Below are 72,089 nucleotides of genomic sequence, written 5' to 3' on the forward strand. Positions count from 1 at the left end.
GGACAAAAAAGAAGCTATCAAAAAAATTTATTTTGTTTTGAGGGAAACTAGGAGGAGTTGAGTATAAAAGTCCCTATTCATCGCATCCTGCGGCCTATCTCATACGCTATGAGCAAGCAATGCCAAAATGGGGTGCCAACTTTGGTAACCTCCTAGGAGGTTCCTGAATCAGTTTCCTTTTTCTATTGGTTTCATGACTTATTATTATAATTTTTCTTTTGATTTCCTTTTTTAGTTCCCTGTTTTCTTTTTTTAATTTTTTATTTCTATTTAGTTCATAAACTTAAAAAAGATCAAAAACTTAAAAATCATGTATTTGAAAGAGAATTTATATAAAAATTAAAACTATCATAAATTTTGAAAGAAAAATTAATTTTTTACAAAAACAAATCATCAAATTTGTCCTGGGTGTTAATACAGTTTATACCGAAAGAGGAGGTGGCGAGTTTGAATCACTTCTGCGCGACGTTGCTGCAGGGGAGCAAAAAAGGAGAGAAATTGAAAAATGGGTCGGACTAGCACGGAGCTCCTGGTTCCTCAAAAAAAAAAACACGGAGCGAGGGTGTGTGACGGTTTGCGAGAAGCAAAGTATATGGGCGCCTAAGGCATCGTATAGGAAATGCACACGCGGCAGTGCTGCGTAGTTCAGTTGTGTTCATGCCTTAAGGGCCAGTTCTTTTGAGCTCTGTTGTGGAAATAATCTCCTCTGGAAATAAGCTGAAAATAAGCTGTTGTGGAAATAAGCTCCAGATAATAAGCTAGCCAGTTCTTTTGAGTGCCTGTTTTCTCAGCTTATGTATGGTACGATCAGTGAAATGTCTGTAATGCCCTTCGGTTATATCGTTTGTTTGGATTAAATGATATTGCGCTATTATTCACTATTTCGTTGTCCATATGAACATAAATTCTACTTTAAAACAACACAACATGTCATAATCGAACATAAGGAAGATCATTGTCTGGCATACGAATATCATACATGCATCATTGTCTGATGTACGAGTATGAGTACTTGAGAAGAAGTGATGAATAAAAAAGATCTTTAAATTATTACATGATTCTCCCAATAAAAACATACACCGTAGAGCTAACCATCAAGGGAAAACACTTGTTGCAATAGCATCACGGATGGAACCCATGGTACCATCATCAATGGGTGCATAGTGATGAGAAAGGCTCTCCTCATGAGCATAAGATCCACTCTCAACCATGTCAAAATGTTGATCACTTAGTTTGCTCTCACATATGAAGTTATGAAGACACGCGCATGCAGTAATGATCATTGTTTGCGTAGCAGGTTTGTACCGTGTGATGCCGAGGAGGATTCTTCATTTCATCTTTAGAACACCGAATGATCGTTCGATGACGTTCCGTAGTGATGAATGTAGATGATTGAATGTTTCATATCTCCTTCTTGGTGGTATTTGTTGAAAATCGGGTACATGATAGGGTTGTCCTTTGTATGGTGCTAGATATCCAACTCTGTTTGGATATCCAAAGTCAACAAGATAATATTTTCCTGCACTGATAATACAAATATATAAAACCAATTAGTCCACACAAAACATTAGAGCACAAGAATGCATGTACAAGTTATTACCGTCCAGAGGGTGTGGAAAGTAGGAATATTCAACTTGTGCGTCATTGAGTACACGCGTGTCATGAACAGATCCAGGCCATCCAGCAACAACAAACGTAAATCTCATATCAAAATCGCAAATTGCCATGACATTCTGAGTTGTCGAACCTTTCCTCTTGTGATACTTGGGTTGCTCACTTCCAGACACAACACATTCAATGTGTCTTCCAACTATTGCCCGAATGGCATCCTTGAAGTGAGGCCAAAATATTTTGTTTGTAAGTGAGTCATGACCTTGGGTGAAAGAACGATCTTTGGGATGAATGTAATCACCGGTCATACGGTACACACACAACAATACCTCCTTAAATTTTTTGTTGATGGTAGACTGACTGTGTTCAAATCGATCTGCAAGGTCTTGCGTGACCCCAAAGTCCACAAAAATTGTGCTAATGCTTCTTTGCTTGACATGTTGCAAGTTGACCTTAGACCATATATACCTCCGAACTAAAATGTCACGTAGCGAGTAAAACACTAGCCTTCGCATCCTGAACATAGAGTAGAATATTTGTGGTTGATTCTCTTTCTCTTCCACCCACTGCAATCCTGTCATTATTGGTGCTCTTATAGGTCCATATGGCAGCCTCTTTTTGTTTAGAACATGATATGCCATTGCAACAACACAAAAATCAAGTTCCTCCTCCTCTTCCTCCTCCACGGAGATGTACATCTGTCATAAAAACAACATAATAGAAATATCACTATAAATTAGTTCACAACACAACAAAGATTTATAACAAATAGGTTCACAACAATACAAATTAGTTCAAATCAATACAAATGAGTTCACAACAAAAAAAATATGTTCACAACATTACAAATGAGTTCCCGACAAAGAACCTCCAATGGCAGCCCTTTTGAAGTGTTGGTAGGATAGACTAAATCATACCCGGTCACAAATTTTACACAGAATAGAACGAACGAGATGAGAGTGAACAGGGGTATTGGTGCAAGTTTGGACCCATGTGTGGTGGCCGCGCACATAACTAAAAGCATTTCCAACAAGCGCGCTAAAATAACTTCCACAACGTCGAAATAGCAAGTTTTACGGCACAACACTGCGCTAGCTTCAACGGCCGCCGCAAAATATAGCGCGCGCGAGCCGCTCCAGCAGGTGCTGTAAAAAAAGGACGTGCGCAACATTTGACACTTCAGCTCATTGCCGCTGGTGGGGTAAAGGGTCATGTTGTTGTCGCCTGCGGCCAACGTGCCCCGCGTCGAGGCCATGTTGGGGTCGACGACCGGCACGGTGGCGCTGGCCCCGCTGCGCCTCCAACGCGTGCCGGGGCTCCCCGAGGGCACCGAGAGCACGACTGAGGTCTCAGCGGACGGCGTCGAGCTGCTCAAGGTCACATTCGATGGGACCAGACCGCAGGTGGTGGCCCTGCTCGCGGAGCTCCGCCTCGACGCCCTGATGTTCGACTTCGTCACCCCATGGGGTCACCGAGCTCTTGGTGCCGCTCGGCATCAAGACGTGCTTCGAGATGGAAGCCCCCTACATCGACTACCTCGCCACCCAGCACGGCAAGCCGGTGCTCGTCACGGGCCCGGTCGTGCCGGAGCCGCCACAGGGCGAACTCGAGGAGCGGTGGGCTGAAGCCGTGATGGAGCTACTCCTCGGCCCGGAGTCCGCCAAGGGCTCAACTTCCCCAAGGGCAAGAACAACACGACGGAGCGGCGGCAGCGACCAGAGGGAAGTGGAGGAAGCAGCCGCGACGCGGGGATAGCCGTGGAAGCGTCATTGGGTCGCCGGAGCCTGGATATGGTGGTAGGTGGATTCGCGACGCGGGCGCTCGAGTGTACAGTGTGCGGCAGCGGGCGCACGAAAGAGGCAGCACACGATGTCATTTCGCTCCGCACGCTGAACCACTTATGCCGCGCGCAATTTTTTTTTTGCGTCACTGCTGGAGCGTCCGAAACGCCTTCGCATGCATAAAAAAAGCAATATATCCAGCGCGGCGTTAGTATCCCGCAGCTATTGAAGATGCTCTAAGGGTTAGTACTTTTGGTGGCATTTTTCAGCTTCTAGAATAAGCTGCTCCCAATCCAACTTGTTCAAAAAGCCTAAGCAAAAAAATTAATTAGAAACATGTTAAAAAGATGTTTTTCAAGAACCTGGTTGGAAAAATTAGAAATGTTTCTTTTCCTTTTCATATTTCTTTGTTCCAAAAAAATGGTGGCTTTTTTGTTTTTAATAGAAAAAATAAAATTGTTCGGTTACAAAAGATGTTCGTTGGTATTTGTAATTTTGCTCAGAATTAAAAAAGGTTACTCTTGTTTTTCTAAATCTGTACACAATTTAAAAAATATCATATTTTTACAAATAATTCGGCATTTCAAAAAGTGTTACCTTTTGTTTCAAAATTTTACATTATTTAAAAAATAGGAATATGAATTTATGTTCCTGTTTTTCAAAATTTTCCAAAAAATATCAAAAGATGATCACCTCCCGGAAATTGGTCAGGAACTACAAAATATTCAGGGTTTCCAAATTTGTTCGGAATTCAAAAATTATTGGAATTTTAATAAAAAAATACATAAATTATTTTGATCAAGAATTTCAAGAATTTTAAAATACTTTTGTTTCGTAATTTGATTTTTTTTGTTTTCTGTAAATTTGTTCAGAACTTAAAAAATGCATGTTTTTTATATATTTTATCGTGTTCTCAAGAAAAATAGATTTTTTAAAATTTTATTTGATTTTGTAAAGAAAATTAATAGAAATCATAATAAAATTAGTTATCATATTTTTCACTGCTATCAGAAAATATTATTATTTTAGAAAAAAAGGATTCAAAATTTCAAAAAATATGGCTGCAGTACTCGGGTCGGACCACTACAGTAACCTGGTTCGGCAACTATCGTAGCAGGCTTGTCTTTTTTTAGGTGAACCTGATTCTTCTGCCCGAGTAACGAAATATAGGTTTAGCAAAAACATAAGTTAACGTCATATACGATCTCCTTCTCGCAATAAGTTCCTATGTTACGTTTTCACTGCTTTGTCTGCTTTTATTTCCGTACTTTTATTAATAATTATGAAACGAAAATTATTTTTTAAAACTTCAAATCATATTTAGAAAATGCTCATGCAGTGTAAAAGAAATGATCAATTTTACAAATAGTTATACCACTCAAAAAAGCACATGTTTAAAATTTTGTTCATGACATTTCAAAGCATGTTCACTGCACATTTAAAAATGTTTGCATAATTTGAAAACAAATGTCTGTACCATTCACAAAAAAACGCCATGATATTCCAACAGAAGTTCAAAAGTTGGAAACTTTGTTCATGGCATTTAAAAAATGCTCATGAAAATGTAAAAAAAACATGTAGTTTATCAAAATTCTGTACAATTAGAAATAATTGTGTGTCATTTCAAATAATTGTTCATGAAAATGTAGTGTAGATTTTGCAAATGCACAACATGTAATTGTATACAACTTCAACATGTACTGAAAGAATGTTCACCTTTTACCTAAAAATCAAGTTATATGCAAATTGTGTTTAACGTGTATTAAAAAATTCAACATGTATTTAGGAAAAATTGAAAATAGGACATCAAATCAAATGAAAAAAGAAGCCCATAAAGAAAAGAAAAAATATATAAAAAAATGCTTGGATCCGTCCCAAAACTGTCAAAACGAGAGGGAAGGTTACACAAACCGGTCTTCGGAAGCTTCCCTAAACCACTCGTATCACACTCAATGGGGCATCCCGTTTCATCGATCGCTTGAGGCGACGTGAGCTATGTTTTCGCATTAAGGGAGACCTACCATTTGTGGTGTTACCCGCCGTCCATCGATTCGTTCTGTTCGAGAGTTTTCAGCTTTATTTCCGAATCATAATGCCCCACTAACATAATGTGGTGGCGAGTGACTTTTTTTTTGGCTTGTGATTTTAGCCATGAACGGCATGGAAGCTCATAGGTTAGCTAGGACGGCAACGGGTCGCCGTCATGTGCGGTTTTTGGATCCACCAGCTGATTTATGTATTCCTGTGAACATTCCCACTTGAAATAAAGGGCGCCGTTATCTCGAAGAAACAAGATCACGAATCGGCTGAATCTCAAAAAAAAAAAAAAAAAGGATTACGGATCAGCCCGGTTGGGACACGCGTGGTACGGCGCAGAGCAGCCGACTCAAACTATAACACGCCGCACAAATTGAAGTATTGAACGGTGGTTATGTAGGTTCCTTGGCTCGTAAGGATGCATGCATGTGTCATGTGTGTGTGTTCTTCCCGCCTAACCGACCAGCCTACACATACAAAGCCCAAAGAAAGCCGCTTTTGGGCGTTCCATCATTGCATTATTATATATGGCCTAGATTATAAGTAGATCATGTGTCGCCCATCACGTCTCGTCCTGCGCCCATCCATCACCCACCCTAAGTGGCTAAGTTCAACTGCTTGCTTTCTTTCTGATGGCCAAAATCCAGACGATGCATGAACCGATGCGACGTGAACAGCATATATATATATATATATATGTGTATCGTATCGGCCGGGTTTCTTTGGATTAATCATGAACAACCGGTGGCTGTAATTAAAGGTGGCAAAAAGTTATCGGGGCTAGCCTATGATTGCCTACTTTGAACCGCTCTCGGTCGATCCGATCCAGAGCCATCCGCACAGCATGTGACGCTAAGCCAATGCAACTTTATACGGAGAACGGCGGTTGGCCAGCCACTCACCATGGCTCCATCGATCCGTGCCATGGATTAGATCATGCATTGATCAGTCACTTTCTCCCGCGCGCCGTCGTCCTGTTGTGGTGTCCATCCATCCAGTAGGCTTTGAACAGTAGAACGAACGGGGTTGCTAGTTCAAGTTTGGACCCATGCAATGCATGCATGTGTGGTTGCCGCGCCCAAGTCATCCTAGACAAACCACAAGGCTGTAGCTGCATTTGAGCTTTGGTCACGGCCGGGGACCGGCCAGCCCTTGCATGCATGCATGCAGATGCAAGCATGTGGAGGAGTCGATCGTCCTCTGATCGAGACGGCCGGGCTGTGCCAGTCTACTACACGCACCCGCTGTCTCATCGGCTTCGACCCGGCCGTCGATCCACGTCCGGGGCAATGATCGACTTCATCGCCGCTTGATGAGCGTTCAACGCGACTAGTGTATGTGACTAGCGTATGAAGAGATTATATATACCTTGGGTACTCACGGTTTCTCACGTACGGCCAACTCTGCGCATGCAGACTGTCATCAAAGGTATATGTTCAGTTTTTTGGTCATGATTTGGTTCTTGTTTGGATGAGTCGGCAAACTTTCTGCCAACTCTAGTTCATTTCGGCACCATGCGACCAACTCTATATTCTCTCGCAACTATGGTTCAATATTTCTACCCAATATTAGAGAAACCATAGGCAAGCAATAGCCTAACCATCCAAAAATTCGGGAAAGTAAAATTGGGCACAGACCAAACACACCCGTGCTTACCTCTGCGGCCATTGTCTATGAGATTCCTCCTATAGCTGAGGTCAAGGCATCTCTAGATCCAAACTACATTTCAACTACATATTTACACACCTGTTAAATTCGAACTTAATAATCAAAGTTTTCATGGTTCGTAAATATTGTAAATTTAAAGTCATTCAAAATAATAATAGTCAAACTAATCGAAGCGTTTGAATCCTATGCATTTTGAATAAAACTCTATTATCAGCACCGGAAAAAAAGACTTGGATTAGTTTGAACTATTTCGGAACGACGGATGGAGTACCAAACAAGGGAACGCGGGTAAAAGCCTCTCCACACTCCACACCATCACATCTCATGTCACAACGCTGTACATGCATCATGATTCATGCATGGCATGGTGCCACCGTCCAAGCAGAGCAGAGCAGAGCAGGCGATTCGATCTGCTCACACAGACAGACTTTACATGCCAGGGGCACAGATGAAGGAGTGGTTAATTGGTTACGTGCCTTTGGCCGTGCGTGCATGCATTCTTGATCATTCTCGCCTAATCAACCAACCTAATGGTACTGCTTGTTCTGTAATGCTACAAGCACAGAGTGTGATTAAAGCCGGTTTTGGGCTGGCGTATGGTCGATGGCAAGGCTCACATCATGATACTACTGTGGATGGAGTTTTCCTGTCCAGGTCCGCCCGCTCCCTGATCCCGCCCACGTGTGTACCCAAAGAGAAAGAGTGGCGTTTTCTTCCATTTAATCTGTGATGATACACAAGTCTGGGTTGAGGTGGCCGATCATCGTACGCACGCAGCTGGATCATCTTATCTTATCGAGTCCGTCGGTGTGTGTCATGGCCACATGCATGCATGTTATTGTATTGTTACGGTCACCCTACCAGAGTAAGGAAAACAGCTAGTGTACGTTGAGATCACACCTTTAGTTTAGTTTAATGGATGGAATATACCTTGGGGGTATGTATATAGTTTGAATACTGACCGTTCGACGGCCATTGGCGATACTCTCGGCGCGCACGTGCTTACTCATGACAGCGCTCGACTAGCACGTACGTACCGGTGTCGCGTGCACATACTGACTTGTATAGTAATAATGAACTTGGCGATGGCGTCATGAGATTCCTCTCTTGGATCGGCCAAGATCAGAAGCCGAATTCCATCCACTCTTAAAAACAAGAAACCAAGTAGGATCCCAAGTCTGAAACAACGCCACCGAGCCACGGGCCATTAAATCTTAGTACCCACTTTTTTTTTTTCTTTCCGCATGCAAAGCGTAACCCATCGAGCTGACTAGCCGTTAACCAAACCGGAAAGAAAAGAGACAAGTAGCCATCGCTGCCAACATAGCAGCCTCCACTAATAACACAGTGCCTACCTCCTCCGTTTCATAATAGTATAACAATGTCTATTACATTATTATACAGTCAATTCAATAGAATTACGAGCTTAGCCGAAGAAAATGCCGCCGCATCGCCCGTCGCAGTGCGAAAAAAGGAAGGAAAGAAAAAATAATAAAAATCCAACGGGGCGCGGCACGACCGCACGAGCCCTCCCCGGAAAAGCACAGAAATCAGCGCGACACCCGAGGCCGCAAACGACGACGCCCGCCGGGACCCACCCACGCATGCTCCTCGCCACAGCGGGCTGAGGCGGCGCAAATGACGCATCTGCCCTCGCCCCTCGTCCCTAACCTCGACGGCGCCCTTCAAGCTGCCTCCAGGCCAGCACTAGCCACAGTGGCAGGGCCGTGGTATCGCGACTGACAGAGGGGCCGTTCCGTCCTTACGTGAGGCCGCAAAAAAAGTTTCAAAAACCCGGCCAAAACCTTTCCCCCGTTACTCCACCCCACCCACCCCCCTCCCCCCACCACACTCCCACTCCCACCCTGCCTCCGCCGCAGCAGCGCCACCGCCTCGCCGCCGGCCGGGCCCGCCCACCCTTCCTTCCAGGCGCCCGCCTCGCCCCGCGGCGGATTTGCTGACCGCCTTTCCGGGTTCGGATTTCGGTGGGGGCAGCAGGGATTTGGGAGGGGAAGGGGAGGAGGGGCGCGATGGCGGCGCCGGGGGGGAGGAGGGCGGACTTCTCCTCCGCGGCCGCGTCGCCGGGCCCGGGGCCCTCGCCGGCGTCGGGAGGGAGGAGGCTGCTGCGCACGCAGACCGTCGGCAACATGGGGGAGTCCATCTTCGACAGCGAGGTCGTCCCCTCCTCGCTCGTCGAGATCGCGCCCATCCTCCGCGTCGCCAACGAGGTCGAGGCCGGCAACCCGCGCGTCGCCTACCTATGTAAGCATCCCGAGCACCCCCTTCCCCCTCCCCGCCGCGCCCCGATCTACTTCTTCGCTTAGGCCTAAATCAGCTGGTTGGATTTGTTCGCCATGGATTTGCTCATTGCGCTTCCGCTTCCGCTTCCGCTTATTAGGTCGCTTCTACGCCTTCGAGAAGGCCCATCGGCTCGACCCGACCTCCAGCGGCCGTGGAGTGCGCCAGTTCAAGACCGCGCTGCTGCAAAGGCTCGAGAGGGTAATTCACCACCACCGCCCATCTTCTGTTTATTACTCTAGCATCTTCATTCATTTCATTCATTCATGTTTCCCAATCTATCGGTTCTGGCCGGGGACAAGGAATGCGGGTGTTTAATTGACTACTGACTACCTGAGTTCATTGCTTGTGCGTGCAGGAGAACGACCCGACGCTCAAGGGGAGGGTGCACCAGAGCGACGCGCGCGAGATGCAGCGCTTCTACCGCGAGTACTACAAGAAGTACATCCAGGCGCTCCAGAACGCCGCCGACAAGGCCGACCGGTGAGCCACCCGCTTCTCCCGCCCGCCCGCCGCTCCACGCGTTATGTTCGCACTTAACTGCTGCCCTGTCTGTCAGATGGCAAGGTCCATTGCTTGTTACGTGTTAATAGTAATGTGATTCTTCTTACTGCTTGATTGATCAGTGCTCTGCTCACCAAAGCGTACCAGACCGCCGCCGTCCTGTTCGAGGTCTTGAAGGCCGTTAACGTGTCGCAGTCCGTTGAAGTCGATCAGGCGGTGCGTAATCGATTCGCTTCTTCTTTTGTTACTATATATATATGGGTGCTGCCGCTTCCTTTTTTTCATTGTGAAGTATCATCCGTTTTTCATCTGCTGTGCGGCGTGTGTTTGTTTGTGCGCAGATTCTCGACACGCACAACAAAATCGAGGAGAAGAAAAAGCTCTATGTGCCTTACAATATCCTGCCTCTCGACCCCGAAAGTACCGATCAAGCTATAATGCAAAACCCAGAGGTTTCCTTTCATCTCGAGTCCCGTCGCAACAAATGCCGCCTTAAAGCTCATTGATTGTCTCCTTTACTGAGTTGCTCCCTATGTTTTGTAGATTCAAGCTGCTGTCTATGCTCTTCGGAATATAAGAGGCCTGCCATGGCCCAAGGACAAGGAGCAGGAAAAGAAGCCCGAGGAGAAGAAGACCGATAGAGATCTCCTTGACTGGCTTCAGGCCATGTTTGGGTTTCAGGTAACTGTGCATCAGATGGTTTTATTTGTCCGTGACACTGCGTGTTTGTTTACATGTGTTTTATCCTGAAAAGGCACATCATTTAATCTTGAGTCACTCTTTGCAGAAAGATAATGTATCCAACCAAAGGGAACATCTCATCCTGTTACTTGCAAATGTGCACATAAGGCAGATACCAAAGCCTGAACAGCAATCGAAGGTTCCTGTTTCTCCTTCTCAACTTATTTTGACAGGAACTGTGCATGCTTGTTTTTGTCTTCCTTCGTGTGCCTGCAAGTGACGTGAAGATGGATTGTTGTGTTTTTTTCCCAGTTGGATGACAGGGCTCTGGATACTGTAATGAAGAAGCTATTTAAGAGTTATAAGATGTGGTGCAAGTACCTTGGTCGTAAGAGCAGTTTATGGTAGGTTCATTGAAGTCCAACAATTGTTTTTCTTTTTGAAGTTTAGTTTATGGCCTTACTTTTGCCCTGGTTGATACCAAATCTCTTCACGAGTTAACGTTTGTCTCCACGTCTGGACCAATTAATGTGTAGGTTGCCAACTATCCAACAGGAAGTTCAGCAACGCAAGCTTCTCTATATGGGTCTCTACCTATTGATTTGGGGCGAGGCGGCTAACTTGAGATTCATGCCAGAGTGTCTTTGCTACATATACCATCATGTAAGATCAACTTCTATTTCGCAGATTACACATATTGTCATATATTTTTGTATATGTTCGGCCATTGTCCTATTAATTATTCAAACATGATACCTCATCAATCGGTCTAAGAATTTGATGTTGAATACTACAATTCAAGATCAGTTTTTTGTGTGGAATTTCATTGATCGTAATAGTCACAGTTAGCCTAGGTATGTCCAAATAGCTACTCTTGGTATGCCATACTGTATTTCTGTGATATATTTATTGATATCCGCACATTGTGGGCTTAGCTATTGTAGAATTCATATTCATGACAACGGAGAAAAACGTTGTTCGAAAAAATGCTAATCGGGGAGTGTTTTTGTGTCAGTACAATGCTCAAGCGGAGTACGTTGTATTTTCTGATGCCATCATATTTATTGGTAACAATTCTGTTTCTGATCTTCATATAGATGGCTTTTGAACTCTATGGTATGTTGGCTGGAAACGTGAGCCCAATGACTGGTGAAAATGTTAAACCAGCTTATGGCGGTGATGAAGAGGCATTCTTGATGAAAGTTGTGACTCCGATATACAGGGTTGTAGAGGAGGTATAGTTGTACATTCGTATTCAGAGTGTTTTTCTTCTTTGCATTTCAAGCCCGATTGTTAGAACTCCTGAAATTTTGCAGGAAGCTCTCAGGAGCAAGACAATGAGATCAAAACACTCACACTGGAGGAACTACGATGATCTAAATGAGTACTTTTGGTAAGAAGCAGTCATATTTAGTTGTTGCCTTCAATATATCGTGCCCCTGATTTTGACGGAAGCCATCAAATTGTTCTTGTGTTGCTTTTCAGGAAAGTTGACTGCTTCCGGCTTGGATGGCCCATGAGAGCTGATGCAGATTTTTTCAAAACTCCCAAATTTGCTTATCCTACTCGCCTGAATGGAGTAGGTTTCTTGATACTAATACTTAACATTATTGCAATTTCTTTCATGTCAACTGTGAGCACATTGATAGTTGCTGTGATATAATAATACAATTCACCAGTGCTTAAGTCTTCATGAATTGAAATTGACAATAAGATATTCTGATCACATGCTGCATGTTTGTTTTCTGTTGACAATGGATTCGATAATGCAACACTGCAGGTTGACTTGTTCTGCTTGTTTTTCATGTCTTTGCTTTGTCCATTAAGTTGTTAAGCCAACAATATACATGGATATGTGAGTGATGTATATTGTGAACGTAAAAATGAAATAAAGAAAAAGGAAGACTTGCCTTGTGTACCAGTTCTGATTATACTTTATTTTGTCGTAATCCAGGAGGAAAGATCTGCTGGCAGTGTCCATTGGATGGGAAAGATTAATTTTGTTGAGATACGTTCATTTTGGCACATATTCCGTAGTTTTGATAGAATGTGGATCTTCTTAATATTATCCTTGCAGGTTGGTTGCTCCCCTCCCCCTCTCTTCACTCCTTCACTTGAGAATTGGCATTCACATACTTCTTATGATGTTTCGTTTCAATGCAGGCTATGATTATTATTGCATGGAATGGTGGCACACCAAGTGATATCTTTGATGCTGGGGTTTTCAAACAGGTTTTGAGCATATTTATAACTGCTGCTGTTTTAAAGTTGGGTCAAGGTATTTGACTGAACTCGTACATTACCTCCCTCTTCTTGCTTAGAGATTTGCCAATGCACATCTAAATTATTTAGTAGGCAGTTTTGTAGCTTAGTATTAAGCAGAAACACTGCAGTACCAATGTAGCTTGCGATATTTTTTTGTAGCGCTGTTGATGATAAAACATTAAATACTTCACGGGTCATACTCTAATATCTATAGGGAGAGGCCTAATGAAAATGTGTTTAAATGACAAGACAAGTATATCTGTATGTTTGCTTTGCCAGCGACCTAACGATAATGAATTTAGTAACATGAAACTGAAGGATATATGTTTAACCACGTTAATTGTAGTAAGATGTATGCATAATTACTACTTCTATTGTATATACTAACTTCAACAAATATACTCAATACAGCCACCCTGGACATTATATTTGGCTGGAAAGCAAGAAGAAGCATGTCGTTTGCAAGAAAGCTGCGATATGTCCTGAAGTTAGTATCAGCTGCTGCATGGGTTGTGATTCTACCTGTGACTTATGCATATACCTGGTCTAATCCTTCGGGTCTTTCAAGAATAATAAAAAGTTGGCTTGGCAATGGTCAGAATCAGCCATCATTATACATTTTGGCTGTTGTTATATATTTGGCGCCAAATATTCTTGCGGCTACGCTATTTCTTTTCCCATGGATCAGAAGGATGCTTGAGAGTTCAAATGTTAAGGTCATAACATTCATGATGTGGTGGTCCCAGGTAACTTCCTATCTATTGTTTCCTGTCATTAATTACACGTGTGTGGCATATGTGTACTTGTTGATATATTTTTTCGTATATATCTGCAGCCTCGATTATTTGTTGGCAGAGGAATGCATGAAGGCCCATTCTCCCTCTTCAAGTATGCTAAGAGTAGAATCACTTTGTTAACTCATCTTCATGCTTGGTTTTACCGTTATGCTTTTTTCTAATCACTAATCACTGCTGTACTGATAGGTATACCATGTTCTGGATTCTCCTTTTAGCGTTGAAGTTGATAGTGAGCTTCTATATTGAGGTATATAATCACTTCCTGCAGAAAATCTAGAAAGTTCTTTGCATTCCAAATGTGGCTCCACCCGCCTCAATAATTTTGTTTCCTTGGTTAAAATTATTTATGTACATAAGCCATTTCTTGCTTTTGAATGTAAATATCTTAAAATATCAATGGCCTCAGCAGGATGTTGGCAAATCCCGAAAACCTACTGGATGGCATGTAAAATAGTTGTAGTTGTAGATCAGTTGTCTTTTTTTCTTGGGATTCAGTCAGGACCAAGCCTTGTTAGCTCTCAGCTTTCTGCCAGTGCCGCTTATTCATCTTCTCTTACTTGCTGGTTTCAGATCAAGCCTCTGGTACAACCAACAAAAGATATAATGAGAGAACCGATTCGGAATTTCCAGTGGCATGAGTTTTTCCCTAATGGTATTCATGATGAAGCTTGCTGTATTCCTTTTTGTAACCTTTTTTCTAGAAACTTTTGGTGTTCTTATTTTGGTTTCTTTGCAGCAAGTAACAATATTGGTGTTGTCATCGCACTCTGGGCTCCAATAATTCTTGTATGTGTCAATCCGAGTTCTCTCTCAAAAGAAGTTGTTTAACAAGTATACTAAGTTTTGTCAGTTGTTTGTCTAGGTCTATTTCATGGACACCCAAATTTGGTACGCAGTTTTCTCGACATTGATTGGTGGTATCTATGGAGCTTGTCGTCGACTTGGTGAGGTTAGTAAAATTTCAGAATTACAGTTCATTACCTGACAGATTGGGCTTGCTCTGCCTGTTTTGGTTTCTGAATTGATTTTCTTGTCCTACTATTATGCTGCCCTGCGCTCAGTAGCAAATTACAAAACTTTAATTCTAAGGCTGCTGTTTTAAACTTCACCATCCCTACTTTTAGGCTGCCATTTCCAGTTGTGAAACGGCACAAAGGAGTTCTCTCTTGTTACCGTAAAAAAAGAATCCTCTGTATTTTTATATTATTTTTTATGAATAATCTATAAGTTAACATTGTTATGTTTATATAAATAATCATCATGCTCTATTGTTTATTTCCCTAATATTGTGGAGCATTTTCTATCATCGTCAAAGAAACTTCTGATAGACATTTCTCTTTCTCTTGACCCATGAAATCAGATACGGACATTAGGCATGTTAAGATCTCGCTTTGAATCTTTGCCTTGGGCCTTCAATAAATTGTTGATACCTTCCGATGCACACAAGAGGAAAGGTTTCCGGGCTGCTTTTTCCACTAAACTTGCTAAAGTAAGTTTTCACCTGTTAAACTCGACATCAGGAGTAGATTGAAAATGCAACATTCATTAGCTCTTTTGATCTGACATATTTTTTTAGCCTTCTGGTGATGAACAAGAGAGGGAGAAAATAGCGGCAAGATTTGCTCAAATGTGGAACCTAATTATCACAAGTTTCCGCGAAGAAGATCTCATAGATAACAGGGAGATGGACTTGCTACTTGTTCCATACTGCAAAGATCGTGAATTGGATATATTCCAATGGCCACCTTTTCTGCTTGCTAGCAAGGTGTTTCCTCTTGACCACTTTGTACTTTCGTTACTTGGATTCACACATTTGTTTATTTATTTATACTGGATTTCAGATTCCGATAGCATTGGATATGGCCGCAGACAGTGGAGGAAAAGATCGCGATCTGAACAAGAGAATGAAATCAGACCCGTATTTTTCCTATGCTATCAGAGAATGCTATGCTTCATTCAAAAACATCATCAACTCCTTAGTGTTTGGTCGGCGTGAGAAAGTGTATGTGTTATCTTACCATACATTCAGTCTTTTCTCTTGCACTAATATTCTTTGATTGAAGTTCTGTTTTGATACCTCGAACTCCTGAGTAATTGTGTGATGCCTATTTCATTCTTTTGTACTTCTATTCCTTGACTGAAGTTCTGTTTTCTTACCTAACTCCTCACTAAATGTTTGATGCCTATTTCAGTGTTATGCAAGAGATTTTTGAAGTTGTTGATAGACATATAGCCGAAGGAAGTCTGATAAGTGATCTGAACATGAGGAGTCTTCCAGCCCTGAGCAAGAAGCTAATTGAGCTACTTGAGTTACTGGTATAAAGAATCTGTCTTTGATTGTAGGTCCCCCACCCCCTCCTCCCTCTCACTGTATCTATTTGTTTGAGTACAGCAAAAGAATAAGGAAGAAGACTTGGGTCAAGTTGTTATTTTGTTCCAAGATATGCTTGAGGTGGTCACAAGGGATATAATGGAGGAACAAGAGCTCAGCAGGTGAGGAACTTAGCTTCCTTCTGTGGAAACAACATGACATGTTTTTTTTCTTTCTGAAATACTATTTGACATCTATGCCAAGCCTTTGCATCCATAGTTTAGCATTAGAAAAATCCTTCTTTAAAGATGAAACCACACTGATTGTGGTAATTGATCATCTGATCTTTCTTGAAATATTGTGGTAACTGCCTAACTGGTGGAAATGCTAAACAGTGAAAATCTGGATTCCATACACGGCGGAAATGCTAAGAAACACGAAGGAATGACACCGCTTGATCAGCAAGATCAATTGTTTACTAAAGCTATTAAGTTCCCTGTGGAGGCATCAAATGCATGGACTGAAAAGGTTTGATTTTCAGCCCTGCTTTTTTTATTGAACAGTTCCTTATATGATGCTTCTGTTGTTCCTGTTGCCGTACTATACCTACTTCATGCTGATTTCAGATAAAGAGGCTTCATCTTCTGCTCACCGTGAAAGAGTCTGCTATGGATGTCCCTACAAACCTCGATGCTAGAAGGAGAATATCTTTCTTTGCAAATTCTCTTTTTATGGATATGCCAAATGCTCCAAAAGTGCGGAACATGTTGCCCTTCTCGTAAGTTCTCACTAGTGTTCTCGGTAGTAGTGTGAGCATGAAGTTTCTTTCGTACCAAGCCTTCTTCCATCTTACCGTAGAGATCTCATATTTCTCTTAACTGCCCACTACCCTGTCTTGATTGGCTATATTCGTATGTTGAATATTATAATTCACTATAACTATCATGTTTTATTTCTGTCTGTTTTAAACTCTGAATGCCTTGCTTTTAAGTGGATTCACCCCTCCAGCAATAAAAGAAAAACCAGACGGCATGTTGTTTCTGACTAGATTTAACTATATGTAACCAATATATCGCATGCTACCACAGTCTGTTGTGGGGTTTTTAGTTTCAGTGCTCCCTTTGGTATCTCTGCCATTTTTATTATGAGAAGAAAGAAAGGAACAAAAAACAAGGTCTTAAATTAGTCCGTGGTTAGCAACAAGCAAACACACGACCGAGAAACCTACAACCTAGCACACATATCTCCTGCTAGGTAACAACAACCACTGCTTATAACCTAAGAATCTCCAGCTCCTTTTCCCAAGCCATACACCGGGACATCAAGCGCTGCTTACAAAGATTGATCAATTCTAGGAGTGGGATGTAGTTGTTAAATAGTACCCCCTCTGTTCACTATGTTATTTTTCTTTCTTTCCAAATGATCCATGCCACAAGAATGATAATGCTGCCAAATGCCTTCTAGTAGCTCCATATGTAAGAATGAAAATTTCAAAATATGGAAGTTCAACTTTTAGGTCAATGGTTCTTAATTTAGGCACTGGATTCTTAGTTTCATTTTTCGTTCAAAATCTCATAACTTATCAAGCATTCAGACGTTTCTAAATATTTATAGAAAATGACAGAGGATAATTGATATATTTCAGGTGTAGACCAAAAGGTATATACTATAAGTAGAGTATGCGGGGAACATAAGAATGAACACAACATTATCCTATAATTATACAATGTGATTGCTATTTGTTATGTCTGACATGCAATATGCATTGCCTATTGAACTACGCAATATACAATTCAATTATTTTCCTTTACTATATTAATTGCCATGTTTCTTTTGCAAGATGTGGTATGTATGATTTTTACCTGACATAATGTTTCTTTTGATTAAACTGACCTTTTTGTCATTGCCTTTCTGGAACTACCTATGTATTGAAGGGTCTTGACTCCTTATTACAAGGAAGATGTTCTGTTTTCATCACATAATCTAGAAGAGGCAAATGAGGATGGAATTACCATACTTTTCTACTTGCAAAAAATTTACCCAGGTTCTTCCTCTCTTGTGTAACATTTTGCTTGAATTGTCATATGTGGATTTCTTTTTGTGTCTTCTGATTGCAATGAAACTGACTTTGTTTCATGAAATTTTTCAAACCCTGAAGATGAGTGGAAAAATTTCCTTGAAAGGGTGGGCAGCAAAACTGAGGAGGAGGTCCGTGATGATGATACATTAGAAGATGAGCTTCGTCTTTGGGCATCATATAGGGGACAAACATTGACAAGAACTGGTATTTTCTTGCACTCCATTAGCATACCTGCTCTTTGTGTCATGCTAAGTGGTCCAGTTTTAAAATCGTTGCTGCTCCTGTTTAAACAGTAAGAGGGATGATGTATTACCGAAAAGCTTTGGAGCTCCAGGCTTTTCTTGATAATGCCAAAGATGATGGTATGTCCATTAGCTAGCCTATGATGTTCTGAACGGGGCCTTAGGCAATTATAGTGATTTCTCACTTCTCTTTCTCTGTTTGTTAGATCTTATGAAAGGCTACAGAGCGACTGAACTGATGCCTGAGGACTCTCCATTGATGACGGAATGCAAAGCGATAGCTGACATGAAGTTTACATATGTTGTCTCATGCCAGCAGTATGGAATCCAGAAACGTTCTGGTGATCCTTGTGCACATGATATTCTCAGACTAATGACAACGTAAGTTTCAGTTCAAGACTCGGAAGTCCTTAAGCTTCATGCACTAGCCAACGCGACCAAAAGTCCGAACTGATAGGAAGGACTAGGCGATCCACATATACACTTCAACACTGAATATATGTTGCTTTGAGTGGAATATGGATCTTATTTTAATTTGGTCCGTTTCTTTGTCATATATGTGCAAACGTAAAAATGCATGCATTCCATGTAGCAGTGCCTTTGCATGTCTATGTGTGAGAAATGCTAGTCGCGCTAGAAGAATGGCACTTTCTCGATATTCTCAGTAATTAGTAACCGATAATAAAAACTGTAAGTTTTTCTTGTTACTGCACTGATAGTTATCCTAGTCGGTAATTAGTGCATGGTGATGTTCTGTGTCCTTCTGGTCTATCAAATTTCATATCATTCAAAACCAGTGCTTGAACGCTACTCCGTAGATGGTTATATTTATGAGGAAACATTATTCGTAATAGTGTCATTACTTGTATTTTAGATGCACATACTTGTATATACAATATATGATGGTACTGAATTAATAGGAATATATTTGCTCGGCAGATATCCATCTTTTCGTGTTGCCTATATTGATGAAGTTGAAGCACCTAGCCAAGATAGAAACAAGAAGATCGACAAAGTTTACTACTCAGTTTTGGTGAAGGCTGCTGTTACAAAATCAGATGATCCTGGACAGAGTCTTGACCAGGTACTGCAAAATGCTCTGTTAGTTCAGCATACCTTGGTTAAATCTGCTGTAACCTGTAAGTTATGTTGAGTGTGTTTCTCGTAGTTTAATCTTAAGTATGTCCACTTGATGTGGAAGACGAGGAATAAATTCGAGGAGGCTTTATGTTATCTAGGCCAAATAGGCATGTAAAGAAAATAATCCTTGTTTTGACACAGTGAAACTAATTTCCGTGACTGAAGGCATCCACATTAGCTATTTTTCATTTTCCATATTGTCCACCACAGTTTATGTTTACCAGTACTTTTTTCATGTGTGGAGATATCTATTTTATTCCTACTACGTCCGTCATGGTTTAGAAGTCACAGTTAAATTTACGTGCATTTCCACAATAGACAATGTTTAAGGCGCATTGCATTTACTCCTAGCATCTAATTAGTACTCTGTTGTACTACTTCTATATGCATGCGTAGTGTGAATGCTATTTTTTAACTCATTTCACAACCAATCAATAACCACCTAGGTTCTAGAGAATTTCCATGCACGCCTTCTAAACCGTGACGGAGGAAGTACCAAGTATCACAATTGTTCTATTTCCTTCTAAACCGTGACGGAGGAAGTACCAAGTATCACAATTGTTCTATTTAAATCAGGCTTTCTTCCTCGAAAGTAATACCTTTGTGTGGTCTCAACTCTCGGTGGTGCAAAACGAGACACTTATTTGCCATCTATCTTTTGTGCATAGGTCATCTACAAGATCAAGCTTCCAGGCAATGCTATTCTAGGCGAGGGAAAGCCAGAAAATCAGAACCACGCAATAATTTTCACTCGAGGCGAATGTCTCCAAACTATAGATATGAATCAGGTACAGCTTGTTGCTCTTGCTGCTTGAAGGAATTATTTCACCTCTCCTTTTCCTTCTTTTATTCCATGCTATCAATAACAGGAGCATTACATGGAGGAGGCTCTGAAAATGAGAAATTTATTGGAAGAGTTTCTGGAGAAACATGATGGTGTGAGATATCCATCGATACTTGGAGTAAGGGAGCATATATTTACTGGCAGGTAATCTGGCAGTTTTGTTTTATTAAAATTATGATTAATTAAATTATGTACCTGTGTTTTCACTTTGGATTATCTAACCTGTAACTGGTGCAATGTTTCATTTTGCTAATCCTGTGATTTTTCCTCTGGACTTGTGCAGTGTTTCATCGCTCGCGTGGTTCATGTCGAATCAGGAGACGAGTTTTGTGACCATTGGACAGCGTGTGCTTGCCAATCCATTGAGGTATTTATCCTAGAGTATCTTGCACACATGCACAACATGTCACTGTAATATCTAACTATCTATTAGCTCTACTTCCTTCATATTTGTATCTTTTCGTTTGTCTCGCATAATTATATTTGTGGTATCTATTAGTTTTGCTTCCATAATCATATTAAATTATTTGAATTGGCTGCTTGCCTTTATTTTTCGTTCTCAATGATGGTACTAACTAAAATTACTGGACACTTGGACAGTTCCTTCCTTGACGCTTTGTTTTTTGAACATGTCTCTGCAGGGTTCGGTTCCACTATGGCCATCCTGATATATTTGATCGTCTTTTCCACCTTACAAGGGGTGGTATAAGTAAAGCATCTAAGATTATAAATCTTAGTGAGGACATATTTGCAGGTGATAAGCTTTTGCTGTTGGCGCTTGAGTTAAGGAAATCTGGTACAGTTTTGGTAGTAACATGGCATCTTTTGTTGCAGGATTTAATTCTACATTACGTGAAGGCAATGTCACTCATCATGAATACATGCAAGTTGGCAAGGGAAGGGATGTGGGTCTTAATCAGATTTCACTATTTGAGGCAAAGATAGCAAATGGTAATGGCGAGCAAACACTCAGCCGTGACATTTACCGACTAGGGCACCGTTTTGATTTCTTCAGAATGTTGTCGTGTTACTATACGACAATTGGGTTCTATTTCAGCACAATGGTAATTTATGAACCCTAAATTTCACTTTCTTGAAATGTTGGTTAACTCTTGGCCTAAATCGTTCTGCTTGGTCTCAGATTACAGTTTGGACTGTGTATGTTTTCCTTTATGGGCGTTTGTATCTTGTCCTCAGTGGACTTGATGAAGCGCTTGCTACTGGAAAGAGGTTCGTGCATAATACACCGCTCCAGGTCGCGCTTGCATCAGAATCTTTTGTTCAACTTGGATTTTTGATGGCTTTGCCCATGATGATGGAGATCGGTTTGGAAAGAGGATTCAGAACAGCATTAAGTGATTTTGTGCTTATGCAACTCCAGTTGGCATCTGTTTTCTTCACATTTTCACTTGGAACCAAAACTCACTATTATGGAAGGACGCTACTCCATGGAGGAGCTGAATACAGAGCGACTGGACGTGGATTTGTGGTGTTCCATGCCAAATTTGCCGAGAACTACCGACTGTATTCTCGCAGCCATTTCGTGAAGGGTATTGAGCTGATGATTCTGCTTGTCGTGTATGAAATCTTCGGACAGACGTACAGAGGAGCTATCACTTACATCTTCATCACTGTTTCCATGTGGTTTATGGTGGGCACCTGGCTCTTTGCTCCCTTCCTGTTCAATCCTTCTGGATTTGAGTGGCAGAAGATTGTGGACGACTGGACTGATTGGAACAAGTGGATCAGTAACCGTGGAGGTATTGGTGTGGCGCCAGAGAAAAGCTGGGAATCGTGGTGGGACAAAGAGCAGGGACCTCTTCGGCACTCTGGGAAGCGTGGCACCATTCTTGAAATACTTCTAGCATTGCGTTTCTTCATCTACCAGTACGGGCTTGTGTATCATTTGAATATAACCAAGCAGTATAACCAAAGCGTGCTGGTAATATCCCTTCCTTATTCTTTATTCAGACAGATGTTTGCATATGTGTCAAGTCTATACAGTCTTTCTAACAAATGTCATTTCCAGGTTTACGGCTTCTCATGGGTTGTGATTCTGGTCATGCTGCTTGTTATGAAGGTAATAGTAAAGTTCTATGTTTCTTCAGTTTAGTTTGGTTTGCATTTGTCCCAGAGAGCGATTGCTCACAGATCCAGTGCTTATGTCGTTATTAGTTTTTCAAGATTCTGTTCTGATGTAGAATATTCAGTTAAGTTTGGTCTGCATTTGTCCTAGAGAGCGATTGTTCACAGATCCAGTGCTTTTATGTTGTTATTAGTTAGTCAAGATTCTGTTCTGATGTAGAATATTCAGTTTAGTTTGGTCAGCATTTGTCCCAAAGGATGATTGTTCACAGATCCAGTGCTTTTATGTTGTTATTAATTAGTCAAGATTCTGTTATGATGTAGAATATTTAATAACTTGCCACTTTAGTTGTTTCTACAAACTAAAATTTGAACTTTAAAACTGATCTAGCCATAGTTTTGCAGCGAGAATATCATGACTTCTTTTATCTCCTTTTTGAGCTGGAACACTCAGATGCCATGATTTTTGTTTGCAGACCGTGTCAGTCGGCAGGAGGAGGTTCAGCGCGGAGTTCCAGCTCGTCTTCCGGCTGATCAAGGGGCTTATATTCATAACATTCATCTCCATCCTTATAATCTTAACAGCAATCGCTCACATGACAGTCCTCGACATCTTTGTCTGCATCCTCGCTTTCATGCCGACTGGATGGGGCCTGCTTCTGGTTAGTGAACCAGTGAACACACATATCTTACTCTCCATTCACATGCCAGCTTTTCCATCTCAGGTCTAACATCTCAGCTAAACTTCTTTGCCAGATTGCCCAAGCGATCAAGCCCGTCGTCGAGACGGTCGGGCTGTGGGGGTCGGTGAAGGCCCTCGCCCGGGGCTACGAGATCCTCATGGGGCTCCTGCTGTTCACGCCCATCGCGTTCCTCGCGTGGTTCCCCTTCGTGTCCGAGTTCCAGACCAGGATGCTCTTCAACCAGGCTTTCAGCAGAGGCCTGCAGATCTCCCGTATCCTCGGCGGCCACAAGAAGGACCGAGCCACCCGGAACAAGGAGTAGGTAGAAGATCCAGGGCTAGCTCCTGCGGACTTTGTCCATTCATCCTAGTGTTATCGGTGTCACTCGCCCCCGACTTTTCTAGATTCTGCTGCCACGGTTGTTCCCCAATGCGATTCGAGTCTGACTGTTCATCCATAGATCGGATGGCTGTGCCTTAGGCTACTTATTAGTAGTGTTCTCCCGTGTAGGTGTAGGTGTAGATTCAGAACTGTTGCAACTGCGCTTTATGTACAGATCTGCTGCTCCTTAGCGTGGCTGCTGGACCTTATGTAGACCTGTAGCGATGTGGGGAAGGATTCTCTGATGCAACATATGCAGGAAGTACAATTTCTTGATTAGGTTTGGCGAAGAATTTCTTCGAGCCGTCCGTCTGGTTCGATCAATCATGTCGAGTCTTGTCTCCTGTGATTCGTTGGGTCGATTAAATTTGAGCTCTATGCTTGGCTCAGATCAGAGATCGTTATGTTTCTGCATTGCTCCACTTTGTCACACTTATATTCTTTGTGTGCTTCATTGCATCGTGTGTACTGATCCCTGAAAACAGATGGAAAGTACAAGCTGAAATAATGTAGATGGTGATTGCTGACCGATTGAATCCTTGTTTATAGCCAAATAAAAAAAATCCATTTTTGTATACTGGGTAGCTCTGTCAACTCCTCCAAACCGACTCAGTTCAAAACCAACACTTTTTTCCTGACAACCTTTATACGCTTCATCTTCCCAACCCCAAGAAGAACAGAAGTATTTCTCCAGCAACAAAATGGCGTAATAATGAAAACTTGAGATAATTTAAGACTACCATACCAGCTCCCTTAGTTCCAATAATATCTGATGAGTTCTTGGTAAATAAAGGCAAAATCACTTTTATGTTTGATGTGATAATTTTTAGGTACCAAAGGTGGGTAAATTTTGAAAGGTTGCGTGGCAAAGATTTTCGGGACTTGATTACTGTTAATAGGACATGGTTATGGTAAGTGCTACTCCCTCCATCCGGTGAAAAATGTACATACAGATATTTTAGGACAAATTATGAAGTAAAGTAAAAAATGCATTGGAAAGATGAAAGCCACCATCTCTCTACTCTTTAATTACCCAACCCCCAATAAGCTAAGTGCATGTATAGAAATTAAAGAGACTATATGCAGAATGTTATTGTTTTTGTTTACCGTGTGATGAGAAAGAAACATTTTTTTTCTACTTTAAAATGCAATGGAAAGATAAAAGTACATTCTTTTGTGGATAAATTTTAAACTCAAATGTACACTCTTGAGCTCAAATGCACCCGACAGTAAGAGTAACATCCAAAAAATTAGTAAAAAAATTCAAAAATTTCTACAATGGAGTGTACTCTGCAAGTATTTTCTTGACTTGGTACTCTGCATATTGTATAGAACATTTCTTTTAATTTAGAGTGGTTAAGACTTGGATCCACCACCACCAATTAATGCTGAAAGGGTCTTCACGATGATTAAGCATACAAATTTGTACTCCCTCAGTTTTGTAATAACCGTCACAACTTTGTACTAACTTTAATATAAAATTATACTAAGATTAAAACATTTATATTGGAATGAAGGGAGTATTTCAGATAGGTGGATGCTTACAAGAGGAGCGTGCATGTGCATGTAGTTTAAATTTGTCACTCATATTGAACAAGGCAACCCGGTGTCTGACATCGCCATTCCCCAACCACACATTCTCTTATAATTTGGAGACTTGTCTATTAGACCTATGTTACGCTATGCAATAACAAACCTTTCTACTTTATAGTGTCAACTACAGTACAATTTAGCATTCCGATTACAAAAATCTACACTTAGTCCATACAGGAAAGAGCAAATCTCGTTTCAGTTGCAATGCAAGATGTACCAACAAGTGAGCATTTACTACCCCCTTCCTAAATATAAGTCCTTTTAAAGATTTCATTACAAACTACTACTCTCTCCATTTCAAAATAAATGACTCAAAAATGACTCAACTTTATATTAACTTTAGTACAAAGTTAAGCCACTTTTGAGTCACTTATTTTGGGACGGAGGGAGTACATACAAAGCCAAATAAGTAAATCTATACTCCAAAATGCGTTTATATGCATTCATATGTAGTTCGTAATGGGATCTTTAAAATGCCTTATATTTAGGAATCGGAGGGAGTAGATGGGAAGAGTTGGCTAGAAGTGGTAGACTTGGTCCATACAAGGAAACACACACGGGGACCGCTGTACGCCTCCTCAACCTTAGCCGCCGCCGGCCAGATCTGAATCGGATCGCTAGCTAGGGAAACCGCCCAGTCCGTCTCGACGACCCCATCCATCTGCCGCCGCGCTGCCGCCTCCTCAACCTTAGCTGCCGCCGGCTCGTTGCCTCAGGAGACTCCCCGTCCAGCCGCACCTTCCTCCAGAAACTGCCTCCCGGGTCGCTAGCGCGAGCGACTCCGGAGGCCCCAATCCTACATCGAGCGGGCGTACGATCTCCTCCCTCCCTCGGCCGCTGCCGCCGTCAGTGCCGGCGGTGGCGGCCACGCCGTCTGCCAAAGGCAGGGGCGAGGGCGGCGCGCCCCGACGGCTCCCCTTCGCGCGGTGGGGGGTTGTCCCATGTGGGGCGCAGGTGGCGGTGCGGGCAGCGGCGCATCGTCGCGGGCGCACCTCTGGGCCGTGTACCCTCGTGTGGTCAGCCGTCGCGTGGCTGCTGTGGCAGCCGGCGGCGCCAGATCTGGCCGCTGTTCTTCGGCCCTGATCTGTGGGCCTCTCTCCCGCGGATTCTTGGCGGTGCCTGCGTGGTTACCGGGGCCCTACCTGCGGGTGAAGCTGGTGGAGGAGATTCGGATTGGGGGAAACCCCTTGGTTGGCCCAGGCCGGCCGCGCCGCCGACGACGCTCAAGGGCGCCGTTTTTCTTTTTAGAGACGTCGGTATATATCTGCTCCTCTGCTCCCCTATCTTACCTCTCGGGTGAAAACCCTAACTCCGGTGGGCGGCGGCGGCGTCCTTGACGTCGTGACCTTCCTGAAGGCGTCGTCTTGAGGGCTGAATGGTGGTGGGCACTGTGTGGGTCCTAAACGGTTGCTGGTGGGGTACTGCTTCGGGGGAAACCCTAGGATTTGGTCTTTCAGATCGGACGATGGCGGTACTGCGGTGTCGTTTCTCTCTTGGGAGCATCGTTTGTGGAGCTGCGCTGACACACTGAGGCAGGAGGTGGAGCGGCTTCGTCTTGCATGAAATTTCGATGGAGCTGTCAAGTCATGCCTGGCCGACAGGTGCTACACTGAGTCATGCCTGGTTGACAGGTACTACGCACGACAGATCTCCCGGAGTCTTCGCATCTGGACGGATGAGCGCAGGGCGGTGGCGCCGTTGGGCGCCGTGGTGGCGTCGACGGATGTTTGGACTCGCAAGGATGATGCGGATCTCTTTCCTGAAGATGGGTGAGTGGTTCGATGATGATGACGGCTTGTAAAACGTGTGCGTGAGGTGTGCGTTTTAGGTGTGCTGCACCGGCTGTTGTTCCCGATACGTTATGTTGATGGATTGGCGACAACACCAGTCTTAGATATGTGGAGTGAGAGCACTCCACATTATCGAGTTTGTAGGTGTGAATGATGGCTTTGGGTGGATTGATGTGTACTCTTGTTAGACCTTTGTGAAATAATTAATAAAGATGGCTGTATGCATCGATTGATGCAGAGGTTGGGGGTTTAACCTCCTTTTCCAAAAAAAATATATCTATATCTATGTCATGCTATTCTATAGTCAACTCAAATTTAGCATTCTGATTTAAAAAATGTACCCTTACTCCATACAGGGAAAGAGCATCTCATTTCAGTTGCCTACAAACTAATGCAAGATGAGCAAGTGAACATCTACTACTCATTTCTGCAATCGGACTGCAGAGTAGATGGGAAGACTTGGCTAGAAGTGGTATTGACTAATCATCCTATCTAAGCAGCCCTCGTTGCTAGCGCCTAACCTAGTACACGATCGTTAAACATAGTTTCAAACTAAACAATGTACATCGACATAGTACCCCTACATTGTGAGCGGACATCCACAGGATGTGTCTTACGATAGAGAATTAACTGGATTATATATATATGCTTGTCGCAATTTACTAATAATCATTAAGTTAGAGAATACTTAGGTATGTCTCAGCCAGTAACACAATCCCAATTTAGAAAATTCCAATTTAAACATTATGAATAATTATAGAATAAATAAATAATGCTTTGCAAATAAATATAGTAATGATCATTAAGTCTCACAGTCCCATAATCTTTCTCTTCAAATAAATAAATAATGCTTTGCATGCACGGCTTCCCTTCACGATTAAGAGGGTGCTTGGGTACGTTTTAGTCCCATGACTAAAAATAGTGTGACTAAAACTTGCTAGCCTCACTCATGCTTGGATCCAAATACTAAAAAGACTAAAATCAAGTTAATGAGCATTGATTATCCTCCAAACCCTCCAATCCAGAACTCGCTTGTGTTAAAGAAAATGAGTTAAATGAGGAGAGAGAGGACTAATTCACATTTTAGTAGGGGTACCCTGACTAAATTTTTTTAGTCTCAAGACTAGTTTTAGCCCCTCTTTAGTCAGGGATGCTTGGAAATTTAGCCTCTTAAAGAAACTATTTTTAGTCAGACTAAAATAAGAGCATCTCCAACAGCCGCGCTTCGCGCCGCGCCCAAAAAATGTGTTTGCCGCGCGCGCTTCGGCTGGTTTAGCGCGGGGATAGGCGCTGGCTCCAGCAGCCGCGCTATAATGCAGCGAGTGCGCGCCGCTCCAGCAGCGCGCAAAAATGCAATGAACATGTCGGCGGCGGCAAGAAGAGGCTGCGCGCGAGGCCGACGGTCGGCGGAGCTCCGACGGTGGCGATGCCAACGCTCCCCGCGCTAGGGTTTTCGGCGGCGGCGGCGGGGAGGGGGGGGCTGTACAACGGGGTGAGCGGGGTGCCGGTGTGCGCGTCCATGGGTGCGGTGGCAGGGCGCCGGCGACGACGCGCGCGGTGCATAGGAGGAGGAGGAGGAGAGGAGAGACTTTCGCGCGAGAGTTCGAGTCTGCCGCGCGCGGAAGCGGGCACCCCAAATACACCGCGCGCGATTGCGTTTCGGCCAGCGCGCTGAACTGCATATGCCGCGCGCGCCCGCTGGAGCCACCCGCCGCGTTGCGCGCGTGCTAAAACGGCCGGATTTGCGGCGGGGCGCTAGTTTAGCGCGGGTGTTGGAGATGCTCTAAGTCCCTTGGATCCAAGTGTTAGGAAGTATTAGTATTAGTCTAGGAGTCCTTATTAGTCTATTAGTATTAGTCTAGGAGTCCTTATTAGTCTATATTTACTTTCCTTGCACCTCAATTCATGTGTAATATATATATGCCTCTTGGGCCTTCAATAGAGATAAATTGCTTTCCTAACATGGTATTAGAGCTTAGGTTAATTTTTTAGCACGCTCAACTCGTGCTCCAATCCTTCTCCACGCAGCTCTTGTTCTCATCCTGATGCTGCTCATCCGCCAGGATTTCTCCCGCCGGTGCTCCTCGAGGAACGCGCCTCCTCCTCGCCTGCTCCCGCAGGCTCCACTCGCAGCCTCCAGCGAACGCCAGATCTCACCGGATCGGATCGGCTGCGTGAGCTCGTCCCTGCCCAGCGCGCCCGCACCATCCAGTCTTGCGTCACCGGATCCGCCAGAAGTGGCTCTGCTCCCAGACTTGCCCGCGGCTCTGCTCCCAGACGCGGCTCTCTGCAGGGCGCCCTCCAGGTCCCGATCTGATTCCCTCCAGCTCTCTGCAGGCTGCCCTTCAGGTCCCGATCTGATTCCCTCTAGCTCTCCGCAGGCTGCCCTCCAGGTCCCGATCTGATTCCCTCCAGCCGCCCCTAGGGTCTCGATCCAACTACTGGTTACCCCAATCTCGCCGAATCCTGCAGGCTCTCTGATATCTGATTCCAAAAAAAAAGGGGAAAAATGTCTGTTGCATTCGGCTACGTTGCTGTTCCTCGTTGTCCGGTGATCTTTGATGGCACTAACTACACCGAGTTCATTGGCTTCATGCGCATTCACATTCGTGTCATCTTACATTAAATGCGCTCGTTCACTGCACACAATTCTTAACTACCCTATACATGCAAAACTAGGTGAAATTACTACCTTCGTCATAGTTTAGAAGGCACACACGTGTACCTAGGTCGTCAATTTGACTTATATAAAATTTATTGTTTAAGATAAAAATTATATCATTAAAAAAATAAAACATCTAATTTTTTTAATGATATATTTTTTGTAATATATGCTTATCATTAAGTTGATCAAATTAACAACCTAGATACACGTGCCGGACTTATAAACTGAGATTGAGTAGTAGTCTAGTCTAGATCTAATGGAACAATCATTTCTTTGGTATGTGGATCCAAGGTTATGCGCATGGAGGACTAATTCTATTTTTTCAAGTAGCAGTTTGTGATAGGAGACCTACACTGAGCTCGAGAAGATTCTTTTTTGGTTATCTTTCTACTACATCTATGACCAAGTCTCATCACACATTGGGAGCCACGAAATAGGTACCATAACACTCAAATTGTACAATTAAAACACTCGATGTACCCAATGAGTTATGTCAGTTGAATGTTTGGACTGTTTCCACGCAAGAAATAAAAATAAAAAGGTTTGGACAGTTGGTATGTTAGTCAACTGCAAGCTTTAGTGCTCCTTAAAGTCATGAGTATTTAGTTAAGTCTCACTAGCACTTTCTTAAGTGAAGGAAGGTTCGATACCCGTGGGCATAACTATTTTTCCTGACTAGAGTGCTTAATTGACATCAATTGAACTTTGGGCTGGTGGCTAGCAACGCACGCGACCTTGGCGGCATATTCTTTCATTGTACTATTTTTTTTTATGTTTTGCTATCAGGTGGGGCCCCTGACTGTACACCTGCCAGGGGCTTTTTCTTGAGAAAAATAATAATACAAGGGGATTTTAGCAAAAGAGCATGCTACAGACCTATCTTCACCAGCCACTGACAGTGGGCCCTACAAGATGTTGTCATGCCTTGTCAGCATGTCAGTCGTATACAAACAAGATTTGCATTGTATTTACACGTAAAGCCAAGTTTTTACACCAATTTAATGTACGCCGTAAGTTTTAACACTAAAATGACAAGTTTTTACACCAATTTAATGTACGCCGCAAGTTTTAACACTAAAATGACTGTTTGCATCGAGTTCTAATTAATACCACCATTGTAATTGTTTCTTAAACATAGCTTTATACTAAACAACGTACATGGTACCCCTACAATCAACATTGTGAGCGAACACCCATAGGATGTGTCTTACGATAGAGAATTGACTGGATTATATATGCTCGTCGCAGTTTACTAATGAACATTAAGTTAGAGAATATGTGGATATGTCTCAGCCAGTATTAATCCTATAACCCCAAATTTGAAAATTCCAATTTGAACATATGAATAATGATAAAATAAATAAACAATGCTTTGCAAATAAATAATAATAATTAATCCCCATAATCCCACAATCTCTCTCTCTTCAAATAAATAAATAATGATTTGCATGCACGGCTTTCCATGTAGATCTAACGGAGCCTTCCTTTCTTTGGTATGTGGATCCAAGGTTATGTGCAGGGAGGACTAGTTCTATTTTACCAAGTTGCAGTTTTTGATAGGAGACCAACACTGAGCTTGAGATGATTCTTTTTTGGTCATCTTTCCACATCCATGACCAAGTCTCATCACACATTGGGAGCCGTGAAATAGGTACTATATATAACACTCAAATGAGTTATATTAGTTGAAGTTTGGACTGTTTCCACACAAAAAATAATTAAAAAAAAAGGTTTGGACTGTTGGGATGTTCGTCAACTGCAAGCTCCAGTGCTTCATGCATCACCTCAAAGTCATCAGTATTTAGTTAAGTCTCACTTGCACTTTGTGAAGTGAAGGAAGCTTCCTCAATGCTGATGCAACAAAGTCATCATCTTTCAAGGCCGAGACATGCATGGACTTTAATTCGAAGCGAAGGGATTCCAGTCTCGGCATACTCTACTCCCCAGGTTTCCGTGTAGACGTGCCGAAGTGAGTACCCCAATCTGGTGAATGCACCAAAACCTTGAAAGTGATTGTTAGTACTCCCTCAATCCAGGTCTTTTAGGCCGGTGGGCAACCCTGATGTATCTATTTTTACTAGGCTGATGGCTAAAATGTATTACCAACACTAAAATCAAGCACCACACCATGGACACCACAAGCAATTACCTTCGCGCAATGTGCCTCTACAGGCATGACCATGTGTTTATGAGTTCCTCCTATAACTCCATGGCGGCGAGGAACGGCCTGGGAGGAGGAACCGGAGTTTGCGGAGGGGTGGCAATGGTGGCGGAGGGTGCGGGGAACGGGGAAAGGGCGCGCGGAAATGTCCCTCCCGCCAAATCTCGCGCCGGATAGGGGTTGAGCTTGGGTCGGCCCCCCAGCCCGTAAAGATGGAGGTTGGGGGGCGAAGATTTGCCGCGCCCCGCAAAAAATAATGTGGGTCGGCGCGGGAAGCGGGGTCTGCTCGTGCGGATTTTTCGATCCCGACCCGCAACTTGGCGGTTATTTTACGGGTCGGGACGGGATGCGGGGTCTGCTAGAGTTGCTCTAATTTTCAGCCCGGCCAAGCAGATCCTTAAAAACAGGGACATGCCAAACGTGAAGTGCAAAGATAGCAGAAGCTAGACTTGAGAGAATAGATCACCCCCTATGGTAGCAGTGCGGCACTTGATATCCATCTCCTATGTGTGCGTGGCGGCGCTTTGAGTCAAAGAAGCCGCGTGGCGGCGCTTTGAGTCAAAGAAGCCGCGTGTCGGAGGATGGCCGGACCGCCGGAGATAGCCATGTCACTGCCTGCTACGTAACCATGCCGACTCGCCGAGAGGCGATACAATATGATGGCGCGATTCAAGTTACAGAGAAGATAAGTTATGCCTTGGATCTCAGTTTATGTGCTAGTGTAAGCCGTGTGAGATTTAACTAGAATACTTTATTAAAATTTATATATGACCATCAAAATTTCCTCTGCATTGTTGCAACTCGGCCATTAATAATCAATTCATTTTTTGATGGGATTAATAATCAACCGTTAGATGATGTTTATGGATGATGTTATCGGGGTTATAGTTTTTGTATTTGTAGACTACGCTGGTAGTTGTTCCGGAGGAAAATAATAATATAAATTTGGAAAACAAGGATTTTACATAATATGATATTTATATTAATGTCGATAATAAAAATGTGAGTGATTACCGGCTAAAATACCATGATTATCAGTGAATAAACTATTATGTCTAGTATCTTTATCATTAAGATTATCAGTGAATAAACTATTATGGCCCAGTTCTTTTCACCCTGGATTCTAGAGAATCAGGATTATGGAAAATTCTCCCAGAATCTGCTTCTCCCAGAATCTGTGGTCGAGTTCTTTTCAGAGATTGTAGTTTGAGATTCTGGAAAGTCTTGTCTGTTGAAATGTCTGTACTGCCCTTAGATAGAAGTTGTTTGCTGAATTGTTAACACTCTGTTGTTTCTAACAGTGACGAAAGTGTATTTTACGAATGGCATAAAAATTGCTAAATATTACAATGGGTGTAAAGTTTTGTTCATGACGGCAAGTGCATAAACTAAAAAAAGACAATACTCTCAAGGTACAAGACTAGCAACAATCGCCTCACGTGTTGCGTTCATGGTACCATCATCTTCTGGTGGTAGAGCGTTGGCACCTGTAAACGGCAATACAGGTTGCACGTATGCATCATTGTCAAACTTGTCGAAATGCTCATCACGTAACTTGCTATCACGGATCCAATTGTGGAGACACATGCATGCAGTGACAATCATTTTTTGGGTCTCCGGTTTGTACCGAGGTATGCCTTCGAGAATTCGCCATTTCATCTTCAGAACACCAAATGTTCTTTCGATGACATTTCGCAAAGAAGAATGTCGATGGTTGAATGTCTCATATCTCCCAACTGGTTGGTGTTGTTGGAAATCTGATACATGGTATCGTTGCCCTTTGTATGGTGCTAGATAACCAACCTCGTGAAATTTTTTGTTAATGACTGAACGACTATGTGCAAACCGATCCGCGACATTATCAGTGGTTTGACATGTACCGACAGTCCATAAAAATTGTGCCAATGCCTCTTTTGATGATATGTTGGAAGTTGGCTCAAGCCCATAGCTCTGAACTAGCAGATCATGCAATGTGCGAAACACTGACCTCCTCATTCTAAACATCGCATAGAAAGTTTTTGCATCTTTCTCCTTCTCTTCTACCCATTGGAGGCCTGTAAAAAGATGTAACTTTCTTGGTGCATACGGTAGTGTCATACTTGACGGCGCTACATCCATAGCAAATGCAACCATTGCCGCCTCAAATTCTTTATCATCTTGTTTCTTTTTGGCAATCTTTTTGGAAATATCCATCTGCCAGAACAACATGCACAAAATATAATATTAGATACAACACAATTCATATCAGGTTCACAACAGTGCCAATAAATAGCTTAAATCACAATAGTACATGTTGAAAGCAAATAGCATTACAAGCAAATAGTCTGCTTCATGAGTCGTGAAAGGAAATAACGGTAAATACAATTCAAACATGTTCTACTTGTTGTTAAGCTGCCACATCCTCTTTATCCATCCAAGCCTCGCAATAGGTTCATGAGCCGTGAAAGAGGAGAAAACATCGCGATATTTCTTTTCCATGAAAAGAAAGGTAGCATAGAAATGCTCATCACTTCCTGGTTTTGCACCATCCGCTTCCACCATGGCCATCATGTGTTGAATCTCTTGTCTTGTTTGATCCACACTCTCCTCTGGCTCCCTCTTCTCCCTTGCCCTCTCCTCTGCCTCCCTCTTATCCCTTGCACTCTCCTCTGCATCCCTCTTGTCTCTTGCACTAAAGAGATCCACCATGCGTACAAAAGCCTCATTTTTAGCATTCTCACCTGCCCACTTATCATTCATCTTTGGACTTGGCGAGTAAGGAGACGCCCTCTTCTTCCCACTCTTTCCTCGATTTTGAATAGGGGTAACTTGGCAATCCTGACTTTCACACCCTGAGTCATCCTCCAAAATAATTCGGGAGGGATCACCTTGATAAGAGGGAGTTGGCACCCTCGCATGCTCATTTGTGACACAACAATTATCAAAAACCTCTGACATTTTTTCCTCCTCCGCTAGTGGAGCATACCGGAACTTGGCAGCTTCTGGATGTGCTTGTAATCATAAGCCACCACATGTTAATATCAAAGTGAAGCAACATGACTCATTATTTAAAAATGACATGACAAAAACAATACCTTTATCTCCAATGCCCACCACTCATTTGTAGCAGCAATAGTCTTCGTATGCTCATCTCTTCCTAGGCCAGATGCTTGCTGGATCAATGTCTTCCATGTATTGTAGTCGCTCCTACACACACTCCACCTATTTTTGATTTGCCGGGTTGAATAGTTTCTTCCGGAGCGTTCATTGAACTTTTTATGCAAATTAGCTTGTCCTATGTCCGACAAAAAGCTGCCGCTGCGATTATTTCCTCGAACCTCCTCTACGCAAGCAGTCATATAAATTGTATGAGCAGCACTATCCCAATTTGCTTTGGGCTCTTTAACTTTCTCCATCTACCATTATTATTCAACATTACCACATTAGCATTGACAGCAGGAAACATTGACAGCACTATCTAGCACTATCTAGCAATACATTGACAGCATTGACAGCACTATCCCAAATTGTATAAGCAGCAAATTCATCCATCCATCTAACAAATAAGCAGCAAATTCATCCATCCATCTAACAAATAAGCAGCAAATCCATCCATCCATCCATCTAACAAATAAGCAGCAAATCCATCCATCCATCTAACAAATAAGCAGCAATATATGTCTGTTTATTTACAGGGAAGAAGAACGAAGCTCACAGCGGGGTGGGGCAGACTGCAGCGTGGGCGGGGCGGGGCCTGGCCGGCCGGAGGCGGGGCGGGGCGGGGCGGGGCCGGCCGGCGGCGGGGCAGGGCGGCCGGCAGCAGGGCGGGGCGGGGCCGGCCGGAGGAGCGGGGCGGACGCCGGCCTGACGAGCGGGGCGACGGGGCCTGCCGGCGGCGGGGCAGGGCGGGGCCGGCCGGCGGCTGGGCGGGGCGGGGCCGGCCTGACGAGCGGGGCGACGGGGCCTGCGGGCGGCGGGGCGACGGGGCCTGCGGGCGGCGGGGCGACGGGGCCTGCCGGCGGCGGGGCGGGGGCGGCCTGAGGAGCGCGCGCAGATGCGGCCTGAGGATTGCTCGGTGCAGAGGCGAGGTGTGCAGATGCGGGGCGTTTTGGTTGACTGCTCGGTGGCATTTTGCCTGTAATTACGTGGTACAATAGGGGTATGGTATTAATCCGAAAGGTTTTCTTTTGTGGGATTTGGTAGAATCTTGAGATTGTGGGAGAAACCAGGTTTTTCTCAGATTTTGAATTGCACTGAGATTCTGCAGAATCTGATTCAGATTTTGGTAGTTCATTCGAGTTCTTTTGGCTCGGGATTTTCGGGACTGAGATTCTATAGAATCTGCTCAAAAGAACTGGGCCTATGTCTAGTTTCGCTCCGGGCCTCCGAATTCTCAGGACCGGCCCTGCTCCTATTATCATTCTCTATGCTAACCATGTGCTCTAAACGATTAAACCTTGGGCTGCCCACTTCCAAATCAAAGTTTCTTTCTTGATTAGATAGTTCCCTAGAAAATTGTGTAGATGCAATACATATATCCTCAGATGGACTCCTTATATTATTGATAATGATCAAATACTAGCCATATCACCAATACAAACTTAAGAGTTTGGCTTTAGTAAATTAATATGCTGTTTCTATGGAAGATAAGCGCCCAAGCAACTCGATAAGGAATATACTCTCTCTGTCCCCCAACCCAAAATCTATCTCGAGTACCTATAAATCAACAAGAAAACACAAGGGTCATGAATAGACAATGTATAGAGAATTAGGAGGGAATTTTACGTTTTTATCACAAAGTTGTGACATTGTGACAGCTTTTATAAAATTATTTTGTGGCACTACGAAAACTTCTACCCTATCTATCATAACTTACAGGCTAACATGACCATTGATTGGGCACACAGCTCTACCGGTCACGTACTCATTAGGGACATATACGAAAATAAAGTTGGATATATACTACGAAATTCTATACAAGACCTCTCGTAGTGGGTAGTATCATCCATACCTCCGCAACTTGTAGAAATCTAGCTGTACCTTTGACTATTTTCAGTTGTCTCAGGAATAGCAAATGCGTAGAAATATACAACCCCTTCGTCCCGAATTATTTGCCGTAAAAATGGATAAAAATTGATGTATCTAGAACTAAAAATGCATCTAGATATATTTATTTTTTATAACAAGTAATTTGGAACCGAGAGAGCACTTAATTATCTCGCTGTTGAGTTTTGGCCGGTTGTATTTGATCGGGCAGAACTGTGAATGTGATCCTTCCCGCGGTGTCCTGGATCCAGAGGCAGTATTTGACCATGTCGGCGGAAGTCGTGGCCGATGGTTTAGTACGGGTACGACGACGACGACAACTAGCGCTATATAAACCCCCACAGGGCGGGCAAGCATCTCGTCGACACGAACAAGCTAGCTAGGGAGCTAGATCAAGATCAGCATCAGCTGTCTAGCTAGGTTCTCGTACCTACATAGTATAGCCACGGTTTACAGTACGATGGCCCTGCGAGTGGAAGCCGACGCCGACCCCAAGGGCAGGCGCGCCACGGACACCGACGCCGACGACGTGTGGGTGGCGGCGGAGGAGGGAGACATGTCTGGAGCCAGCGCCGGCCGGCCGCTGCTGTTCCGGACCATGAAGGTCAAGGGAAGCATCCTGCATCCTTACAGGTCAGTTTGCATGCTGTTTTTATTTGCTTCTATGAGTACTAAGATATTCTAGTTTTTTCTGAATCGGACGTATATAGTCGACACATTGTACTGTATTTATTCATACATTCCGGTCCGTATATGAGCTCTTCTTATTAAAATACCCAAAACATCTTATATAATTCCAAACGGAGGGAGTAGTATATTAGTAGTACGTACTACAACGGTACAACTCAGTCCTACACTTTTGAATTTGAATACTTACTATCGGTCTTTTTACAACAACAACAGGTTCTTGATTCTGGTGCGTTTGGTCGCCATCGTCGCCTTCTTCGCGTGGCGCGTAGAGCACAGGAACCACGATGGCATGTGGCTCTGGGCCACATCCATGGTGGCGGACGCCTGGTTCGGTTTCTCATGGCTCCTCAACCAGCTCCCCAAGCTCAACCCCACCAAACGAGTGCCGGACCTTGCCGCCCTGGCGGACCGGCACGACGATGCCATCCTTCCTGGTATCGACGTCTTCGTCACCACTGTCGACCCCGTGGATGAACCCGTCTTGTACACCGTGAACACCATCCTCTCTATCCTTGCCGCCGATTACCCCGTCGACAAGTATGCCTGCTACCTCTCCGACGATGGTGGCACATTGGTGCACTATGAGGCAATGCTACAGGTTGCCAGTTTTGCCGCTTTGTGGGTCCCGTTTTGCCGGAAGCATTGCATCGAGCCAAGGTCCCCGGAGAACTATTTTGGGATGAAAACCAGGCCATACGTCGGTGGTATGGCAGGAGAGTTCATGAGTGATCACAGGCGTGTGCGCAGAGAATATGGCGAGTTCAAGGTGAGAATAGAGTCCCTTTCTACGACCATCCGCCGACGATCTGATGCCTACAACAAAGGAGATGATGGTGTGCACGCCACTTGGATGGCTGATGGGACACCATGGCCGGGCACATGGATTGAGCAAGCTGACAACCATGGAAGAGGACAACATGCTGGAATTGTTGAGGTAAAAGTTTTTCTGTTTGTTCATTTAGGTCAAAGTTATAAGTTGTTTATATTGGGATGGATATCAGCTAGCAATTTTCTCAAATTCATTTGATAAACCAATTTTTTAAAATTACTACGTTTCTTTTGACAGGTCATGCTAGACCATCCAAGTTGTAAACCGCAGCTTGGATTCTCGGCGAGCACCGACAATCCAATTGACTTGAGCAACGTTGACACAAGACTCCCCATGCTCGTCTACATTTCCCGGGAGAAGCGCTCCGGTTATGACAACCAAAAGAAGGCAGGCGCCATGAACGCGATGCTCCGCGTCTCCGCGTTACTCTCCAATGCGCCCTTCGTCATCAACTTTGACTGCGACCACTACATCAACAACTCGCGAGCTCTCCGCGCCCCTATGTGCTTCATGCTCGACCCTCGCGACGGTCAGAACACGGCCTTCGTCCAGTTCCCGCAACGCTTCGATGATGTCGATCCGACAGATCGCTACTCCAACCACAACCGTGTCTTCTTCGATGGCACCATGCTTTCGCTCAACGGTCTCCAAGGGCCCACCTACCTCGGCACCGGCACCATGTTCCGTCGTGTCGCCCTCTATGGCATGGAGCCACCACGCTATAGAGCGGAGGACATCAAGCTGGTAGGTAAGGCCGTTGAGTTGGGTAACTCGACGCCATTCCTGAACTCAATACCGGATGGCGCAATCCAAGAGCGATCAATCACCCCTGTGTTGGTCGACGACGAGCTCAACAATGACCTGGCCACCCTGATGGCATGTGGTTACGAGGACGGGAGCTCATGGGGGAGAGACGTCGGGTGGGTGTACAACATCGCGACGGAGGACGTGGTGACCGGATTCCGCATCCACCGACAGGGGTGGCGTTCCATGTATTGCTCCATGGAGCCGGCCGCGTTCCGCGGAACGGCTCCGATCAACCTCACCGAGCGCCTCTACCAGGTGCTCCGGTGGTCGGGCGGCTCCCTCGAGGCCTTCTTCTCCCACAGCAACGCTCTCATCGCCAGCCGTCGGCTCCACCTTCTGCAGCGCATCGCTTACCTCAACATGTCCATCTACCCGATCGCCACCATGTTCATCCTGGCATACAGCTTCTTCCCGGTGATGTGGCTCTTCTCCGAGCAGTCGTACTACATCCAGAGACCGTTCGGCACCTTCATCATGTACCTCGTCGCTGTCATAGCGATGATGCACGTGATCGGCATGTTCGAGGTGAAATGGTCGGGGATCACGCTGCTGGACTGGTGGCGCAACGAGCAGTTCTACATGATCGCGGCCACGGGCGTGTACCCGACGGCGGTGTTGTACATGGCGCTGAAGCTCGTGAGGGGGAAGGGGATACACTTCAGGCTCACGTCCAAGCAGACGGAGGCCTGCTCCGGCGAGAAGTTCGCCGACCTGTACGCCGTGCGGTGGGTGCCGTTGCTGATCCCGACCGTGGCGGTGCTCGTCGTGAACGTCGCGGCCGTCGGGGCGGCGATAGGCAAGGCAGCGACATGGGGGTTCTTCACGGACCAGGCGTGGCACGCGGTGCTCGGGATGGTGTTCAACGTGGGTACCCTGGTGCTCCTCTACCCGTTTGCACTCGGCATCATGGGGCAATGGGGGAAGAGACCAGGCATCCTGTTGGTCATGTTGGTCATGGCCATTGCCACCGTCGGGCTCTTGTATGTCGCACTCCAGCAGGATGGTCACAGCATGTCGTTCCTGACCAGGCCATCTGGATAGACACGTACGTAGTACTAGCCATCTTTTATTTTGTTCGTATTGTAATTGTAGTGCAAGAATTTCAGTATTTGAGCAGGAATGCGTTTTAATGCTCGGAGCCGGTTCTTTCTTGGAAGCAATAAATCACAATCGTATTTCAATGTTTGCAAAAAATATGGAAAAAATAGTCCACATTGTCATAGTATGATTTACATATTGCATGTGTGTAAATTTCCATGATGAACTATGTATGTTAAAAAGTGAGCTGCAAAAACAAAATCACCGACTTTGCCTTTTTTTATGTAGCTCCCACGTTCATATATTTCATCATGAAATTTTACACACGTGTATTATAGATTGATATGAACGTTTGAGCAAATGATAGGAAAACTAAGTGAGTAAAAACTAGGGGATAAAAAGGAGAAATAAAAAGGACCAACATCACACCGTTGTTTCAACCCCCCGCACACAGCTAGGGTGACCAAGGGTTACAGGCGTACACAACAGCCCGGTTGGAAATCATGTAGCGACTGGCAGAGATCAACCAACTATGCATCGTCGGCGAAGCATTGTCCAACACCTGGCTGTTTAAGCCACCAAATAGTTCCTAAGCCAAGCGGTGTAGTACTTCCTTCGTTCTAAAATAAGTGTCTCAACAATATACTAGCTTTAGGCCGTGTTTGGTTTTAATAAGTCAGGTGACTTAAAACCAGTGACTTATAAGTCACGCCTGTTTGGTTGTCATCTGACTTATAAGTCACCTTTTCATGTAAAAGTGGGTGACTTATAAGTTTTAAGTTGTGGTGGAGCAACTTATGACTTATAAGTTGGGATGACTTATAAGTTAGGTCTGTTTGGCAAAATAAGTCATTTTTTTGCACTTTTCAACTTATAAGTTGGTGACTTATTTGGAACCAAACATGACCTTAGTACAAAGTTGTACTAAGCTTTAGAAACTTACTTTAAGACAAGAAGAATATTAAACAGCGACCGAACTGATGTGGTTTGTTTGTTTCCCGTTCAGAGCCCACCACCCGACACATTGGCGCGTGCATCTTGAAAAGATGCATATTACTCAACAGAAACCAATACTTTATTGTCTAAAAGTCACCTATATTCTTTTTGATAATGAAGGCATATGCCTTGGTGAGTAGATCTCTCTTAAGTTTCAGATGTGGATGGATTGTTTTTCTTTAGATGTATAGTTCAATTTCGGGGCAATTTTTCTTTCGGTTGTTGCTAACACACGTGGATTGTTCCAGCATCAAGGGCAATGGAGAAATGTAACAACATGAGCTGATGAGAGTATGCTTAATTTTAGATGTTGAAACCGAATCAATAACTTACCACACTACTGGTGAAGTTATATATCATTTGGGCCCAAAAATTAAGGTCACACGCACTGCTACTATCGCCAAGTCCAGTTTCACCATACTTGAATAAAATTATTAGGTACAAAAAAAAAGAGAGGAATGTTTGTCATTGGCATGTAAACATAACTTAAACTGAACAAGGACACATACTGAATGGCCTCAAAAAGGCAAAAATATTAGGAATATGAGCCTTAGAAGAGACTTAGAGTAGTAAACATGGAACAATATTTGGAAAATAAAAAAGAGTAATAAAAAAGGTAAAATATTCGGAAAAGAAAAAACTTAATTAATTTTATTTATTTATTTTATACTTTTACATGTGCACATGTTTCGCAACCTGTAAAATATTAGAATATGAGCCTTAGAGTAGGAAAAATGAAAAAAATACCAGGAAGCCAAAAATAAAAAGGAGTGATAAAAAAAGGCACAATATTTGGAAAAGGAAAATAACTTAGTTTAAAAAATTAGACTTTGCATGTTGCACATGTTGCACAACCTTATAAATATTAGAATAGGAGCCTTAGAAGTAGGAAAACGGGAAAATGCTATGTAACCAAAAATAAAAAATAGCAATAAAAGAAAAATCAAAACAATAGGCAAAGGTAAATACTTAGTTTAAAAAAAGTATACTACATTGCATGTGCACGTGTTGCACAATCTACAAAATATTAGAAATATGAGCTTAGAGTAATAAAAAGGAAAAAACCATGAAAAAGAAAAATAACAAATAATAAAAGAAAAATTCAAAACATCCTTATAAATATTAGAATATGAGCCTTAGAAGTAGGAAAATACTATGTAACCAAATATAAAAAAAGAGTAATAAAAGAAAAGGCAAAATATTAGGAGAAGGTAAAGACTTAGTTAAAAAAAATTACGTGCACCTGTGGCACAACGTAGAAAATATTAAAATATGAGCTTAGAGTAATAAAAAAGGAAAAAATCAAAAATAAAAAATCAAAACATTATGGAAATTATAAAAAAGACTGACATCACGCCGTACTTGTAACCCCCCACACCTCCGAGGGAGAGACCTAGGGTCACATGCCGCCAGGACGGGCCCGGCCACAAATGCGTAGCGATTGCTTTTGCCTTACAAGTACGGGCAATCAGTTTTAAAGTATTTTTTTGTAATGCTAACCGCAACAGGAGACGGCTAGCTAGTTACATTGAAAAAAAATGCCCGGAGTACATATTGTTCAGTAAATAGGCAATTTTCCGAGTAGATTAATCCACAAAATAATAACTAGCATGGCATTGACTAGACTAATGACATACTGATCTTGAGTTAACCTAGCACATACTACGCATATAGTGGATACATCTATGCAAACAAGTAGTACTGCTAGAATAAATACGAACAAGAGAATAAACGAGTCATACCCTCCAATCGGCCAGTTGGCCGTAGCAGCAGCAGCGGCGGCAGAGGCAGTATCCTCTGCCGTCTTCTTCTCGGCTTCCTCGCGGAGACGATCAGCTTCGCTTGGTGAAGACATGGCGATGACGAGGGCGACGCGGACGTAGACGAAGCAGACGGACGGAGGCGAGCAGTCGCGTGATCGCTCCCCAAAAACCTAATCGCCCCTCTCCCGTACAGGAACCGGAGAAGCGAGGTTTCGGAGGCCTGCTCTCCCGTCGACCGTGTACGCGGTAAACGGGACGGAGTCGCCGGCGGCAGCAGCAGTTCAAGGAACGAAGGCGTGAGGCAGATGTGATCTGTTTTTCGTGACGGCTAGGGTAGGCGATCGCACGCTTATAAAGGCGGCTCGGGTGGAGAGACGTGGGCCAAGCCCACGTCCGAGTCGGTAACGACACATCTGCTTTTCGTGACGGCTAGGTAGCGCGTAGGTATGAGCTCGGCTCGGCTCATTCCCGCAACCCGCGGCGCGGCGCGTCGTGACGAGGCGAGGCGTGGCGTGGCGAGGCGGGCGGCGGAGGAGGAGTGCGCGAGGGCACCTTCTCTTCTCACTCTCCAATAGCATGTGGAAGAGAGACCCTTATAAAGGGGTCCAAACTCTCCTCCACTAGCGGGGTGGGACTAAACTCCCACCACCTTGCCATGCCACCACCTACATGGGCCCTTGTAGATTTTCTGAAATTCTCTAGTGGGCCTAAGGCCCACCTCCAAATTTCAACAATCCCCCACCAGATCTCAAGGGCACATCGTGTTCCCTCGTTCCAATCACTGTTTTAATATACCAGCATTTCAGTGAAGACCTATTAAGGTTGAGCTTCACCTAGAACAAGTAGCTACACTCCTTTACAACTGAACAATGGACTATGCCTTGAATTGTCAGCTTGGCGTAAAAGAGCTTCACCACAAGTCTTACTAGTACTAGACTGCCGAAGGTGACCCCTCGGGTGGAGCATATTAGTGACACTCCTGGCCTATTCATGAGTTTACTAGAGATCACCCAAACCTCATAGACTGTGACCAGCAGTCAAGCTCATATAGGTGTGTTCCTCCAAAGATCGCTCTGTAGGACAGCATCTCGCTTACATATGAGCTTTAGAACACATTAAGACAGTAGTCATCCTACCATACAGTATCCGAGAGTATTGCATCTCCAACGGAGTGGGTTAGTAAAGTTACTCTCCTCAGTTCACCACTGGCTTGTTTTCCCAGGTCCTACTTCACGGGATCTCCGATCATATAGGTTGGGTTACTACCATGGCAACTCATGTGGGTCTCATACCCATCTCCCTCGATGCACTATCTATCACAACACGTGATAGCCCTTTAGTAAAGGGATCTGCCAGATTCTTAGCCGTTTGGATATAATCCAACGCTATCACTCCGGAGTTTCTCAAACGTTTGACAGCCTTCAATCTCATTCTTATATGTTTGTTGGACTTCATATTGTCCTTTGAACTCTTCACTTTAACAATAACCGTCTGATTATCGCAGTTCATAAGGATAGCCGGAACCGGCTTCTCAACCACAGGTAAGTCCATCAAAAGATCTCGAAGAAATTCTGCTTCGACACCAGATGTGTCTAATGCTGTTAATTCTGCTTCCATTGTCGATCTTGTTAAGATCGTTTGCTTCCAAGACTTCCAGGAAACAGCACCACCCCCAAGAGTAAACATATACCCAGTAGTGGCCTTCATCTCATCAGCATCAGAGATCCAATTCGCGTCACTATACCCTTCAAGTACCGATGGGAATCCCGTATAGTGAAGCCCGTGGTTGAGAGTACCTTTCAAGTAGTGCATAATTCTTTCAACAGCACGCCAATGAACATCGCCCGGGTTTGCAACAAACCGGCTAAGTTTGCTCACAGCAAACGCGATGTCAGGCCTCGTTGCGCTAGCTAGGTACATAAGTGAACCGATAATTTGAGAGAATCTCAATTGATCTATAGCTGTGCCTTTAAACTTTCGAATAAGCACACTAGGATCATATGGTGTTTGAAAAATTTTGCAGTCTGAATATCCAAAGCGACTCAAAATCTTGTCAACATAGTGGGATTGCAGAAGTGTAATCCCACCCTCATCATCTCTCAACAGCTTGATGTTCAAGATAACATCAGCCACCCCAAGGTCCTTCATCTCAAAGTTTTGAGACAGAAAAGACTTAACCTCCTCAATTACTTTGAGGTTGGTTCCAAATATCAGTATATCATCAACATACAAGCACAATATAACTCCTTCGCCCCCACCATGGCGATAGTATACACATTTGTCAGCTTCATTAACAACGAAGCCAACAGATGTCAGAGTTGTATTAAACTTCTCATGCCATTGCTTAGGTGCTTGTCTCAGACCATATAAAGATTTCAGCAACTTACACACCTTTCCTTCCTGACCTTCTATCACAAAGCCATCTGGCTGTTGCATATAGATTTCCTCATTTAGCTCTCCATTCAGGAAAGCCGTCTTAACGTCCATTTGATGAACGAGAAGACCATGAGAGGCCGCCAATGAGAGTAGTACTCTAATGGTGGTCAGTCTAGCCACAGGTGAATAAGTATCGAAGAAATCTTCCTCTTCTTTCTGGGCATAGCCCTTGGCCACAAGCCTAGCCTTGTACTTTTCAATCGTACCATCGGGCCTAAGCTTCTTTTTGAACACCCACTTGCATCCCAATGGTTTGCAACCATAGGGACGATCAGTGATTTCCCATGTCCCGTTAGCCATGATGGAATCCATCTCGCTACGGACCGCAGCTTTCCAGTAATCAGCATCTGGAGAAGCATACGCTTCCAAAATAGAAGTGGGATTATCATCCACGAGGTATACGAAGAAATCATCACCAAAGGTCTTTGCAGTCCTTTGTCTCTTGCCCCTACCACGGGCTTCCTCGTCATCCTCCTCAGGATTATCATCATGTGTTTGTTCATAATATTCCATAGGAATGGCAGGCTCAGGAGTTATCTCAGATTCCTGTCTAGAAGTGCTTTGCATATCTCTCATGGGAAATATATCCTCAAAGAATGTAGCATCCCTCGACTCCATTATTGTACCGACCTTCACGTCAGGTACCTCAGATTTCACTACTAGAAATCTATAGCCTACGCTATTCTTAGCGTATCCCAAATTAACGCAATCCACAGTCTTTGGTCCAAGCTTACGCTTCTTGGGAATCGGTACATTGACTTTCGCCAAGCAGCCCCAAGTACGTAAGTACGAGAGTGTCGTCCTTCTCTTTGACAACTCCTCGTAGGGAGTGACCTCATTATCTTTTGTAGGAACTTTATTCAGGACATGACACGCGGTCAATATAGCCTCCCCCCACCATGCCTTGGATAAACCCGATGTATCTAACATGGCGTTAACCAAATCAGTTAGAGTGCGGTTTTTCCGCTCGGCAACCCCGTTTGACTGGGGTGAATAGGGAGGCGTCCTCTCATGAATAATGCCGTGTTCCGCACAAAATGAATCAAATTCGTTTGAGAAGTACTCTCCACCACGATCAGACCGGACTCGTTTAATTTTCTTTTCAAGTTGATTCTCAACTTCTGCCTTATAGATTTTAAAGTAGTGTAGAGCCTCATCTTTAGTATTTAACAGATACACATAGCAAAATCTAGTGGAATCATCTATCAATGTCATGAAGTATTTCTTTCCACCTTTAGTCAACACACCATTCATCTCACAAAGATCAGAATGTATGAGTTCTAATGGTGCCAAGTGTCTCTCCTCTGCAGCCTTGTGAGGCTTGCGAGGTTGCTTTGCTTGCACACACGAGTGGCACTTAGAACCTTTGACCAAAGTGAAAGTTGGGATTAAATTCAGTTTTGCTAGCCGCGACATAACACCGAAACTTATGTGACAAAGACGTGAATGCCAAACTTCAGATTCATTAACACTCGAATGAATATTGTTCACGACTTTATTACAAAAATTTGCTAGAGAAAGGCGGAACAGACCTCCGCATTCATAACCTTTTCCAACGAAAAGTCCATATTTCGTAACTACTACTTTATTAGACTCGAACACCAACTTAAACCCTTCTCTACACAGAAGGGAGCCACTAACGAGATTCTTCTTGATGGCGGGGACATGCTGCACGTTCTTCAGCTGCACGATCCTTCCCGAAGTAAACTTCAGATCGACCGTGCCAACACCAAGAACAGAAGCAATCGCGCCATTCCCCATCAATACGGACCCGCGACCGGTGGCCTGATAAGAAGAGAACAATGACAAGTCAGCACACACATGAATATTTGCACCCGTGTCCACCCACCAATCGGTGGACTGACAAACTGTAAATACAGTAAGTAAATTACCGTACCCAGATGCACCACTTTCATTGTTGCCCACAATCATGTTTGCAGACTTGGAGTCCTGCGCCGGCTTCTTGTACTTGTTTGGGCATTTGTTCGCCCAATGTTCCTCTGAACCACAAGTATAGCAGCCATCTCCCTTCTTATTCTTCTTGAAGGGCTTCTTCCCCTTCTTCTTGAAGTCGGTATTCTGTTGGACAGAGTTCTTTCCCTTGGGCTTGTGAGAATTGAAGTTCCTCTGATGTACCATATTGGCAGCAGAAGAGCTTTCCACCGCTTTTCCATTGGAGTCCTTTGCTCTCGAGTTCTGCTCAACACTCAGATGGCCGATGATGTCCTCTACTGAGAACTCACGCCTCTGATGTTTCAGAGTAGTAGCAAAGTTCCTCCAGGAATTAGGGAGCTTAGCAATTATACAGCCCGCGACAAACTTGCCCGGCAAATTGCACTTAAGAACCTCAAGTTCCTTAGCTATGCATATTATCTCATGAGCTTGTTCCAATACAGAACGGTTGTCAACCATCTTGTAATCGTGGAACTGCTCCATAACATACATCTCACTCCCAGCATCGGTGGCCCCGAATTTAGATTCGAGCGCCTCCCACAAGTCCTTGGCAACATGCATATGTAAATATGCATCAACCAGCTTATCTCCGATCACGCTAATGACTGCTCCAAGGAATAGGACGGTGGCCTCCTTAAACATCTTCTCCTGTTCAGAAGTGATAGTTTCCGTAGGAGTGACACCGGCTACCCAGAACACGTTCATAGCCGTGAGCCATAAGGTGGTTCTCGTTTGCCAACGCTTGAAAAAGGTACCGGTAAACTTATCCGGTTTCAGTGCAGCAGCAAAACCATTACTCGAAAAATTCCTACAGACATTAGGTTTTTGGATTGTTGAGTAAATAGGCAATTTTCCGAGTAGATTAATCCACAAAATAATAACTAGCATGGCATTGACTAGACTAATGACATACTGATCTTGAGTTAACCTAGCACATACTACGCATATAGTGGATACATCTATGCAAACAAGTAGTACTGCTAGAATAAATACGAACAAGAGGATAAACGAGTCATACCCTCCAATCGGCCAGTTGGCCGTAGCAGCAGCAACGGCGGCAGAGGCAGTATCCTCTGCCGTCTTCTTCTCGGCTTCCTCGCGGAGACGATCAGCTTCGCTTGGTGAAGACATGGCGATGACGAGGGCGACGCGGACGTAGACGAAGCAGACGGACGGAGGCGAGCAGTCGCGTGATCGCTCCCCAAAAACCTAATCGCCCCTCTCCCGTACAGGAACCGGAGAAGCGAGGTTTCGGAGGCCTGCTCTCCCGTCGACCGTGTACGCGGTAAACGGGACGGAGTCGCCGGCGGCAGCAGCAGTTCAAGGAACGAAGGCGTGAGGCAGATGTGATCTGTTTTTCGTGACGGCTAGGGTAGGCGATCGCACGCTTATAAAGGCGGCTCGGGTGGAGAGACGTGGGCCAAGCCCACGTCCGAGTCGGTAACGTATTCTCCGTTCCTGACCGGCAAAAATAAGCGCGTAGGTATGAAGAGACCCAAGATTAAACCCAAACCCGAGACTAAGTGCTTCTGTAATGAGGGGAACGGTCACTGAGGCGGAGCAACTCTAGATACTTGGTAGATAAGAAGGTTGGCAAAAGTCGAAAGAAGTATATTTGATATACATGATGTTGATGTGTACTTTACTAGTACTCCTAGTAGCACGAGGGTATTGGATACCGGTTCGGTTGCTAAGTGATTAGTAACACGAGATGATAGCTACGGCATAAACGGAGACTAGCTAAAGGCGAGGTGACGATACGTGTTGGTAGTGTTTCCAAGGTTGATATGATCAAAACGTCGCACGCTCCCTCTACCATCGGGATTGGTGTTAAACCGAAATAATTGTTATTTGGTGCTTGCGTTAAGCATGAACATGATTGGATCGTGTTTATTGCAATACGATTATTCATTTAAAAGAATAATGGTTACTCTATTTGCTTGAATAATCACCTTCAATGGTTTATTGAATCTCGATCGTAGTGTTACACATGTTCATGATATTGGTGCCAAAAGATACAAGGTAATGATGATAGTACCACTTACTTGTGGCACTGCCGCTTGAGTCATGTTGGTATAAATTGCATGAAGAGGCTCCATGATGATGGATCTTTATACTCACCTGATTTTGAATCACTAGTGACATGCAAATCATCCACATGAGCAAGACCTTGTTTTCATTAAGATGAAACTGTTGGAATTATGCCCTAGAGGCAATAATAAATATAGTTATTATTATAATTCCTGTATTAAGATAATCGTTTATTATCCATGCTATAATTGTATTGAATGAAGACTCATTTACATGTGTGGATACATAGACAAAACACTGTCCCTAGCAAGCCTCTAGTTGGCTAGTCAGTGTCTTCTGATTATGAACAAGGTGTTGTTGCTTGATAACTGGATCACGTCATTAGGAGAATCACGTGATGCACTAGACCTAAAATAATAGACGTAGCATGTTGATCGTGTCATTTTGTTGCTACTGTTTTCTGCATGTCAAGTATTTGTACCTATGACCATGAGATCATATAACTCACTAACACTGGAGGAATACTTTGTGTGTATCGAACGTCGCAACGTAACTAGGTGACTATAAAGATGCTCTACAGGTATCTCCGAAGGTGTTCGTTGAGTTAGTATGGATCGAGACTAGGATTTGTCACTCCGTGTGACGGAGAGGTATCTCGGGGCCCACTCGGTAATACAACATCACACACAAGCCTTGCAAGCAATGTGACTTAGTGTAAGTTGTGGGATCTTGTATTACGAAACGAGTAAAGACACTTGCCGGTAAACGAGATTGAAATAGGTATACAGATACCGACGATCGAATCTCGGGCAAGTAACATACCGAAGGACAAAGGGAATGACATACGAGATTATATGAATCCTTGGCACTAAGGTTCAAACGATAAGATCTTCGTAGAATATGTAGGATCCAATATGGGCATCCAGGTCCCGCTATTGGATATTGACCGAGGAGTCTCTCGGGTCATGTCTACATAGTTCTCGAACCCGCAGGGTCTGCACACTTAAGGTTCGACGTTGTTTTATGCGTATTTGAGTTATATGGTTGGTTACCGAATGTTGTTCAGAGTCCCGGATGAGATCACGGACGTCATGAGGGTTTCCGGAATGGTCCGGAAACGAAGATTGATATATAGGATGACCTCATGTGATTACCGGAAGGTTTTCGGAGTTACCGGGAATGTACCGGGAATGACGAATGGGTTCCGGGAGTTCACCGGGGGGGGGGGGGGGGCAACCCACCCCGCGGAAGCCCATAGGCATTGGGGGTGGCGCACCAGCCCTTAGTGGGCTGGTGGGACAGCCCAAAAGAGTCCTATGTGCCATAGGAAGAAAAATCGAAGAGAAAAAAAAAGGAGGAGGTGGGAAAAGGGGAAGGACTCCTCCTTCCAAACCTAGTTGGACTCGGTTTGGAAGGGGAGGGCTGCCCCCCTTGGCTCGCCAAAACCCTTAGGGGTCCATGGACCCCAAGGCAAGGCTCCCCCTCTTCCCCCTGTATATACGGAGGTTTTAGGGTTGATTTGACACAACTTTGCCACGGCAGCCCGACCACATATCTCCACGGTTTTACCTCTAGATTGCGTTTCTGCGGAGCTCGGGCGGAGCCGTGCTGAGACGAGATCATCACCAACCTCCGGAGCGCCGTCACGCTGCCGGAGAACTCTTCTACCTCTCCGTATCTCTTGCTGGATCAAGAAGGCCTTGATCATCGTCGAGCTGTACGTGTGCTGAATGCGGAGGTGCCGTCCGTTCAGCACTAGATCGTGGGATTGATTGCGGGACGGTTCGCGGGGCGGATCGAGGGACGTGAGGACGTTCCACTACATCAACCGCGTTCACTAACGCTTCTGCTGTACGGTCTACAAGGATACGTAGATCACACATCCCCTCTCGTAGATGGACATCACCATGATAGGTCTTCGTGCGCGTAGGAAATTTTTTTGTTTCCCATGCGACGTTCCCCAACAGTGGCATCATGAGCTAGGTTCATGCGTAGATGTCTTCTCGAGTAGAACACAAAAGTTTTTGTGGGCGGTGATGTGCGTTTTGCTGCCCTCCTTAGTCTTTTCTTGATTCTGCGGTATTGTTGGATCGAAACGGCTCGGACTGACATTACTCGTACGCTTACGAGAGACTGGTTTCATCGCTACGAGTAACTCCGTTGCTCAAAGATGACTGACGGGTGTCAGTTTCTCCAACTTTAGTGAATCGGATTTGACCGAGGAGATCCTTGGATGAGGTTAAATAGCAACTCATATATCTCCGTTGTGGTGTTTGCGTTAGTAAGATGCGATCCTACTAGATAGCCATGGTCACCACGTAAAACATGCAACAACAAAATTAGAGGACGTCTAACTTGTTTTTGAAGGGTATGCTTGTGATGTGATATGGCCAATGATGTGATTGTTGGAGAACGTCGCATGGGAAACAAAAATTTTCCTACGCGCACGAAGCCTATCATGGTGATGTCCATCTACGAGAGGGGATGAGTGATCTACGTACCCTTGTAGACCGTACAGCAGAAGCGTTAGAGAACGCAGTTGATGTAGTGGAACGTCCTCACGTCCCTCGATCCGCCCCGCGAACAATCCCGCGATCAGTCCCACGATCTAGTACCGAACGGACGACACCTCCGCGTTCAGCACACGTACAGCTCGACGATGATCTCGGCCTTCTTGATCCAGCAAGAGAGACGGAGAGGTAGAAGAGTTCTCCGGCAGCGTGACGGCGCTCCGGAGGTTGGTGATGACCTTGTCTCAGCAGGGCTCCGCCCGAGCTCCGCAGAAACGCGATCTAGAGGAAAAACCGTGGAGGTATGTGGTCGGGCTACCGTGGAAAAGTCGTCTCAAATCAGCCCTAAAACCTCCGTATATATAGGTGGGAGGGAGGGGGCCTTGCCTTGGGGCTCAAGGAGCCCCAAGGGGGTCGGCCGAGTCCAAGGGGGAGGACTCTCCCCCCCCAAACCGAGTTGGACTAGGTTTGGTGGGAGGGAGTCCCCCTTCCTTCCCACCTCCTCCTTTTTTTTTCTTTCTCTCTTGATTTTCTTCTCCTTGGCGCATAGGGCACTTGTGGGCTGTCCCACCAGCCCACTAAGGGCTGGTGTATCTCCCCAAAAGCCTATGGGCTTCCCCGGGGTGGGTTGCCCCACCCCCCGGTGAACTCCCGGAACCCATTCGTCATTCCCGGTACATTCCCGGTAACTCCGAAAACCTTCCGGTAATCAAATGAGGTCATCCTATATATCAATCTTCGTTTCCGGACCATTCCGGAAACCCTCGTGACGTCCGTGATCTCATCCGGGACTCCGAACAACATTCGGTAACCAACCATATAACTCAAATACGCATAAAACAACGTCGAACCTTAAGTGTGCAGACCCTGCGGGTTCGAGAACTATGTAGACATGACCTGAGAGACTCCTCGGTCAATATACAATAGCGGGACCTGGATGCCCATATTGGATCCTACATATTCTACGAAGATCTTATCGTTTGAACCTCAGTGCCAAGGATTCGTATAATCCCGTATGTCATTCCCTTTGTCCTTCGGTATGTTACTTGCCCGAGATTCGATCGTCAGTATCCGCATACCTATTTCAATCTCGTTTACCGGCAAGTCTCTTTACTCGTTCCGTAATACAAGATCCCGCAACTTACACTAAGTTACATTGCTTGCAAGGCTTGTGTGTGATGTTGTATTACCGAGTGGGCCCCGAGATACCTCTCCGTCAAACGGAGTGACAAATCCCAGTCTTGATCCATACTAACTCAACTAACACCTTTGGAGATACCTGTAGAGCACCTTTATAGTCACCCAGTTACGTCGCGATGTTTGATACACACAAAGTATTCCTCCGGTGTCAGTGAGTTATATGATCTCATGGTCATAGGAATAAATACTTGACACGCAGAAAACAGTAGCAACAAAATGACACGATCAACATGCTACATTTATTAGTTTGGGTCTAGTCCATCACGTGATTCTCCCAATGACGTGATCCAGTTATCAAGCAACAACACCTTGTTCATAATCAGAAGACACTGACTATCATTGATCAACTGGCTAGCCAACTAGAGGCATGCTAGGGACGGTGTTTTGTCTATGTATCCACACATGTAAATGAGTCTTCATTCAATACAATTATAGCATGGATAATAAACTATTATCTTGATACAGGAATTATAATAATAACTATATTTATTATTGCCTGTAGGGCATAATTCCAACAGTCTCCCACTTGCACTAGAGTCAATAATCCAGCCCTCACATCACCATGTGAATTACATTGTAATAAATCTAACACCCATACAGTTCTGGTGTCGATCATGTTTTTGGCCGTGGAAGAGGTTTAGTCAGCGGGTCTGCTACATTCAGATCCGTGTGCACTTTGCATATATTTACGTCCTCTTCCTCGACGTAGTCGCGGATGAGGTTGAAGCGTCGTTTGATGTGTCTGGTCTTCTTGTGAAACCGTGGTTCCTTTGCTAAGGCAATGGCACCCGTATTGTCACAGAACAAGGTTATTGGATCCAGTGCGCTTGGCACCACTCCAAGATCCGTCATGAACTGCTTCATCCAGACACCCTCTTTAGCCGCCTCCGAGGTAGCCATGTACTCCGCTTCACATGTAGAATCTGGTACGACGCTTTGCTTGGAACTGCACCAGCTTACTGCACCCCCATTAAGAATAAATACGTATCCGGTTTGCGACTTAGAGTCGTCCGGATCTGTGTCAAAGCTTGCATCGACGTAACCTTTTACGGCGAGCTCTTCGTCACCTCCATATACGAGAAACATCTCCTTAGTCCTTTTCAGGTACTTCAGGATATTCTTGACCGCTGTCCAGTGATCCACTCCTGGATTACTCTGGAACCTACCTGCCAAACTTATGGCGAGGCTAACATCCGGTCTAGTGCACAGCATTGCATACATGATAGAACCTATGGCTGAAGCATAGGGGACGGAGCGCATATGCTCTCTATCTTCATCAGTTGCTGGGCACTGAGTCTTACTCAATCTCGTACCTTGTAAAACTGGCAAGAACCCTTTCTTGGACTGTTCCATTTTGAACCTCTTCAAAACTTTGTCAAGGTATGTGCTTTGTGAAAGTCCTATCAGGCGTTTTGATCTATCCCTATAGATCTTAATGCCTAGAATGTAAGCAGCTTATCCTAGGTCCTTCATAGAGAAACTTTTATTCAAGTAACCTTTTATGCTCTCCAAAAGCTCTACGTTGTTTCCAATCAGTAATATGTCATCCACATATAATATTAGAAACGCCACAGAGCTCCCACTCACTTTCTTGTAAATACAAGATTCTCCAACCACTTGTATAAACCCAAATGCTTTGATCACCTCATCAAAGCGTTTGTTCCAACTCCGAGATGCTTGCACCAGTCCATAAATGGATCGCTGGAGCTTGCACACCTTTTTAGCTCTCTTAGGATCGACAAAACCTTCGGGTTGCATCATATACAACTCTTCCTTAGGAAAACCGTTAAGGAACGCCGTTTTGACATCCATCTGCCAGATTTCATAATCGAAAAATGCAGCTATTGCTAACATGATTCTGACGGACTTAAGCATTGCTACGGGTGAGAAAGTCTCATCGTAGTCAACTCCTGGAACTTGTGAAAAACCCTTTGCCACAAGTCGAGCTTTATAAACGGTCACATTACCGTCAGCGTCCGTCTTCTTCTTAAAGATCCATTTGTTCTGAATAGCCTTGTGGCCCTCAGGTAGTATCTCCAAAGTCCACACTTTGTTCTCATACATGGATCCTATCTCGGATTTCATGGCTTCTAGCCATTTGTTGGAATCTGGGCCCACCATTGCTTCTTCATAATTTGCAGGTTCATTGTTGTCTAACAACATGATTGATAAGACGGGATTACCGTACCACTCTGGAGCAGCACGTGATCTCGTCGACCTACGTGGTTCAACAGAAACTTGAACTGGAGTTTCATGATCATCATCATTAACTTCCTCCTCAACCGGCGTCGCAATGACAGAGGTTTCCCCTTGCCCTGCGCCACCATCCAGAGGGATGAGAGGTTCGACAACATCGTCAAGTTCTATCTTCCTCCCACTCAATTCTCTCGAGAGAAACTCCTTCTCGAGAAAAGCTTCGTTCTTAGCAACAAACACTTTGCCCTCGGATTTGAGATAGAAGGTATACCCAACTGTCTCTTTTGGGTAACCTATGAAGACGCACTTTTCCGCTTTGGGTTCCAGCTTTTCAGGCTGAAGCTTTTTGACATAAGCATCACATCCCCAAACTTTAAGAAACGACAACTTTGGCTTCTTGCCATACCACAGTTCGTATGGTGTCGTCTCAACGGATTTTGATGGTGCCCTATTTAAAGTGAATGCAGCTGTTTCTAATGCATAACCCCAAAATGATAATGGCAAATCAGTAAGAGACATCATAGATCGCACCATCTCTAACAAAGTACGATTACGACGTTCGGACACACCATTACGCTGTGGTGTTCCAGGCGGTGTCAACTGTGAAACAATTCCACATTTTCTTAAGTGAACACCAAACTCGAAACTCAGATATTCACCCCCACGATCAGACCGTAGGAACTTGATCTTCTTGTCACGATGATTTTCCACTTCACTCTGAAATTGCTTGAACTTTTCAAATGTTTCAGACTTGTGCTTCATCAAGTAGACATAGCCATACCTACTCAAATCGTCAGTGAAGGTGAGAAAATAACGATATCCGCCGCGTGCCTCCACGCTCATCGGTCCACACACATCGGTATGTATGATTTCCAATAAGTCACTTGCATGCTCCATTGTTCCGGAGAACGGAGTCTTAGTCATCTTGCCCATGAGGCATGGTTCGCACGTGTCAAGTGAATCAAAGTCAAGTGACTCCAAAAGTCCATCAGCATGGAGTTTCTTCATGCGCTTTACACCAATATGACCTAAGCGGCAGTGCCACAAAAATATGGCGCTATCATTGTTAACTCTAACTCTTTTGGTCTCAATGTTATGTACATGTGTATCGCTATCAAGATTCAATATGAACAATCCTCTCACCTCCGGTGCATGACCATAAAAGATGTTACTCATAGAAATAGAACAACCATTATTCTCTGATTTAAAAGAGTAACCGTCTCGCAATAAACAAGATCCAGATATAATGTTCATGCTCAACGCAGGCACTAAATAACAATGATTTAAGTTCATCACTAATCCTGATGGTAGTTGAAGTGACACTGTGCCGACGGCAATTGCATCAACCTTGGAACCATTTCCTACGCGCATCGTCACTTCATCTTTCGCCAGCCTTCGCCTATTCCGCAGTTCCTGTTTCGAGTTGCAAATGTGAGCAACAGAACCGGTATCAAATACCCAGGCACTACTACGAGAGCCGGTTAAGTACACATCAATAACATGTATATCAAATATACCTGATTTTTCTTTGCCCGCCTTCTTATCTGCCAGATACTTGGGGCAATTGCGCTTCCAGTGACCCATACCCTTGCAATAGAAACACTCCGTTTCAGGCTTAGGTCCAGCTTTGGGTTTATTCGGCGGATTGGCAACAGGCTTGCCGCTCTTCTTCGAATTGCCCTTCTTGCCTTTGCCGTTTCTCTTGAAACTAGTGGTCTTATTCACCATCAACACTTGATGCTCTTTACGGAGTTCAGACTCTGCGACTTTCAACATCGCAAACAACTCGCCGGGAGACTTGTTCATCCCTTGCATGTTGTAGTTCAACACAAAGCCTTTGTAGCTTGGCGGCAGTGATTGAAGGATTCTGTCAGTGATAGCTTCTTGCGGGAGTTCAATCCCCAGCTCAGCTAGACGGTTTGAGTACCCAGACATTTGGAGCACATGTTCACTGACAGACGAGTTTTCCTACATCTTGCAAGCATAGAATTTATCGGAGGTCTCATACCTCTCGATCCGGGCGTTCTTCTGAAAGATAAACTCCAACTCCTGGAACATCTCAAATGCTCCATGACGCTCAAAGCGACGTTGAAGTCCCGGTTCTAAGCCATACAAGACTGCACATTGAACTACTGAGTAGTCCTCCTTACGTGCTAACCAAGCGTTCTTAACATCCTGATCAGCCGTAGCGGGTGGTTCATCTCCTAGCGCAGCATTAAGGACATAATCCTTCTTCCCAGCTTGTAAGATTAGCTTAAGATTACGAGCCCAGTCTACAAAGTTGCTTCCATCATCTTTCAACTTAGCTTTCTCTAGGAACGTATTAAAATTCAGGATGACTGTTGCGTGAGCCATGATCTACAACACAAATATATTCAAAGTGGACTTAGACTATGTTCAAGATAATTAGAGTTTAACTTAATCAAATTATATGCTAAACTCCCACTCAAAAAGTACATCTCTCTTAGTCATTTGAGTGGTTCATGATCCACTTACACTATCCCAAGTCCGATCATCACGTGAGTTGAGTATAGTTTCAGTGGTAAGCATCCCTATGCTAATCATATCATCTATATGATTCATGATCGACCTTTCGGTCTCATGTGTTCCGAGGCCATGTCTGCACATGCTAGGCTCGTCAAGCTTAACCCGAGTGTTCCGCGTGCGCAACTGTTTTGCACCCGTTGTATGTGAACGTTGAGTCTATCACACCCGATCATCACGTGGTGTCTCGAAACGACGAACTGTAGCAACGGTGCACAGTCGGGGAGAACACAATTTCATCTTGAAATTTTAGTGAGAGATCACCTCATAATGCTACCGTCGTTCTAAGCAAAATAAGGTGCATAAAAGGATTAACATCACATGCAATTCATAAGTGACATGATATGGCCATCATCACGTGCTTCTTGATCTCCATCACCAAAGCACCGGCACGATCTTCTTGTCACCGGCGCCACACCATGATCATCCGTCAACGTGTTGCCATCGGGGTTGTCGTGCTACTCATGCTATTACTACTAAAACTACATCCTAGCAAAATAGTAAACGCATCTGCAAGCACAAACGTTAGTATAAAGACAACCCTATGGCTCCTGCCGGTTGCCGTACCATCGACGTGCAAGTCGATATTTCTATTACAACATGATCATCTCATACATCCAATATATCACATCACATCGTTGGCCATATCACATCACAATCATACCCTGCAAAAACAAGTTAGACGTCCTCTAATTTTGTTGTTGCATGTTTTACGTGGTGACCATGGGTATCTAGTAGGATCGCATCTTACTTACGCAAACACCACAACGGAGATATATGAGTTGCTATTTAACCTCATCTAAGGACCTCCTCGGTCAAATCCGATTCAACTAAAGTTGGAGAAACCGACACTTGCCAGTCATCTTTGAGCAAAGAGGGTTACTCATAACGATGAAACCAGTCTCTCGTAAGCGTACGAGTAATGTCGGTCTAAGCCGCTTCAATCCAACAATACCGCGGAATCAAGAAAAGACTAAGGAGGGCAGCAAAACGCACATCACCGCCCACAAAAACTTTTGTGTTCTACTCGAGAAGACATCTACGCATGAACCTAGCTCATGATGCCACTGTTGGAGAACGTCGCATGGGAAACAAAAATTTTCCTACGCGCACGAAGACCTATCATGGTGATGTCCATCTACGAGAGGGGATGAGTGATCTACGTACCCTTGTAGACCGTACACAAGAAGCGTTAGAGAATGCGGTTGATGTAGTGGAACGTCCTCACGTCCCTCGATCCGCCCCGCGAACAATCCCGCGATCAGTCCCACGATCTAGTACCGAACGGACGGCACCTCCGCGTTCAGCACACGTACAGCTCGACGATGATCTCGGCCTTCTTGATCCAGCAAGAGAGACGGAGAGGTAGAAGAGTTCTCCGGCAGCGTGACGGCGATCCGGAGGTTGGTGATGACCTTGTCTCAGCAGGGCTCCGCCCGAGCTCCGCAGAAACGCGATCTAGAGGAAAAACCGTGGAGGTATGTGGTCGGGCTACCATGGAAAAGTCGTCTCAAATCAGCCCTAAAACCTCCGTATATATAGGTGGGAGGGAGGGGGCCTTGCCTTGGGGCTCAAGGAGCCCCAAGGGGGTCGGCCAAGTCCAAGGGGGAGGACTCTCCCCCCCCCCCAAACCGAGTTGGACTAGGTTTGGTGGGAGGGAGTCCCCCTTCCTTCCCACCTCCTCCTTTTTTTTCTTTCTCTCTTGATTTTCTTCTCCTTGGCGCATAGGGTACTTGTGGGCTGTCCCACCAGCCCACTAAGGGCTGGTGTATCTCCCCAAAAGCCTATGGGCTTCCCCGGGGTGGGTTGCCCCCCCGGTGAACTCCCGGAACCCATTCGTCATTCCCGGTACATTCCCGGTAACTCCGAAAACCTTCCGGTAATCAAATGAGGTCATCCTATATATCAATCTTCGTTTCCGGACCATTCCAGAAACCCTCGTGACGTCCGTGATCTCATCCGGGACTCCGAACAACATTCGGTAACCAACCATATAACTCAAATACGCATAAAACAACGTCGAACCTTAAGTGTGCAGACCCTGCGGGTTCGAGAACTATGTAGACATGACCTGAGAGACTCCTCGGTCAATATCCAATAGCGGGACCTGGATGCCCATATTGGATCCTACATATTCTACGAATATCTTATCGTTTGAACCTCAGTGCCAAGGATTCGTATAATCCCGTATGTCATTCCCTTTGTCCTTCGGTATGTTACTTGCCCGAGATTCGATCGTCAGTATCCGCATACCTATTTCAATCTCGTTTACCGGCAAGTCTCTTTACTCGTTCCGTAATACAAGATCCCGCAACTTACACTAAGTTACATTGCTTGCAAGGCTTGTGTGTGATGTTGTATTACCGAGTGGGCCCCGAGATACCTCTCCGTCACACGGAGTGACAAATCCCAGTCTTGATCCATACTAACTCAACTAACACCTTCGGAGATACCTGTAGAGCATCTTTATAGTCACCCAGTTACGTTGCGACGTTTGATACACACAAAGTATTCCTCCGGTGTCAGTGAGTTATATGATCTCATGGTCATAGGAATAAATACTTGACACGCAGAAAACAGTAGCAACAAAATGACACGATCAACATGCTACGTCTATTAGTTTGGGTCTAGTCCATCACATGATTCTCCTAATGACGTGATCCAGTTATCAAGCAACAACACCCTGTTCATAATCAGAAGACACTGACTATCATTGATCAACTGGCTAGCCAACTAGAGGCATGCTAGGGACGGTGTTTTGTCTATGTATCCACACATGTAAATGAGTCTTCATTCAATACAATTATAGCATGGATAATAAACTATTATCTTGATACAGGAATTATAATAATAACTATATTTATTATTGTCTCTAGGGCATAATTCCAACAGTGATGTGATATATTGGATGTATGAGATGATCATGTTGTAATAGATAATATCGACTTGCACGTCGATGGTACGGCAACCGGCAGGAGCCATAGGGTTGTCTTTATACTAATGTTTGTGCTTGCAGATGCATTTACTATTTTGCTAGGATGTAGTTTTAGTAGTAATAGCATGAGTAGCACGACAACCCCGATGGCAACACGTTGATGGATGATCATGGTGTGGCGCCGCTGACAAGAAGATCGTGCCGGTGCTTTGGTGATGGAGATCAAGAAGCACATGATGATGGCCATATCATGTCACTTATGAATTGCATGTGATGTTAATCCTTTTATGCACCTTATTTTGCTTAGAACGACGGTAGCATTATGAGGTGATCTCTCACTAAAATTTTAAGATGAAATTGTGTTCTCCCCGACTGTGCACCGTTGCTACAGTTCGTCGTTTCGAGACACCACGTGATGATCGGGTGTGATAGAATCAATGTTCACATACAACGGGTGCAAAACAGTTGCGCACGCGGAACACTCGGGTTAAGCTTGACGAGCCTAGCATGTGCAGACATGGCCTCGGAACACATGAGACCGAAAGGTCGATCATGAATCATATAGATGATATGATTAGCATGGGGATGCTTACCACTGAAACTATGCTCAACTCACGTGATGATCAGACTTGAGCTAGTGTAAGTGGATCATGAACCACTCAAATGACTAGAGAGATGTACTTTTTGAGTGGGAGTTTAGCGAGTAATTTGATTGAGTTAAACTCTAATTATCTTGAACATAGTCTAAGTCCACTTTGAATATATTTGTGTTGTAGATCATGGCTCACGCGACAGTCACCCTAAATTTTAATATGTTCCTAGAGAAAGCTAAGTTGAAAGATGATGGAAGCAACTTTGTAGACTGGGCTCGTAATCTTAAGCTAATCTTACAAGCTGGGAAGAAGGATTATGTCCTTAATGCTGCGCTAGGAGATGAACCACCCGCTACGGCTGATCAGGATGTTAAGAACGCTTGGTTAGCACGTAAGGAGGACTACTCAGTAGTTCAATGTGCAGTCTTGTATGGCTTAGAACCGGGACTTCAACGTCGCTTTGAGCGTCATGGAGCATTTGAGATGTTCCAAGAGTTGAAGTTTATCTTTCAGAAGAACGCCCGGATCGAGAGGTATGAGACCTCCAATAAATTCTATGCTTGCAAGATGGAGGAGAACTCGTCTGTCAGTGAACATGTGCTCAAAATGTCTGGGTACTCAAACCGTCTAGCTGAGCTGGGGATTGAACTCCCGCAAGAAGCTATCACTGACAGAATCCTTCAATCACTGCCGCCAAGCTATAAAGGCTTTGTGTTGAACTAAAACATGCAAGGGATGAACAAGTCTCCCGGCGAGTTGTTTGCGATGCTGAAAGTCGCAGAGTCTAAACTCCGTAAAGAGCATCAAGTGTTGATGGTGAATAAGACCACTAGTTTCAAGAGAAACGGCAAAGGCAAGAAGGGTAATTCAAAGAAGAGCGGCAAGCCTGTTGCCAATCCGACGAAGAAACCCAAAGCTGGACCTAAGCCTGAAACGGAGTGTTACTATTGCAAGGGTATGGGTCACTGGAAGCGCAATTGCCCCAAGTATGTGGCTGATAAGAAGGCGGCCAAAGAAAAATCAGGTATATTTGATATACATGTTATTGATGTGTACTTAACCGGCTCTCGTAGTAGTGCCTGGGTATTCGATACCGGTTCTGTTGCTCATATTTGCAACTCGAAACAGGAACTGCGGAATAGACGAAGGCTGGCGAAAGATGAAGTGACGATGCGCGTAGGAAATGGTTCCAAGGTTGATGCAATCGCCGTCGGCACAGTTTCACTTCAGTTACCATCAGGATTAGTTATGAACTTGAATCATTGTTATTTAGTGCCTGCGTTGAGCATGAACATTATATCTGGATCTTGTTTATTGCGAGACGGTTACTCTTTTAAGTCAGAGAATAATGGTTGTTCTATTTCTATGAGTAACATCTTTTATGGTCATGCACCCAATGTGAGAGGATTGTTCATATTGAATCTTGATAGCGATACACACATACATAACATTGAGACCCAAAGAGTTAGAGTTAACAATGATAGCGCCATATTTTTGTGGCACTGCCGCTTAGGTCATATTGGTGTAAAGCGCATGAAGAAACTCCATGCCGATGGTCTTTTGGAGTCACTTGACTTTGATTCACTTGACACGTGCGAACCATGCCTCATGGGCAAGATGACTAAAACTCCGTTCTCCAGAACAATGGAGCGTGCAAGTGACTTGTTGGAAATCATACATACCGATGTGTGTGGTCCGATGAGCGTAGAGGCACGCGGCGGATATCGTTATTTTCTCACCTTCACTGACGATTTGAGTAGATATGGTTATGTCTACTTAATGAAGCACAAGTCTGAAACATTTGAAAAGTTCAAGCAATTTCAGAGTGAAGTTGAAAATCATCATAACAAGAAGATCAAGTTCCTACGGTCTGATTGTGGGGGTGAATATCTGAGTTTCGAGTTTGGTGCTCACTTAATACTATGTGGAATTGTTTCACAGTTGACACCGCCTGGAACACCACAGCGTAATGGTGTGTCCGAACGTCGTAATCGTACTTTATTAGAAATGGTGCGATCTATGATGTCTCTTACCGATTTTCCATTATCATTTTGGGGTTATGCATTAGAAACAGCTGCATTCACTTTAAATAGGGCACCATCAAAATCCGTTGAGACGACACCATACGAACTGTGGTATGGCAAAAGCCAAAGTTGTCGTTTCTGAAAGTTTGGGGATGTGATGCTTATGTCAAAAAGCTTCAGCCTGAAAAGCTGGAACCCAAAGCGGAAAAGTGCATCTTCATAGGTTACCCAAAAGAGATAGTTGGGTACACCTTCTATCTCAAATCCGAGGGCAAAGTGTTTGTTGCTAAAAACGGAGCTTTTCTCGAGAAGGAGTTTCTCTCGAGAGAATTGAGTGGGAGGAAGATAGAACTTGACGAGGTTGTCGAACCTCTCATCCCTCTGGATGGTGGCGCAGGGCAAGGGGAAACCTCTGTCGTTGCGACGCCGGTTGAGGAGGAAGTTAATGATGATGATCATGAAACTTCGGTTCAAGTTTCTGTCGAACCACGCAGGTCGACGAGACCACGTGCTGCTCCATAGTGGTACGGTAATCCTGTCTTATCAATCATGTTGTTGGACAACAATGAACCTGCAAATTATGAAGAAGCAATGGTGGGCCCAGATTCCAACAAATGGCTAGAAGCCATGAAGTCCGAGATAGGATCCATGTATGAGAACAAAGTGTGGACTTTGGAAGTACTGCCTGAGGGCCGCAAGGCTATTCAGAACAAATGGATCTTTAAGAGGAAGACGGACGCTGACGGCAATGTGACCGTTTATAAAGCTCGACTTGTGGCAAAGGGTTTTTCACAAGTTCAAGGAGTTGAATACGATGAGAGATTCTCACCCGTAGCGATGCTTAAGTCCGTCAGAATCATGTTAGCAATAGCTGCATTTTTCGATTATGAAATCTGGCAGATGGATGTCAAAACGGCGTTCCTGAACGGTTTCCTTAAGGAAGAGTTGTATATGATGCAACCCGAAGGTTTTGTCGATCCTAAGAATGCTAACAAGGTGTGCAAGCTCCAGCGATCCATTTATGGACTGGTGCAAGCGTCTCGGAGTTGGAACAAACGCTTTGATGAGGTGATCAAAGCATTTGGGTTTATACAAGTGGTTGGAGAATCTTGTATTTACAAGAAAGTGAGTGGGAGCTCTGTGGCGTTTCTAATATTATATGTGGATGACATATTGGTGATTGGAAACAACGTAGAGTTTTTGGAGAGCATAAAGGATTACTTGAATAAAAGTTTCTCTATGAAGGACCTAGGAGAAGCTGCTTACATTCTAGGCATTAAAGATCTACAGGGATAGATCAAAACGCCTGATAGGACTTTCACAAAGCACATACCTTGATAAAGTTTTGAAGAGGTTCAAAATGGAACAGTCCAAGAAAGGGTTCTTGCCAGTTTTACAAGGTACGAGATTGAGTAAGACTCAGTGCCCAGCAACTGATGAGGATAGAGAGCATATGCGCACCGTTCCCTATGCTTCAACCATAGGTTCTATTATGTATGCAATGCTGTGCACTAGACCGGATGTTAGCCTGGCCATAAGTATGGCAGGTAGGTTCCAGAGTAATCCAGGAGTGGATCACTGGACGGCGGTCAAGAATATCCTGAAGTACCTGAAAAGGACTAAGGAGATGTTTCTCGTGTATGGAGGTGACGAAGAGCTCGCCGTAAAAGGTTACGTCGATGCAAGCTTTGACACAGATCCGGACGACTCTAAGTCGCAAACCGGATACGTATTTATTCTTAATGGGGGTGCGGTAAGCTGGTGCAGTTCCAAGCAAAGCGTCGTAGCAGATTCTACATGTGAAGCGGAGTACATGGCTGCCTCGGAGGCGGCTAAGGAGGGTGTCTGGATGAAGCAGTTCATGACGGATCTTGGAGTGGTGCCAAGCGCACTGAATCCAATAACCTTGTTCTGTGACAACACGGGTGCCATTGCCCTAGCAAAGGAACCACGGTTTCACAAGAAGTCCAGACACATCAAATGACGCTTCAACCTCATCCGCGACTACGTCGAAGGGGAGGACGTAAATATATGCAAAGTGCACACGGATCTGAATATAGCAGACCCGCTGAATAAACCTCTTCCACAGGCAAAGCATGATCAACACCAGAACTGTATGGGTGTTAGATTTATTACAATGTAATTCGCATGATGATGTGAGGGCTAGATTATTGACTCTAGTGCAAGTGGGAGACTGTTGGAATTATGCCCTAGAGGCAATAATAAATATATTTATTATTATAATTCCTGAATCAAGATAATCGTTTATTATCCATGCTATAATTGTATTGAATGAAGACTCATTTACATGTGTGGATACATAGACAAAACACTGTCCCTAGCAAGCCTCTAGTTGGCTAGCCAGTTGATCAAAGATAGTCAGTGTCTTCTGATTATGAACAAGGTGTTGTTGCTTGATAAATAGATCACGTCATTAGGAGAATCACGTGATGGACTAGACCCAAAATAATAGATGTAGCATGTTGATCGTGTCATTTTGTTGCTACTGTTTTCTGCGTGTCAAGTATTTGTTCCTATGACCATGAGATCATATAACTCACTAACACCGGAGGAATACTTTGTGTGTATCCAACGTCGCAACGTAACTGGGTGACTATAAAGATGCTCTACAGGTATCTCCGAAGGTGTTCGTTGAGTTAGTATGGATCGAGACTGGGATTTGTCACTCCGTGTGACGGAGAGGTATCTCGGGGCCCACTCGGTAGTACAACATCACACACAAGCCTTGCAAGCAATGTGACTTAGTGTAAGTTGCGGGAACTTGTATTACGGAACGAGTAAAGAGACTTGCCGGTAAACGAGATTGAAATAGGTATACAGATACTGACGATCGAATCTCGGGCAAGTAACATACCGAAGGACAAAGGGAATGACATACGGGATTATATGAATCCTTGGCACTGAGGTTCAAACGATAAGATCTTCGTAGAATATGTAGGATCCAATATGGGCATCCAGGTCCCGCTATTGGATATTGACCGAGGAGTCTCTCGGGTCATGTCTACATAGTTCTCGAACCCGCAAGGTCTGCACACTTAAGGTTCGACGTTGTTTTATGCGTATTTGAGTTATATGGTTGGTTACCGAATGTTGTTCGGAGTCCCGGATGAGATCACGGACGTCACGAGGGTTTCCGGAATGGTCCGAAAACGAAGATTGATATATAGGATGACCTCATTTGATTACCGGAAGGTTTTCGGAGTTACCGGGAATGTACCGGGAATGACGAATGGGTTCCGGGAGTTCACCGGAGGGGGGGGGGGGGGGAACCCACCCCGGGGAAGCCCATAGGCATTGGGGGTGGCGCACCAGCCCTTAGTGGGCTGGTGGGACAGCCCAAAAGAGTCCTATGCGCTATAGGAAGAAAAATCAAAGTGAAAAGAAAAATAGGAGGAGGTGGGAAAAGGGGAAGGACTCCTCCTTCCAAACCTAGTTGGACTCGGTTTGGAAGGGGAGGGCTGCACCCCTTGGATCGGCCGAAACCCTTAGGGGTCCTTGGACCCCAAGGCAAGGCTCCCCCTCTTCCCCCTATATATACAGAGGTTTTAGGGCTGATTTGACACAACTTTGCCACGGCAGCCCGACCACATATCTCCATGGTTTTACCTCTAGATCGCGTTTCTGCGGAGCTCGGGCGGAGCCCTGCTGAGACGAGATCATCACCAACCTCCGGAGCGCCGTCACGCTGCCGGAGAACTCTTCTACCTCTCCGTATCTCTTGCTGGATCAAGAAGGCCGAGATCATCGTCGAGCTGTACGTGTGCTGAACGCGGAGGTGCCGCCCGTTCGGCACTAGATCGTGGGACTGATCGCGGGACGGTTCGCGGGAGGATCGAGGGACGTGAGGACGTTCCACTACATCAATCGCGTTCACTAACGCTTCTGCTGTACGGTCTACAAGGGTACGTAGATCACACATCGCCTCTCGTAGATGGACATCACCATGATAGGTCTTCGTGCGCGCAGGAAATTTTTTGTTTCCCATGCGACGTTCCCCAACAGAAACAAGATAGTAACTTGTTGGAAGTAATACATTTTGATGTATGCAGTCCAATGGGTGCTGAGGCACGCAGTGGATATCATTATGTTCTTACTTCAATGACGATTTGAGTGGATACAAGAGTGTTTACTTAATGAATCACAAGTCTGAAATATTGAAAAGTTCAATTCTGTTTCGGAGTGAAGTTCGTCGTAACAAGAGGATAAACTATCTACGATATGATCACAGAAATGAATATCTGAGTTACGAGTTTTGGTACGCAGTTAAGACAATGTGGAAATTGTTTAGCAGTTCATGCCACCTGGAACATCATAGTGTGATGATGTGTCTGAACGTCATAGCCACGCACTATTTGGTATGGTGCATGCTATGATGTCTCTTATTGAATTACCACTATCGTTTATGGGTTATGCATTAGAGACAACCGCATTCACTTTAAATAGGGCACCACGTATTTCCGTTGAGATGACACAGTATAGACTGAGGTTTAGAGAAATCTAAACTGTCGTTTCTTGAAAGTTTGGGGCTTCGACACTTATGTGAAAAAGTTTCAGTCTGATAAGCTCGAACCCAAAGCGGATAAATGCACCTTCATAGGATATCCAAAACAGTTGGGTACATCTGAAAGGATCGATATGGTTGGCTAGGAGGGGGGGGTGAATAGACAACGACCACTTTTTAATTAATCTTAGCAAGTTAAGGTAAACAACATACGGGTTCACAAATAGTACGACAATGAGGTGAACCCTAAAGAAGCTAACAACGAGAGCTATTAAGACAAGTAAGATATAGTCACAAGCATAAGCAAATACAAAGTAAAGGATAGAGATAACCACAAGTGGAACCGATGGAGACGAGGATGTGTTACCGAAGTTCCTTCCCTTTGACAGGAAGTACGTCTCCGTTGGAGCGGCGTGGAGGCACAATGCTCCCCAAAAAGCCACTAAGGCCACCGTATTCTCCTCACGCCCTCGCACGATGCAAGGTACCGTGATTCTACTATAGGTGCCCTTGAAGGCGGCGACCGAACCTTTACAAACAAGGTTGGGGCAACTCCACACAAAGCTTGGAGGCTCCCAACTAGACCACGAAGCTTCACCACAATGGAATATGGCTTCGAGGTGACCTCAACCGTCTAGGATGCTCAAACACCCAAGAGTAACAAGATCCGCAAGGGATTGGTGGGGGAATCAACTTTTCTCTTGGTGGAAGTGTGGATCTAGGCCTTCTCAACCAATCCCTAAAGAATCAACAAGTTTGATTGGCTAGGGAGAGAGATCGGGCACTTTTAAGCTTGGGGCGCAACAATGGAGCTTAGAGAGGTAAGAGATAGGGTTCCTCAGCTAGAAGAACCCTTTATATAGTGGGGGGGGGGAAATCAGGCCGTTTTCCCACTCTCTGCCCGAGCTCCAGCGGTACTACCGCTGGCTGCAGCGGTACTACCGCTGGCACTCCAGCGGTACTACCGCTGGGCCCCTGGTAGTGCAAAAAGCACTACCACCGCCAAGAAAGTCTTCGCAAAAAGGTCCGTCCACGAACTACCGCTAGGCAGGTGGTACTGAGCTCCTGGAGCCAGCGGTACTACCGCTGGCTGCAGCGGTACTACCGCTAGCATTCCAGCGGTACTACCGCTAGGGCCAGCGGTACTACCGCTGGGGACCAATTTGCAAGGAGGACAGAAACACAGTGGCGGGGGCCGCTCCAATGAAGAAGGTAAGGGATAATATGTGAAGTGTGCGCGTGCAAAGATAGATTCCACCCAAAGCTTTCCACTACGGATCCCCTCTTAATAGTACGACTTTCCTATGACTCAAATAAAGAGAATCGTAGAGAGCGCCGTGCTTCCGTTCCATGAATGAGGAGATGAGTCATCTTGTGCCGTTGACGTGTGTTATCTGAAACCTTAACACACACGGTTAGTCCTTTACGGTACTGTCATCAATCACCAAAATTACTTAGGCATAAACTATGCCCCAACAATCTCCCCCTTTTTGGTGGATTGATGACAATACCGGATTTGCACAGAGAATAATATGAGAACAAAAAGATAGAGATATATGACAATACGGGGCATATGACTCACAGCATATGATGGAAATAAATCTGATATAAGTTCATGTCTCACAAATGATAGCAAACTAGAAGCAAACCAAGTTCGAAGCAAACCACACGAAAGAAAGCAAAGCAAAGCAAAGTTCGACTATGAAAGCAAATCCAGCTCCTAGACTCTCTCCCCCTTTGGCACAAGACACCAAAAAGGGGCACACCTAATGCCACAGATAGCTACTCCTCATCCTCAGCATCGCCAGACTCGTCGGTACCCTCCTGATCGTCCTGCTCCTCCTCTTCCGCCTCATCGCCAGACCACTGGTATCCTTGAGCCTGCATCCAAATAGCCTCTGGAGTGATGTCGTCCTCTGATCCGCTGGAGATGTCCACATCAAGAGTCCTGAGAACACGCTTGTGCCTCTGGCGGCTCTCCTTCTGAGCCACGTGCGTCTGGTACTGACCCTTAGCCTGCATACAGAATAGCGTCTTCATCTTATCCAGCAGTTTGATGGCCCAAGATGGCATGGCAGAAGAGCGGGACTGAGAGGCGGTTCCTCTGTCACTAGCAGTCTCTGTGTCAGTATCCATGTGCTGAGAGGAAGTTGATGGGTTGGCCCATTTCTCCTTGACGCGAAGCTTGATCAGGTCGTGCACAATGTAGTCAGACTGAGCGTAGAGCACCTCCTCCGGAAAAGCCTCTTGCCACTTATGACGAATATATGTGAACAGATAGGGCCCGTAGATGGGAACCTTACGCATGATGATGCAGTTCCAGAGCTCCGTGAACATCACATCAGAAATATCCAGAGGGGCAGACTCCTTAGACATAGCCTCCTCACAAAGCAGCAGCATCTCAGCCAAGGAGCCATGAACCTCGTCGAAGTTACCAATGCGAGGGAAGAGGGTGTTGCAAAGGATCCGATGCATGATGTCCAGATGCTTGGGGAGCACACCCTTCCTCACATAGAGTTTCTGCAATCTGTCCTTTGCGGGGGCCCTATCGGTGGGGGCAGCAGCATGAGGACGCAACCCAAGTGGAGTGTCAGCTCCCTGGAAGTCAATGTTGAGGAATTGCATGAATTCACGCCAGGTACCGGTCATCTTCTGAGTCCCAGTCATCCACACCATAGAGCGCTCTTCATCAGGAGAGAAGTGGACCGTGACATAGAACTGAGCAACAACAGTGGGATCAAAATCTGTCTTGTAAGTGCTGATGTCCTTGATGCCCAGTTTGTCAATCAGAGAGAGGGCATCACCAAAATAGTCCAGGTTCCGCTGAAGATGAGCTAGGTCAATCCACTGAACAGAGACATAGTTTTTCTTGAAGTGCGCGACAACATCACGGTAGATCCTGCACTGATCCTTTGCCCAGACATGGTCAACATCCTTGATCACAGCCCTCTCGTTGAGATAATGGTTCTGAGTGCGAAACCGTAGAAAGTCCTTGGGGGACATTGTATGGACATTGATCCTTTTGTCCTTGCTTGCGGTCTTCTTGAAGGACTGCCTTTTGGGTTGAAGACCTGAGGTGGCAGACCCCTCGGGAGCCTCTGGGTTGCGAAACTGCTTTGACTGCGTGTCCCGTGGGGGGGGGGGTCGAACGGCGAGCACTACCTGTGACACAAAGCACACATCAAAAAGAAGCGACAAAAAGAGTCAAGGCAATGAACTAGAGAAAGCAGAAAAATAAACACTCATTGCCAAGCACATGAAAAGAATGCACAGTGAATCCCCCTGGCGGTAGTACCGCTACCCCTGGCGGTAGTACCGCTGGGGCCTAGCGGTAGTACCGCTGGGGGTCCTAGCGGTAGTACCGCTACCCCTGACGGTAGTACCGCTGGGGTCCTAGCGGTAGTACCGCTACCTCTGGCGGTAGTACCGCTGGGGTTTGACTTTGAGATCTGACAGATAAAAATAGACCTCATGCATAGGGCTACACGAATTTTACAAGGGCATGGGCTGTATATGAGCACTAAGAACACCACCCCAGCCCTACTCACATGAGGATCACAGGTAACACCGAAACAAGTACATGCCTAGGCAAGAGAGAGCAAGTTTTAGATCTAATCCAAACATAGTTCAAGTGCTAGATCTAAAACAAGTAAATCCTAGGGCATGGGAACATAATCAACAACGATTCGTAGGACCTACACTCCCCTCAAATATCTCCTTCATTCCATCCAAGAACAAGGCACAAGGTCAAAGACATGGATCCAATCCCCAATGCTCCTAACCCTAGAACAAGAGCATCAACCAAATAGAAGAAGGGGAGGAGCTTTACCGGGATTCATGGCCCTTGGAGGAGGAAGGAGAGGTGGAGCAACCCTTCCAATCCAACGGAGAGAAGGAGCTCCACGAAACGAGATCCAAACAGGGAGATTTCGGGCTAGGGGAGGGAGGAGCCGCGAGAAAGAAGAAACAGGCTGAGAAAAACGGGCTCCCCCTCCTTTATATAGCCCAAGGGGTACGGGCCAGCGGTAGTACCGCTGAGAACCTAGCGGTAGTACCGCTGCCTGGCGGTAGTACCGCTCCCCCTGGCGGTAGTACCGCTCCCCCTTGAGACAGCCCTAAAAATTTCCTAGCCGGCCGTGTTAGATTGGGATCCTGTCGGTAGTACCGCTATCCCTAGCGGTAGTACCGTTGGGGTCCTGGCGGTAGTACCGCTGGGGTCCTGGCGGTAGTACCGCTGCAAATGTCACAACGCGGCCTAGGATAAGAGAAGAACTTGGGCAAATGACAAGTAAGTAAAAACGAGATAGCACTTAGAAAAATGTACTGACTTGTCATTGTATATCATTTCTTCTATACAAAAGAAAGGGGCGGTGGCCGAGG

The 72,089-nt window shown here is 44.7% G+C and overlaps 2 protein-coding genes across 2 annotated transcripts; both read left to right on the top strand.

The window, feature by feature from the left end:
• The first annotated feature begins 9,122 nt into the window (after positions 1-9,122).
• LOC123409782 (callose synthase 3-like) lies at positions 9,123-23,822 on the top strand. The gene is made up of 41 exons (XM_045102651.1): positions 9,123-9,359; positions 9,496-9,596; positions 9,754-9,878; positions 10,022-10,115; positions 10,241-10,351; positions 10,443-10,580; positions 10,687-10,779; positions 10,893-10,984; positions 11,117-11,243; positions 11,678-11,815; positions 11,897-11,973; positions 12,066-12,159; positions 12,535-12,657; positions 12,744-12,858; positions 13,257-13,591; positions 13,681-13,733; positions 13,829-13,889; positions 14,213-14,294; positions 14,379-14,428; positions 14,505-14,591; positions 15,003-15,131; positions 15,219-15,407; positions 15,484-15,644; positions 15,835-15,958; positions 16,035-16,135; positions 16,349-16,481; positions 16,580-16,731; positions 17,888-17,997; positions 18,112-18,237; positions 18,327-18,395; positions 18,482-18,656; positions 19,215-19,359; positions 20,084-20,203; positions 20,285-20,403; positions 20,543-20,626; positions 20,901-21,013; positions 21,094-21,323; positions 21,401-22,201; positions 22,289-22,339; positions 22,821-23,006; positions 23,101-23,822. Exons 1-41 carry the CDS (start codon positions 9,128-9,130, stop codon positions 23,347-23,349), a joined length of 5,895 nt encoding a protein of 1,964 aa, XP_044958586.1. The 5' UTR covers positions 9,123-9,127; the 3' UTR covers positions 23,350-23,822.
• Positions 23,823-37,005: 13,183 nt separating this feature from the next.
• On the top strand, positions 37,006-40,102 carry LOC123410752 (putative mixed-linked glucan synthase 1). The gene is made up of 3 exons (XM_045103694.1): positions 37,006-37,275; positions 37,546-38,266; positions 38,399-40,102. The coding sequence occupies exons 1-3, from the start codon at positions 37,103-37,105 to the stop codon at positions 40,007-40,009; spliced, it is 2,505 nt and encodes an 834-aa protein (XP_044959629.1). The 5' UTR covers positions 37,006-37,102; the 3' UTR covers positions 40,010-40,102.
• Positions 40,103-72,089: the final 31,987 nt, after the last annotated feature.

Source organism: Hordeum vulgare, chromosome 7H, assembly GCF_904849725.1.
Source record: "Hordeum vulgare subsp. vulgare chromosome 7H, MorexV3_pseudomolecules_assembly, whole genome shotgun sequence".
In the NCBI taxonomy this organism is placed as follows: domain Eukaryota; kingdom Viridiplantae; phylum Streptophyta; class Magnoliopsida; order Poales; family Poaceae; genus Hordeum; species Hordeum vulgare.

What these genes read in the sequence shown, in the direction of transcription:
- LOC123409782 (XM_045102651.1), top strand. Translation starts at nt 9,128, where the DNA reads ATGGCGGCGCCGGGGGGGAGGAGGGCGGACTTCTCCTCCGCGGCCGCG. An exon ending in ACAAACATTGACAAGAACTG is followed by an intron (nt 18,238 to 18,326) that starts GTATTTTCTTGC and finishes CTGTTTAAACAG; the next exon opens with TAAGAGGGATGATGTATTAC. An exon ending in GGTTCTATTTCAGCACAATG is followed by an intron (nt 21,324 to 21,400) that starts GTAATTTATGAA and finishes GCTTGGTCTCAG; the next exon opens with ATTACAGTTTGGACTGTGTA.
- LOC123410752 (XM_045103694.1), top strand. Translation starts at nt 37,103, where the DNA reads ATGGCCCTGCGAGTGGAAGCCGACGCCGACCCCAAGGGCAGGCGCGCC. An exon ending in AGCATCCTGCATCCTTACAG is followed by an intron (nt 37,276 to 37,545) that starts GTCAGTTTGCAT and finishes CAACAACAACAG; the next exon opens with GTTCTTGATTCTGGTGCGTT. An exon ending in AACATGCTGGAATTGTTGAG is followed by an intron (nt 38,267 to 38,398) that starts GTAAAAGTTTTT and finishes TTCTTTTGACAG; the next exon opens with GTCATGCTAGACCATCCAAG.